The sequence below is a fragment of the Callorhinchus milii genome, unplaced genomic scaffold, assembly GCF_018977255.1.
Source record: "Callorhinchus milii isolate IMCB2004 unplaced genomic scaffold, IMCB_Cmil_1.0 Scaffold125, whole genome shotgun sequence".
Lineage (NCBI taxonomy): Eukaryota > Metazoa > Chordata > Chondrichthyes > Chimaeriformes > Callorhinchidae > Callorhinchus > Callorhinchus milii.
This window is the reverse complement of record NW_024704866.1, coordinates 57,546-129,634: the sequence shown is the minus strand read 5'-3', so window position 1 is coordinate 129,634 and position 72,089 is coordinate 57,546. Positions and strand designations below refer to the sequence as shown.

At 40.7% G+C, this 72,089-nt stretch overlaps 1 protein-coding gene across 1 annotated transcript; it reads right to left on the bottom strand.

The window, feature by feature from the left end:
- Positions 1 to 12,016: 12,016 nt before the first annotated feature.
- On the bottom strand, positions 12,017 to 30,889 carry LOC121851782 (leucine-rich repeat transmembrane protein FLRT3-like). The gene is given in 4 exon segments (XM_042345865.1): positions 12,017 to 12,187; positions 12,718 to 13,355; positions 13,358 to 13,838; positions 30,854 to 30,889. Coding segments are annotated over 4 exon segments (1,326 nt in total).
- Positions 30,890 to 72,089: the final 41,200 nt, after the last annotated feature.

Below are 72,089 nucleotides of genomic sequence, written 5' to 3'. Positions count from 1 at the left end.
TATTTTCGTCAAAATGAAGTGACGTGCAAGCTCCTATCCAGTATGCAAGTGTGCCCTATGTTAGTAATTGCTTACAACGTGCTTCGGAAATTCAACTACATTCACTGAGAGCAAAAGCATATGTTTAAACTCCAACACTTTCCCGAGGGCTAATTCTTATTTTATTATTCCAGCCTGCATTGGTGGACATCAGGCCAACAGGCTTGGTGTTTGAGGTCATAATTTGCGAGTGCTCCAAATTATACAGCCAAAATTAGGGTCAGCTGAGTCCTAACTACCGGTCAGAGATTGTGTAACGAAAACGTATTTATGTGTAAACTAACCTTAAGCTTCTGTCACGAAACCATACCTCTAACCTGAATGACTTTGTTTGCATGTATCTGAAGCATTCTATTTCTGACTGTATATTTATTCGCTCCTGTCGTCCTGCAGTAAACCTCTGCAGCTCTCTGCAATGTGAATCGAAACCTCATCTCGACATTAAGGACTAGGACCATTACTGCCAGGCGTTGTTTGTCCATGACTTCTACCATTATCTGGAATTCCATCCTGCTGCCCATGGTAATAGAGCCTAACGGCCTATTGGGCCCTTCTTGCTGAAATAAATAAAATCAAAAAATCATTCGCAGCTTCATTCAATCTGCACCTCCTTTAAGAGACACGACACTTAAAGGCCCCACCCCTTCCACGTGGCTTTCGAGTGACACTGAGCTTGGCTCGGCACTTCATGGTCATGGTCGTTTATGCCTGTGAAATATTGTGCGTGTTACAAATTGCAGTGTTATTATATTGCATTTTGCTCACATTAAAGGGGTGCGTTGCTTTTATTCCCTGTGCCCAGGGTAATAGAACAGCTTGCCTCAGATGGCCAATTGTCTCAGTTTCGTGTGTACACACTTTTCCTCAGTGTGGCATTTGCAGTGTTGTTCTATATTCGCAATGTATGAGATTAGCTCAGCATTTATGAAGCCATTTCATAAGTAGTTGATTAGCAATACAAATTCCCATTTAAATGTTGCATCGTTTGTTGAAACGGTACACGGAAATTCACATAGTTAGCCCAAGCAAACATAAGCACGTCTAGACAATTTAAGAAAAACAGTTGCAGCATTAACAATGTCTTACGTACAGTAATTGTCTTCACAACGTAACTTTTCTCATTGTAACAATGCAGCAGCCAACCAAAAGTTATCGTACGGCTTATATAATGTCCACAAACAAATTTACTGTCTGAAATATTGCAACCACTGCAGGTTGTTTTATGGTTCCCGTTTTCCCCAAACGCTGTGCATATAAAATGTCGTACTCTGTAAGACATTCTAAGTGCTGGCTGAAAATGTGAAAGGAGACTCATCCAATTGTTGTGCATTGAGCAATGGAAATGCCCGTTTTTATTGTGATGTGCGAAGGAAAATATACAGTGAGCGAAATGTGGATGAACAACCTGACGTCACATCAGCAAAAACCTGCACCAGTTCGGGAGACATCCTGTACAGCACGGCCAGAATAGCGGCAGTCCCATCTTGCCCGCGGTTCAGTAGCATCAGCTACACTCGGGATTTATTTGTATAATATGGTAATACTTGCGTTCCTTTAAGCTGAATTCCAATCTAGGGTATAGAGCATACGTATCGTTTAGAAAGGGGGCGAAATGGGGGGGGGGGGATGATACAAAAAAATACGGAATATTCATTTTCCCCTGGAAATAATATAAGATTTGACATTTCGGGCAGCCTTCAGCCATGGAATGCACACATGAGACAGGTGAATATAGGATAGTAAAATGGATGACAGCCCCACTTAGTAAGTTGATATTATTTGTGATTTTTCAACGAGAGATCTTTGGCCTAAGATTTCCACTCACCAAGTTTCGCACTTCATCATGGTCCATATTTACACTTAAAAAAATCAATCATCAGATGGTGCGAAGTTCAATAACACAATCTGATTTCAAAAAAAGAAAGAATGGCAATCCGAAATGGTTAGCTGTAGTATATTTTCCAAGAGATGTCAGCAGTAGGCTGCCGACATTTTAAACAATTTTACTACGTACCGAATTTAAGAGCAAATTGTACTGCTGTATGCGATAAACGAAACACAAAAATCATCATCCTACTGCTGAAATTGTCATGTTGTTAGGTATTCTGTAAAGAGGCACAGTTATTACATTTCATGAAGACTGGCCTTGGTCATTATGTCAAAGTGTGTTTATGCTCAAAAGTGCTTTTCTCAGTACTCATCAACATTGATGGCTTTAAACCAGCGGTGGACATTTCTTATTTATATTCTGGTGAGCCAGTGCCTCTATAGAATAACTACTGATAATTGATTGACTAAAATTGTGCTCATTTTAAACACTCAGGGGGAATGATGGGCTGAGTCAATTTTTCACCAGGATTTTAACTTACAATCGTCCAACTGCGAGTCAGACATAATTACAGCACCACCTGGCTGTATAAATTAATGTCTACCATTGTAAATAATGATGATAATAATAAAAATGAGTAACGAATAACAGAGTTCACCAATACACTACGAAGGAGGCAGTGATAAAATTAGATTGCATGATGTCCATCGTCGTTTTTATTCAAGTAAATATCTTATGCATATGTGGTCACAATATTCTTTGAGAAGTTTTTGCCAAAGGTGATCTAGCGGCATGACAGAATATGGACAGGTGTGAAGATTTTGTTGGTGTTCAGACCAGACAATGTCTGCAAGATTTCTTCCTAACTACAAAAATAGAACTTGTGTCCTTTGATCAAGGTTGATTGAAGGTGGTGGGCAAAAGATGAAAAGTGAGAGAAAGCACGAGGCAGAAATAAATGGCAAAGACACCACAAGTCTTGCGGAAGGCAGATGGAATCAAGCTTATACATTTCAAATGCTCCACGTAAAAAAAGAGTCATGTCAAAAAAATGTATTCAACATTTTGTTGGACATTTCTACATTTCTTTTTAAATAATATATTACACTTTTCTCTAAAGGGTCTATCAATTGCTATATTTGTGTGTATATATATGTGTGTGGGGAGCGGTGGTGTAGCGGTTAGTGCGCTGCACTACAAACCCGGCGACCCGAGTCCGATTCCTGCTCAAGGCCAACACCGGTGACGATAATCTGAACCAGTCGTGGGACTCCCTAGGTCGACTTAAATGAGTATTTGGTGCAGTGTGTAAACATCCCCACTGGGGAGACAAAGGTGGCCGGGCGTGGTGTTGGCCACCCACCCTCCTCGTGTACTGTGCCGGCTTTTATAAGTGTTAGCTAACAGCACTTGTCTTAACAGTCTGTGAAATTCCATATGGGGGATCTTTGTATTTTATATACATAGAATACACATTATAAAATAGAAAATGTATACCATATATACTGTACCATGCATTATTTATCCATCGAGTATATTATAAGTTCACTGATGTATTCTTAAGGTCATAATGTCCCTTTCGCAAAGCATATATATCCACATTGAACAATGTGGATATATATACTTTACTAAAATAGGTTGAAAGTAATGCACTGTTACATCGAAGCTGGAGTTTAGTTGTGCAGAGGAAACAGCGGTGAGCACACCGCTATGAACAAGGTGATGTTAGTTTGCTTCCTGGCCAAAGCTAAGATCAGCGGACAATGATTTTAAACCTGGTCACAAACTTCCGAACAGGCCACGAAGCACTTGCATCACAGATTCCCACTTGGACCTAAACCCACTGTTATCACACGTTCGTCAATGGAAATCGATCCTAGGATGTTCCGACAGTCCACACTAACTCGCACTTGCTGGCATTTGTGTGCAAAAGAGGCTACATTAGCATCGCCGACAACCCTTTCAACTTCACATCATGCCTACCCACCTTTCCTTAACACCATCACAATCCGATTACACAACACGTAATCCACTTCTAGCACTACAGCTGTTATAATTATCTCCTGTGTGTGGGTTCTTATTTGTTTATTTTTGGTTTGTGGTATAGTGCGGTTGAACTTATTCGCGTGTTTGTTTCTCGATCTTTGGTCCCCAGACTTTAAATAAACCAGCCACAGAGTCCGCTAGCTTGCGCTGGCAGGATGCCGGGGTCCGCGGTTCAAACGGAAGCCTTAAGCAGCTAGCTTGAAGCTATCTACATGGAGGCAGTGTTTATAATCATGGGCCTTCCTGCTAGCACTTGGGGAGAGTGGGCAGAGATTTTAGATCAATGGAGCCAGCTTGCGTGCAAAAGCCAGAAAACTGCCGCTTTAATCAAATACTATTACACCCACCGCTGAAAAAAAAAACTTGGCAGTTTTAGGTAGATTTTTTCCTCTTCCTAAGATGATGCATTCCAAAGTAAATTGGTAGGTTTAACATATGTTGGATTGGAGCTCAGAAAAAAGCATGTGCATTTCTGTTTAATGTGCTAGCAATTTTGATTCACATTAAAATTATTTATGCAGAGAGGGCTTTGTTGTGGTGCTTTGCCAATTTGCATGTTTACATAGACAAAAGTACTTTAAAGTATTTCAGTTTCTTTGAAAAGTATTACATGTTATTGAATGTAGGCCACATTTTTAATAGCTGCACATGTTGCCAACTCCTAAGCATTTCACATGCCACACAGTCTATACTTTACCACATACACTTCAAGGATGTGTGTCAACAAAGCCAATAATGATATCTATCAGTATATGAATTATTACTCAGAGTATAGATAAACTATTTTACTTAATGGTTGCTAATTTTGCATCTTCAAAGTGTTTATTTGGGCATATCCTTATCACGGTTCACTTGCTTAACAAGTATTGGGTTTATATGTTTGTGGTGCGTTTGTGTAAATAAATATAGGCTTTTATAAAATTACACTGATACCGAGTCAAGAAAATGTTGCTAGCTAACGCCTCTCGAGAAAAGTAGGTATTTATTTGAACACAGTGTTTATACTTTCTCTCATGATAATTATGTCGCCTGCACAAAAAGTCCAAGTGTGTCATAATGGCTGTGCTTTTCTACTAAAATAAATACCCGCAGATGTGTTTTTGGTGATGCTTATCCAGATTGAATACTGACTGCAGTTTGCTTAAAATAAGTGATTCATAATATACATTTCCTGTAAATGTACTAAGTGAATAAATGCAATTATTTGTTGTCACAATAGGCTTTAATTCAGTAGCTATCTCTATTTCTCTGTCAAAAACACTCATTGAACAAGTGCATTACATTGTATTAAAATGACATGCCCTTCACATTATACGTTTCACTGAGATGCATGAAGGTAGTACCGTATTCAACTTTTTTTTCCATTACTGGGTCGCAGGAATTTGACAGATGACGGAAGCTTGGGGAGGAATCATTCCACATCGGGATAATCATTACTGCTGATGATAACGACACAATAAATGTCAGGTGCATCATGGTTGTAGGTATTAGGCTGGCTTTCAATAAATAAAACCTGAAATTAGTTTAACTGTTTTTGATAGCACTTTGTCGAAGCATCCCTATGAGCAGGCCTTCATTCAGCAGTGGGTATACACAGTCCATCATATTATTGTATGCCATTACACGTCTATGCATTTATCATAAATAGTCAAGATCTATCCACTGCTGCGAGAAGGCTTCCCATGCCAATGGTATCCCTCACAGTCCTGCGATGCCACAATCCATCTGACTCCTGTACAATGGGAAATGTGGCATCACTCCATTTCCACAGTGGTCATCTTCCTTGGCATCTTTTCTCCTCCTTGGGTTGCCATTCCATTCCAAGTCCAATCCATCGGTCATATTCTGTGTTTACAATGTGTCCTGCCCAAAGCCCACTTATTCTCATTACAGTCAATGTCTATTATTTGCTCATTCGTGTAAGCTCATTAATAGTCCCAGAGAGCGGTAATGTGTAAAATACAAATTAAGGAAACAAAAGAACTTGCAAACACTCGTGTGAAATGTGAATACAAAATTCACGCTGCTGGAAAATGTCATTACATTGCAACACAAAAGTGGCAGCTGTTTCCACCCAAACGCTAACAGGTCGTCACATGGGCATATGGCTCAGCCACGATATTATTGATTGTTCTGCTACTCGGCATCCGGATCTACAAAGCTCTGGCCAGAGCTGTATGGAAATACCATTCTGAAGGGTAAATAAGGACTTGTAACTTTATTTAGTTGTTTAAAATAAATAACCTGACTCAATAATGTTTGCTCAAGACGTGTAAATATGTTTGGTTTTCTGCCAATTGTTAAAAAATTTTGAACAAGGTATGCCAACCAATGCGGACATGGGTCCGTTAGTTTCTAACAAGTCAATTAATCTTTTAAAGACCTAAGGCCCCTATATAAATCATTACAAATTTGTAAAATAGAAAAAAGCCTGAAACAAACTTTTTTAATGCTTACAAAAATAATGTACTTCACTCTCACACTACATATGACACATTCAATAATTAGCGTCACATTTTTATTATTATTAAAGGTGTGCTGCACAAATTCATGAACATAATATATATGTGGATATGGTGTTCCTGGAATAGGGTTACTATTGAGCTCTTACGTTTATTAAGAGAAGTTGCTTTGGTAAAGTCATCTCCCAAGACTGATTATGCAGTTATGTACATTTTAAATTGAGTCACCATCCCCATCAGCAGCCATTATCAATCCACTGCTGGAATGAAGGCCTTGCCAAAACATCGCCATCTCTATCAAAGCCTCGAAATAAAAAAATACATTGAGCACCTGCACTCAACATGATTTAATCTCATTTGTGTACGTCTGCTCGGATGCGTTGCATACTTTTGTTGCTATTCTGTCATCATTCTTGACCATGGGCGATCCCTCCTCCAGTATGACCAGACAAAACACCTATCAGCAAAACACCATAAGTCATGGAGGGACAATGCTGGCTACACAGTCATTTCAATTACTCTAATACAATATCAACAGTAGGATTAAAGCACTACATACTTTCATTTTTGTAAGCTAAACCTTACCGAATATTTGGCGTGGATGATAAATAAACAAAACTGAAGTCAGACGGCCACATTTCTCCAGGATGGATGGACTCCTCATTCTGAGCAAGTAGGTCATAAAGCATGAAAATGTAATAGGACAGCCCTACGATTGCTCGTTCACGCCACTGCTCGGGCTTCAACTAGGGGCAGTTCTGGAGAGGCCCCCTCGAGTATTTTTTGTTGTTCTGGGAGTACCCACACTTTATAGACACCACGCATGACCTGTTGCATTGACAGACGCAGAGAGGGGGGGGGGGGTCGGGGGAGGGTTAACAAACTTGCTCATTATTTCAACTATTGCGTCAAGACGTTGAATGGAACGGGCAACCTCTGGATTGCAAGTCCAGTGTGCTCACCATTACACCGAGCCAGTATCCTCTCAGATGAAAGCTAAATTGGTTTAATTTGTCCTGGCAGGTGTAAGGAGTTTTAAGGCTATAAGTAAAAAGAAAGTTTCCAGTTTAAACAACTACTGCAAGTGCAGGTGATGCCTGATGAAACTCCCATGCAAGCGTCTGCAGGACACTTCTCTGTCAATGTTTACAATAAACTACGGTCTTCAGTGAAATTTCCTTATTTTCTTTTCTCCAAACAAAATGCAGTCTGTGATTACAAATATATACACTTTAATGTGTCACTACATTACATCGACATGCAGATTTATTTCAAAACATATTTTTATAGCCACACACTTTCACATTTTGTAAATGGAAACAAAGTATGAGAGCCTTTTTTAAAACTTCATTTTCCATGAGTCACATGTCTAGGCCACAACCTCAAACATGACTGTTTCACCTTGGTCTGGTTCATGACAGAGTGACTGACAAAGACTTCTTTCACATCATGGCATTGACTCAGCTAATGGATCTAATTTATGTTTATACAACTGATTTTAATGTTAGTGACTGATAGCAATTTGCGGAATCACAACAGGATGACTACTCAGAGAAACCGGATGCTTCGTTAATGTGGAAAACTTTTCTCAATCATTTTATTAAATTAGTAACATCCTGCTTCCTGCATAGTTATTCCCATCTTGCCGCAAAAAAACAACAAGAGTCTTGCCTTCAACCTCACTCGTGTGGGAAGTTTATAAGAAATATTCCCTGTAAATTGCAGACATTTTTTGAAACTTGCAAATGTGGTAATTAATATGTAATCTCTTCCAGCTGAGATTCTGTTGAATGAGACTTGGCGAGCAAGATTCATATTATGATAAAGCAATCCGTAATAGGTTTGAAGGAGACGTAATGGGCTAAGTGCTGGCTATTACTAAAAGCTATGCTATCAGGACTGACAAAGTGGCCGTCGTGGCTGACGTTTTGTTGATCGAAAATGTCGCATTTGACTTGAGCGACGTGCCCCTGAGTTAATAATGCTGCGACATGTTAATGAAAATTTGAGCCAGTCATACTTATTTAACGTGACGAGTAACTCAGAGCTGGGTGCATAATGTTCCGTGTATGCTTTGCACCCACATCAATCGTCCACCTCATTGAATAGGCGGCTCAGTTTAATAATCAATTTGTTGCTTAATGTCAAGAAAGTCAATGAGGTCTGTCTCGTAAATGTTACCCAGAGAACAGTTTCAAACTAAAAGGAGCAATGAAAACATATCGACAATAGTACACTAAAAAAGTCATTCAAACATACTGTTAGGTGAAAATTAAAGCCCCGCATGTATCAGCAATATAATCATATATTGGAAATTTATTTGAAAAACAACATCGTCTCAGAAAATGTTAAGTAACAAAACAAAGTACATGTCAAGGTCAAGAGGTCATCATTGCCAATGTCGTTGATATCATCACACTTAGCCATCACTTCCTCCCTCCCTTCTTCGAGATCCCACAGTTGATGTAAGACGGACACTTGACCATGAGGGTCTGGCCACAGCGTATCCCACCATCTGGCTTTAGGTCTTCCCCTCAATTGTGAACCTTCATGTCACTCCGTCTGTTTCGCTAATCTACACATGTATCCCACACATTACAAGGGGATTTTTTTCTTTGCATCCAAGAATACTGCTTTCCCAGGTTGCTTGCCCTCTCCTTCCATAAAATTGCTATCACCTTCCACATGCACCTGTGTTTGTTTCCCAACTCTCTGACCCATATAGTGACGCATATTGTGCTAAGGTATATGCAGTATGGTTTTCTGAAGAGGGATGATAGCCAATAGACTCGGCACGCAACACCTATGATTTGTGTTCCCAGCATTGGATGCAATCTCTTCACAGGCAACTCTCTTGTGAGTGCGAATTGAGTTAAATATATGGCAGGTGTTAGCATGTCACGAAGATGCCTATTGGCACAGGAATGTAGGGACCAAAGAAAAATATATTTGGTGGAGGGTGTCCAATGCGTCTTCATTGGGAACATACATTTGTACAGGAAGCAACGTAATTCTGTTGTATAGCTGTCTGATTTGTTTTAGGTTTATACTGCGTGTTATCTGGCACGACGTCCAATATTTCATTCAGTTTTTGAAGAAGCTCCCAGCACGTCGGGTGAAACGTTGGACATCGTGCCGGACAATGTGCGGTATGACTCCGAAAGCACACCAGAGAGCTGAATAGCCATAAGTATGAAACCTACGCAAGCAGCAGTGCTACTGTATTCACATTATCAAGACATCATCTGCTGAGTCTATTCATCATACTTGGACGTTATGAGAACCAAAATGCAACAAAAATGTAAATGTTGTTATAAATATTATTGAATACTCAATGCAACGCACCACTTTCAGAATTCTATAATTCCCTACCCATCCACTGAGTTTTATGAATCACAGGAATTCACAGCAACGTATGGGCCATCACATTGCCTCTCTGAGCTGAAGTGCACTGCATCCATTGCGGATTGACACCGTAGCCAGCGGACACCAAGCCATTCATTGGCATTGCACCCATTGGGAAGAACGTATCGCAGCTTTGCAATGCGTTCACGACATTGTCGCATATGAGTTGGCATTCATGTTGTTCCTGAGCTCGCTTTGCACTAGGCAAATTGATGCATGGCAGTGGCTGAAATCTCTATAAAATCTTTTCACTGGTTAATAGACGATCAATCACTCTTTATACTCTATCATAAAAGTGCCATCTGTGGCCGTTTCAGTTGTAATATGGAAATGCATATTGTTTTTTTTATAATTTAAATTCCAGATGCATGTGCAAATTATAACTAAACCACATTTAAAAATAAACATCAGTCCATTACGTGCTTGTATTGTCAATAAGCTACATTTAAAAATGCAATATTGTTTTATAAATAGATAATATATTTTCTTTGACAGTGCTATCAATATGAAAGGTAAATAGAATATTAATTTTAAGTGCATTTAAATAATCCACATGTATATAAAGAAGTACGCAAATGGCAGGGCAGAGTGGTGGTGCAGCGGTTAACTCACTGCCCGATGAACATGGTGCATCGAGTTCGATTCCCGATTATCGAACGAGCACTCAATTCCCCCACCAGTCTCGCCACAACATTTCACCAAGTCACAATTACCAGCGTGGTGAAGTATGCAGAAAAACCCCATGAACTAAACTGTGGGAAGGTCTTCATCCAAGAATGGATTGACAAAGGGCTGTACATATTTTTTTAATATGTCAATGTCAGCTAAAACTAAAAACTCAACAATTTTTTTTTTATTTTACCAGATAAAATATAGCAATATAGATATTTTTTAGCTATATAGATATTTTTCAAAAGCTACCTGGCTTTCACAAATGATAGCTCAACGAAGTGGCTTACCATGTGGGAATTCATCGCAGCCAAATACCCTTAAACAAATGTTTCTAAATGTGGAGGGAAAAACCGGAAAATCCGGAGAAAAACCACAACATGCAAACTCCAAATATATAGGTGTCAGGATCGGAATTGAACCCATGTCCTTCAGTATACGAGGCGAGGGATATAACAGAAGTAGTTTTAAGCACATTTATATTATCCATGTACAGTACGGCAGGGCTTCATTTCAGCCAGGTTCATCTGGGATCGGTGACCTGGAGAATATTTCCGCATCTCGGCACACCACCTCGTGTATATATATTGCAATGGCTGTGGCTACTCGTCACATGGCACCAGTGCCTCATGCAATATTAAATAAGTCAATGGCAGATCTGTACAAATTATACAATGGAAGTCCCCCTTCTTGAACGGGGAGAGCTTCAGCAACTGGTCAGATTGGGATTGGAAAAACATTTTTTGGGGGGGTTCCCACATTTTCCCACACGCAAGAATATCATCACATTGCACTGTACCAGTGCTGCATCCAGAACATCGCATGGCAGATATGACTGCCCATTCCAGCAATCCGTACTGCAACTTCCCCAAGGTATTGGTAACCTACACTGGGAATTAAAACTACGTTCTTTAAATTATGAGTCCCCTGGAGAATCCTCTAAAAACGAACTATTATTACATTGCCATGTAAAATGTTATACAGATACCCTTTCTGTTCTTGAAACGGTTTAGATTTCATATACTGTACTCTTTTTCAGCAAGGGTCAAAACATGCTTTTAAGTCATTTAGCCTAATCCATTGCATGTGTACATAACCTGAAGTTGCCAACTAGTAAAAATGATATGCACACGACAAGGAAATTAAATTTGACCACATAGTGCCTCAATGTAAATTAAAAAACACCTTCTTATACTTTTCACAACGTATTTACAAAACACATGCATCGCATTTGTCATTCATGGACCATGGAGTGCCAAATAGTAATATTTTAACAGCTCAGATGACAAAATCGTTTTTAATGTTTTAATACATCGATGCTAAAGTTCATGACGTGGGCTTCATTAGCGGCATATAAGCCATCACTGTCCAGTGCAGCCACTGAGGTCATGCACACAGCTCGTTTGTATTCAGTGGGTTTGTATTGTTTTCAGCATTTAAATTACAGTTTTTTACGTTGTCTATATTTTTACCATCGTGCACATGGCTGTTTAATTGTTCCTCTTGTGCGGCGGTACATTCATCTCCAAGACTCTTTGCTTGTTTGGATACTGTTGCTTCACATTCCTCAAGCGGGATGCCTTCCGGGTGCCCTGCGTGTAACAAAGTAGCGGCCAGTTTTGTGCGAGTACCAGCACAGAGCACCGAGAAGCACCAACACCAGCACAGAGGCAACGCTTCCTCCTAAGAGACCAGCCACTGGAATGGGAAGACCTTGGTCAGCTAAAATGGTTTGGTCCTGGTTTAAAAACAAAGTAAGGTTATTTGGCAAAGAACCATTTGTCCGTGCGTCCGTGCAAATTGCCGCAGTGTCCTGAAGTAACATATTGTCATGCCGTACGAGTTCCAAACATATCCTGTAAGCTGTTTCTGCCCGAAGTTTCGTGATGACATATGAAGGAGGGCTGCCGTAGACTATTTCCGACGAAGTCTCTGCCGCGAGAGTTTTATTTTCAGTTTCTGTCCAACTGAGATTATATAATGCATTGGGATGCATAAATTCCCATTCAACCTTGATTTCTTGCTCGCCCATTGACTGCCCTCTTAACACAGGATTGCTGTAGCTCTGTGATGTTCGATGATCTGTTGTTGGGGCCATAGTAGTTTCTGAGGTTGTATTACTTGTTGTAGTTACAAGCGTAGGTATGGCCGTAGTTTTCCCTTCTTGGTTTGTCGTGAAATCGCTAGCTGACGTGGTTCAGCAACTTCGCTCGGAGTATGTGTTGTAGTGTATTTTGTAGTTGGCCCCAAAGTGGCATTTTCCATTACCATTAAAGATGTAGACAGCTTGGCGTTGCGAGAGTTCAACATTTCAGGTCTTATTGCCTTGTAAGTTTCACCTTTCAGGTAGTGTGGTTCATTGCAAATAAATCCATTCACATGCACAGTACTTGTTTCCAAGAAGTCTTTGAGCAACAGGAGCTTGCGGTCACACAACCATGGATTGTTCTGAAGTGTGAGTTGTTTCAGGTTGTTCAGTCCACTAAAGGCTTCAACGGGCAAACTCTTTATGTGGTTTTCTGATAAATCAAGGTAAACAAGGTTATGTAAAGACAAAAATGAGTTTGATGGAATTGTTGTGATGTTGTTATGTTGCAAATGCAGTTTTTGCAAATTCGTTCCTGGCAAAATTCTTGGTGGTGAAGTTAGTAAATTGTTTGCTAACGACAGTTCTTCCAGCTCTGTAAGGTCGGCAAATGAACTATCATGAATACCTTCACTCGTTAATGCATTCCAGTCCAGATTTAAATGCTTTAGGTTCACCATTCCTTCAAAAGTATCTTCCAATATTGTTGTGATTCGATTGCTTTCCAGTTGTAGTTCTTCCAAACTTTTCGGGAGGTCATAAGGCACAGACAACAATTGATTAGAGGAGAAATACAAACCTTTAATATAACTTAATTCTCGAAAGCACCTTGCTCAATCTCACTCGTAGCAAGATCATTGTCATCAAGGTGAAGCTTTTCCAGCAGACGAATCTGTGAAAGAGCCTCTCTGGATATTCTATGTAATTTGTTCATCTGCAGATGTAGTTCTAGTAGACCTGTTGGTAGATTTATTGGGAAGGACTCTAGTCGATTTCCGTACAAATATAGCAATTTCAAATTAGTCAAATTCTTTACCGCAAGAGGAATCCCAGCCGCAGTAATCAGGTTATCTTGGAGATACAGCACGTGCGTGTTCTCAGGTATTCCACTCGGAACCGAAGTCAAGTTCTTGTCATTGCAGTAGACGAGTTCACTGTCTGCATCGCACCGGCAAACGGATGGGCACGTGTCCGCTGGAGCAATGAAGAGCAGAGCAACTACGAGCCAAGCACATCTCCCCGAGGTCATGGCGGCAAACGCCGAGGTACAGATGTGGTCGAATGGTCCGTCCGCTTGAGTAGCCTGGGAAACGAAAAAGGTATGGCGTGCATTCAATGTCCTCACAATGAAAGAGAAGTACAACTGCTTTATCAAGTAGCAATAAATTAATCATCATCTTCAGCCGTGATCAAGCGACTGCTGGATGAAGCCCTCCCCAAGCCGTCCCACTTCTCACAATCCTTCGATGTAATATTCCCCTTAAAACACCGCACACAAACGAATAATATGATGAAGCACCCATATAGAAAGTACGCGTATGCAATAAACTTCACAGTATATAGTTCTCTATTTGTCAGTCATGTAAAAACAAAGCACACGCTGGCTGTAACACTAGGGTAGGTATAAAAAACTGCATTTTGCAATTACCAGTGCATTCCAGAACAACACATGTGAGTTATGCCACACATTCAGCGAGTGACCGAACGTGAAGCACAACTTATATATGGATGCAAATACTTGTTTTTGTACTTAATTACAACCATTAATGCCGTGTGCCGTTTAATCACGCAGTCAAAGTTGACTCCACAACGTATGCGGTGACACTCTACATTGTATTACACTCAGAAAGACGATATTGTAACAAAGTCATGCACACACACAACATCGCATTAACACACGAGTGACACACATAACAATTATTTTAAATAGTTATACGGTATTGTATGTGACATTAAAATTAAGCGACACATTTCTTACCTTGGTACGAGGCTTGTGAAAAAAACAACTGCGTGACTTTGAACGTGGAGCCTCAAGCCAACAACTGTGGACACACCCTTCCTTCCAGGCTTGACTTCTGAGATTGCAGGATGTCCTGACGAGAATATTTAACATGCTTTACACGCGAGGAGCTGATGCGTGCCCTAAACATCCTTGTGCCTCGTCCCCTAAGCGGACGGGACATGGGAGTGCTTCTGAGTTAGGTCCTGTTGGATAATGAACCCAGCTGGCTTGCAGAGCCTGTCCTGATGCTTACTGTTGGGATGATTGTTTATTCAGGGATCTTTAACAAATGTCGGAGCGATATACACAACCCATCCCCAATGAACACTTATCTGAGGAAACCATTTTAAAGTTGAACTAAGGGGATATCCATAAAAGGCAACTGTTTTTGTTCCGTCCAAAAAGCAGCGGGACATAATTGTTCTAGTAATAACAACCAAATAAGAGTCTGAATCCACTTTTTATTCCCACACATTTAGGTTCTAATATTTACATGCTTGGGGTGGAGAGTTAGTGCGGCGGTTAGCATAGTGCACTATGAACCCGGTGACCTTAAGATGATCATCGCCAACAGGAAACGAGCAGCGCTTCCCTCACTTCACCAACCTCCACTGACCGTCACGGTGAAATAAAGTATGATCTGTGTTTTGATTTAGTGTGCTGATCTTAAAGGTGCATTGAAAAATGTTGATACTCCGACTGATGCTCCTGCTGTTGTGGAGTGACTCATGCAGCCAGCTATGGCTGCAGAGTTTGGTAGTACATGTTGTTTACGTCGTTTATTGTGAAAATTCGGTCACAGTTCCTATGATCACTGTTTCATTGCTTTTATGGCTTTATTTTGGTGATTTTCGAAAAGTTTTTTGGTTTGGCCATGTTTGTTTGTTGTAGTACAGAGTTAGACTGATGGCCTTAATCTAAGTTGTCTTGTGGTTGTTGTTGTTTGACTTGCATCCACTGGGATTTTTGCACACAGTGTTGGTGTACGGTGCTTTTTCTGCAATATTTTGCTGTCTTTTCTTGGATTTTCTGTTTGCACATAGTCACTTTAAGATGTTTTCTTGTTCATGTTTTTGTTTTTTGTTTGTTGCGGTTGCACCCGATTCAAGAGCCGAATGGCTCACAGGGCTTACCTAATAAATGAACTTGAACTTGAACATACAACAGTGGAATTAAATAGTACTATAAATTACGTGGTACTGATTCATTATTAACATGCTTGAGCTGTTCGTGATAGTTAACGAGAACAATTACATAAAGTTGCTGAAATCATAAAGCAACTAACTGGGTGTTACACAAAGGCCAGTAAATAGCAATTTTATCAAATAGCTATTTACAATGTAATCATATTTTATAAAATAGCGATGTACAATGCAAGCAGCAGCTGCTGGGCAAATGTGGCTCAATGTCATGAGATTTGTAAACAGCTTTGAAAAGCATTAAAAAACTAAATACTCTAAGTGTGTACATTGTCTATATTTTCGTCTGAATTTAGGCTGTCTCGTACACGTCCTTGATATTTTCAACAACACATGTTTATATTACTCATTAGTATGGCACAAGATTTGTATCAGGAGAGCTACACGTTATGGTAGTTCAGAAAAAGAAAATGTATTAATGTTAGCCACTTCCTCTTCTGCAAACTGTGCCTGCAGTCGAAACGGGACTGGATATATGCCCGGTTGAGTGGTGTTTTTGCTCACAAAATATCAGCTCGAACAATGGCAATGCTCTGCAAACATAGATTGCGCTTCTAGGGGCTGGTAAACATGAGCTGTTCATAACAGAGTCAATGGAATGCGAAACTCCCCTTCGACTCAATCTTTGCTAGCCAATACTGTAATCAAGCCTGAATACATGGTCAGGGTGTAATTATGGCACAGGCCTCATACAATTAAATTGTAATTGCTGGAGGCACTGGACGATCATTGTATATGTACACAATGTTGGCACACGAAATTGCTGTATTATCGCGCAGCACTGCATTAAAAACGCCAACATATAATTTAAATATTGTATCGACTAAACACGACCTTCCTAAAATATATATATCAAAACTTGAAGTCGTTCGTGAAAATATAAACACACAAACGTCGTAAGAGGCCAGGACAAATGTTATAAACGTTCTGTATGTTTCTACATAATGCATATTGATGCCATTTTACAAAACTACTGTATATGGACACAGCATTGCAGTTCACAAATTTAGGTGTAAAGGTCACACTGAAAGTATAACAAACAAAAACAACTATATGTCAACAATAAAGTGCGGTCAGTCAGACTGTACTCAAAGCACCACTACTTACAGAGACAGTGGCAAGGCCATTGTTAGAACAGATGCTTAGCCTCCAAATCCAGCAAAAACTGGCATCACTTTTGTTCCCTCACACTTTCGGGGTGTTCTTGCGACATCTGCGTGATTAAGAAACAGTAGGCTGGTGGGACACGAACTGCTTATCACTGCATTTCCCAGCCTGAGTCGTGCCAGGAAAGGGAGGGACCTTCAGGAGTAAATAATATGCAGTTCATTCTCGTGGGACCCTGCAGAGTATGCTTCATAACAGGTGGCTTACTTGATATTTTCGGCAGGCCACCCCCTTGCAAATATCTATAGCTGCTTAATGCATATATTTTGTTGGTGCAAACTAATGTTCCTGCATTTTGTGCAATTGCTCACTATGTTGGGGATATTTACGAATGTCTTCATGTTGTGTAACTGCATCTTTTTTTCAGATGACAATGTTTTATACGCAATAATTTAAAAGCATTGACGGCTAAGCCTAAGACCTTGTCTAGCACATCATTTATATAATGTCCTTGTATTTGTTATTCTCCCCAGGAAAGGCATTCCATGCATTAATGCAACAATGCTGATTATTTGACGCACACACACACACACTGCACATCTATCATCATCTATAAAATCTCTCATGGTGAGTCCGAGAGCTCAAGATACTAAATATAGAATGGTTAATACGTTTTTTTCTGTTGCCAGAGCTCTCGAGTCTCGCTGAACACACTATATCATAAATAAGCCTTGCGTGTCTGGACGAGTAACGGAAGCCAGCACTGGGACAGGCTGCTATTGCTGCTGCTAAGAGTCGTCTGGCAAGTTTGGCACGTCTTCTTGGTTCTTTCGGTAAAGTCACGTAGAAGGGAAGTAATAAAATAATAAAAATAAAACATAATAAAATAAAATAATTCTCTTGCGTTGTAAGCCGAAACGTCGTGAGAATTATTTTATTATGTTTTATTTTTTATTATTTTATTACTTCCCTTCTACGTGACTTTACCGAAAGAACCAAGAAGATGAATCCCTGCAGTCACGAAAGCTTTAAATCGAAAAGTTTGGCACGGTTACACTGAGACATAACGGCCATGGTACATGCCAAGACATCACGCAAGAGACACACCTTGTGGTGGCACCTCCAGTATCTACTGCTTATGTGGGTTTTTGTTCATTTAAAGTTTTACATTGCTGTGTTATTTATGACTTACGAAAAAATGTGGATGCTGTCGTGGTGTAATGGTCAGCACGCAAGACCTTTGCAATCCAGAAGTCATCGGTTCAATTTGATCTCCTGGCATGGCTGTTGAAACAGTGGCCAAGTTGTTTAAATCTCCCAGCCTCTCTCCACCCAGCAGTACATGTATTCGTGAGAAACCCACAGTTAGTCGATCTGCAGGTCACTTGTATTCCTATGTATTCTTAGATGTCTGGCCAGTGCGGAAGAATTGGCCAAATACCTTCCAGGGTGGTCCTCTAGAGCAGCGGTCGCCAACCTTTTTGGCATCAGGGACCGGTTTCGTGGAAGACAATTTTTTCACGGACCGGGGGGGGGGGGGGTCATCATTGGGTTTTTCATACTTTTCAAAGAAGCTCTCCAGCGACGTTTGTTTTTTTTACTAATTTTGGCTAGGGGTTAGCTGGCTAGGGGTTAGCTTGTGGGCTTACCAAAACTGTGACTGAGACAAGTGCGCAGTGCGGGAAAGAGGTGAGGAAATCACCGCTCTCACCTCGTGCTGCTGTGCGGCCCGGTTCTAACAGGCCACGGACCGGTACGGTCCGCGGCCCGGGGGTTGGAGACCCCTGCTCTAGAGAATATTTTGGAGGCCCTTCTGCCAGTCGTGGTGTGTGCACGCAATTGCAAGGCTCTATCTTTACTTTCCCATCGTAAATTAAAAGCAATGGAAGGGGATATTATTTTCTCAGATGGTGATTGGAATGACTTATGGAAAAAAAAAGTTAATTGTTATTTATATTTACCTGCTGTACTTGCTCTTGTTATTTCAGTGACCCAGGTCACTCTTCTAAATGAGACTGATCCTGTTTTCTTGAGTTCTCACCTGGTTAAACAAAATAAACCTGAAAGTTGAAAACTGAAGCAAGCCAATGACAACAGATATACGCTGCTGTTGATTTGTGATTGGTAAAACAAATTACGTAATTAGTGGTAAACATTAAAGTCAAATGCATTATCCTGAATGTCTTTCATAGACCTTATCTAGCAATTCAATTTATATCATGAAAGATGTCCTTGTTGGATTAAAGCATGGACATCCAACCTTGATATTCCAGCAAATGTAAAACTAGTGCGTGCATTACCATTCCATTGGCATCCAACGTTTGTATCAAAATATTTATAATAAATATATTTGACATTTATGACAATTGGCAGTGCATTTCTATTAGAGTGTGCATGATTTGCATCCAAACTATTTTGATTTCCACATTTTAAATTATTTCGCAGAGTTGTGATGTACCCGTAGCGTGATGATGGCGTGAGCCGTTTTAAGACGTGACAACAAGACTTGAATTCCCAATTACCGAGGTGTGGAGCACATGTTGCTGAGATGCGGCCCCCGGCATGCTGTCAGGCAGCCTTGCCCATCCAGAAGGGCACTGTTTTGTCTATTGGCCATGGTGCTAATCCCCTGCCCTCAGCTGCCCTGGGGTGGCACAAAAGGATCACACATCGTTTTCTACGAGGAAAATGCATCTCCAGCCCGCTGAGAATGGTGACTTATCCAAGAATTTTAAACAGGGCTGCATGCAGGCGGCACTGGCTTAATTAGGCTCGGGTAGTGGTGTAGCATTGAAGTGAACTCAGCGGCACTCAGTGTTCTGCCTTATAAGTTGAAGAGAGGCACCTGGTCAGGGGTCTAGGGAAAGAGCTGCACTGCGGTAGAATTGGGGCCATGTGTCATCCCAGATGCCCACCACAGGCACGCCCACTGCTATCTGGCAATGCCTCCCAGGTATTCCAAGTTCAATCTCTTTGTAATCTTGAAATGGTATTGCAGGTTAGAGCCCTCGAAGGTATATACGGGTCTGTATGCCCTGTATTTGCTTTCAAGAATTTTATACAAGAATACCGTACAGAGCAGGGGTGCATGATAAGGCAGCACAACACCTCTGCAGGATAAACTGTATCTATACAAAAAAAAATCCAAGATGATGCTTATGATACAGCTATAGAAACACTTATCTGAAATAACGTATGCGGTTGAAGTTTTTTCGAAGTCATACAAATATTCTGAAATATGATCGGAACAAATATATCACTAAATTAATTCTGACCGGACTTACAAATTTGATACCGATGTTATAGCAGTGTATGATTCTTGCACAAGGCCTTGTGGAATTTTCACAAATCATTGTGGCTCTTTCTATATTGTTGTCCCTGCCTATATAAGAAGAGTAGCAACAATCTGTAATGGTTTGCGTTGGTTGAATGTTAGGGGGTTCACCCACCTGGTGCATCAATGCATTGTTACTTTTCAGGGCCTCGAATCTATTGCTTGTCGTGTAATTTTTGCCACCTCCCTTGTATTATTTCTTATGTTTACATCAAATTTTTGTCAATTTTGTCCACTGCATTAATCGTAATTAATAACATATAATTAGCATATCGATTGAATCAATAAAATAAATATGTTCTCATACGCAGGATTGTATGCACGTACAGTATTGTAATAGTTATGAATCAATACACCCCGATTGAATCTAATGTCAATATTTACACTCTCCATTTGCACACTTTAACTTACGTATATTTTTAGTGTATATTAATACACTTCAATTGCAGTGTTTAATATACTTCGCAATTTAGTTGTGCAATAATGCAAGCAATGCTTACCATTGATGCTGTACTTACTTAAAATTCGTTGTGGAATTGGCTTAACTGCAGAGTATGTAGAGGGAAAAAAGGTTTGAACAATTTTTGACATTTCACATGTATTCGCTCACAGAGTTTCCAACGTCAAATTTCAATGGAACAATGTTTTTAATTTCAAAAGGATTTCCTTGATGCTAACATTCACTTCGCATCGGTTTGGCAGACATCAGGCTGTCAACCATTAGTCTCCTTTTTAAATTTCACAATCAGCACCAATTGCTCAAGTTAAGTTCGAAAATGAAAGTATATTTTAAAATCCGACTTGCAGCTGGCACACCATTTTTTGCTGAATGTGCAAAATAGCTCCAGTTTCAACCTTACAGGAAAATAAAATCAAGGAATTTGGCAGTTTGAGTACTCTTAACTATTTTTTTTCAAAATTAAGTAATATATTGTGGAATGTTTATAAAGTATGAAATAACACAGAACGGTAACGCCCGTAATATTAGACTGTGACGCTATTATTTTATGTGGACTGCGAGCTAATTCATTGAGGCAGGCCTCTACAATTGAAAACACTAGCCTTTTTTTTTGGCTGTCAGGTGAACTGTTACACGTTGTGACGTTGACTGCTTGAACGCACCGCGTGCGCTGAAACTCGCACCAGTTACATCAATCAGAAAGGCGCCGTAACTGCTTGTGCTCAAGGAAGAAATAAAGCGGCAGAAATAACTTCAAACATCCAGATATAAATGTAGGAATATTATGAGCAAATATGCAATTATGCACAGTGCTAAACTTAGTTTTATGAATTAGTTTAGTGAAGGTTCATTCATTCCTATTTCCAGTGAAAGAGAATATAATTTTGTTGTAAATATTCCATATGATGTGAACATGGAATCTTCTCTTTCATCAACACTATCAAAAGTCAATATTTATTACGTTCTCTCATCATCATCATCATATTCATCAGCCATTGTCTATCCACTGCTGGCTGAAGTGCTTCACCACACCGTCAACTATCTCTCACGGCCCTGCGATGCCCACAATCCATCTCTCGTGCCTTCACACGAACTTACCGAACCGTTCCATCTCTGCGGTGGTTACTTGTCAGATGCGGCCTCTCCCTCGGATGCCATTCCAGTCTCGTTCATCGGCCATCATCATCCTTCCGAAGATGTGACCGGCTCAAACCCACTCACTCTACGTCAACACGCTGTCTCTCTCATTCGCGATTGTTCTCCGATCCATATGCTTCACTTCCTGCCTGTCTCTAAGCAGACAAAATGTTTTGAAAACAAATATTTCACTGACCAAAATAATTTGCTGGAAATAATCCATTGAAGAAAAGTGAACAAAACACGTATAATTATAAGCAAGAGAACGTTAGTGTGCTTTGGAACAAGCATTTTCACAGTTATACGCATTGTTAAACAACCGTCGCCAATTGGAAGGAACTGCTTACCTGTTGCTGGTGGCTTTGACAGTGGCATGTCACGCAAAAAAAAACCCTCACGATCCGCAGGGAGACGCATGCTGATCCTTGTACGGATTAGTGGGTTGGCATGCAGCTGGCTGCACGTATAATCCCAGCTCAGACATGCGTTTCACAAAGGTATTAGGTGGAGAGCCCCTGTTAGGTGCAATATCAATACTGTATTACCAAGATGCATTGCTGTGCATTGCACAAAAACAGCCAATAAATGAATTCATGCATTGGCATTAATTAGGAGTATATGGTAATATGGCAAATGCATGTAAATTAGTTTTAATTAACATACGTTTTTCTCAGACTTAAAAAATAAACCATGAATATACTCTATAAGACAATGTATATTTAAAATGGCTGGTGGCTCTACACTCTACCTGAGAAATGTCATAGTCAATCACACTTTGGAAGGACTGTGTAATCTTCTTTCCATTGCAATCAAACCTATGTAATTAGCTGTCACTATTAGTGCTCTGGCGAAATCACTAATGGCTGCAAGCAGCATTTAAGCTACCAATTTCAAGTACACGTCCTATTTTTGGTTTGTGTTTGATGGGGTCCTTTATTGGAAGTATAAATGCATTTTCCTTCTAGCATTAAGCGCCAGGTGAATGGGTCTGCATTATTAAATGACAATTTAATATTTCATCATTAAGTTCACAATAAAATCACTGCTATTCTTTTAATTTTAGAAATGTGGTACATAAAAAATATATATATACATGCTTGTGTGATCATACATGCAATGTAACTCACAATCATTGTTAATTAGGCATCAATCAGCGTTGACAAAAATAAAATCTAACTTCAACAACACTATGATTTGGGTCTTTCGGTAAAGTCACGTAGATATGTTCAAAGAAAATAACCAAAAAAACTACGACGTTTTGATCGCAACACAAGCACACAAGGGGTCGTCACCCCCTTTTCCTGATGACAACCGTTGCGTTGCGATCGAAACGTCGTCGTTTTTTTTGTTATTTTCTTTGAACCTATCTACGTGACTTTACCGAAAGACCCAAAGAATATGAATTCCTGCAGTCACGAAAGGTCAAACATTCAAGAACACTATTTCTACATCTTCAGAAAAATAGGCATAAAAGTTAACGGACACGATTATGTTTAATTTCTTTCTTTTAGTTATGAAAACTCCATGCAAACTTTTTTGGAAAAACAAATGTTCATCAATTTGATTTTTAGAATACATTAAATCGTAGACTTCTAAGTGTGGAACATATATACAGTATATTTATTATATACAGAGCAAATGCACCAAGCTGTGCAGAAAAGGGCCAAAATGTTGCTCAAATTGGAAATTATATGGCATTTTATTTAAATTGCCGATCAGCCATAATCAGTATTTGATGCATAGTGGCCTTCTCTGACCGATAATGGCCAGGTATCTTCTACTGTACAGTAACAATTTTACTACAATTCGTGAACAAAAATCTGCAATTAATGGGGTTGTTACAAAACATTGATTCAATGATTACTATGCATGATACTTATGTTGATGATGCATGCATCGAATGACGTGTGTAAGCACGTATATGCTTCAATTCACATACGTTGCATGAGGTGGTTTGACATGATCCGCCATAGCAATTGGAGGCTGCTATATTACCATAAGAAATCTATTCTTGAATTTAATCATGATGCCCTTGATGAGTGACATTCCTTTGCATTGAATTGCAAGGCAATATATCATTATGCCCGTATTATTTAAATGTTGGCAAAGTATTTCTTTTTTCAAGGAATAGTTTAAGCACGGCTGATGGGCCTTCAGCTTGAAAACAACTATGAGGCATCCAGGACACACAGCCACCTTGAAAGTTCACATCAATTTATCATGTGACTGTAGACAGATGTTTTATATAAACTCCATTATATATTTGTAGTCTGTCTAAACAGACACTTGCATGGTTAATCATCTCGACATCAATCGTCATAGCTGAAATTAACATACTTACCTTGAACAATGCCATAAAATGTTTGATCTACATTTTTCTCCACTGATTACATTGCTTACGTTAGTCATGTTTATGTAATATAAATACATTCTGCTTGTTTTTCTTAATGGCACCATATTAGCCGGATTCCATAATGCCAAGGCATGCCACATTTACTGCCTTAATTCTATTACAGACTCTGAGAAATAGCTCTTAATTTGTCTAAATTTAATGGATCGGTATTTGTGCAGAAATTATTAATGTTAAACTATATGCTAATGATAATATTAATACCTCTAATGTGTTGTATTATGCAGATAACAAAGATATATGGTGCCACGTTGTCAACGAGAGAAAATAGCAAACAGGAATTATTCAGACACATTTTTCAAGAAGACATTTTTATTAAAATATATCCAAACATTTCTCTGTTCATTTATTTATACCGTGGGCTGCAGCAACACCCAAGATTTGCTAAATGCTAATTTTAGGTTTTTGCCTCGTGTGTATATGCTGTACAGAAATATGGCATGCTGCTTTAATGACATAAATGTAACCAAATGGGCTAAAGTTATACATGTGTAACACACACGTAAATTCGCACTCTTCCTTTCTCCACTCCACAACTGATGCCCCCTTTCCCTTACACCTCCCCCTCCAGTGTCCCACCAGTTAAGGTCGTGATTTGGAATCGTGATAAATGCTGCATCTGTGCACTTTCTACAAGGGGACAGCTGAGTTATTTCTTACAAATTTGGCAACCAACTGAGACCACAGTTATATCAACAGGATCGTGTCAAGGTATGACATTTTGGACGAAGTTAGTTGAATATTAAATATAAATGTATTTAACATTTTAGCCCAGATTAATTTCTAAGTCAAAACGAATTTGCTGTTACTTGCACACAAGTCTTTCTTCAGAAAAAAAAAACTCTGCTGTTGCACAAATTTAGTTTAAATGTAATTAATTACCAGGAATTTATGGAAATATAGTTAAGCCTGACAGTGTTGCAATGTCTTCATTAAAAACTCCTACCTGAACACACATGCACACACACACGTGTGAAGCACCTCTCTACACACATGCATGCACTTGCACACATGCATATTATTACAAGACCGCCTTTTCATCACGAAGTGACCCGGAGGTCTGTTCACATCCTGCTTGGTACCGGCAAACTCCAAGGCAGAGGAAGAACCATTTGTTAGGGCAGGCAATGGGCCATGCTGCTGTGGTTCAGCAGCAGTGGCAGAGACCTCTCAATCACACACGTGTGTGCTGACAAGTGCACTCACATGAATGCATGTGCTCAGAAAAACAAAGATCCCCCGATAGCCTCCACAGGCTGTTGGGGCAAGTGCCGTTAGCGAGTATGGTAGCACACGTAGATGTCGCCCACTCCATCTTGTCTCCCCAGTGCTGATGCGTACAGACCTCAACTCCTACTGGTGTAAGGCTGAGTCGACCTAGGGGAGGAGCATGCTCGGTTCCAGTAATCACCACTGATTCTCGCCAGGAATCAAACGTGTTGTTCTGGCTTCGTAAAGCTGTGCGTTAACCACTATGCCACCGCTCTCCTGTGAACACATGCGTGAATGCATAGGCCCTTGCATTTATGACAAATGCATCCTGTGTTGACTACAATGGTAAATAGTCCATCAGTTTTCCTGCAATGTTTATTCATATTAAGCAGATTTTTGGTATAGCACTATTGAATATTCTAAGCTATTTTCTAGGACAAATAACACATTCATTTAAGTTGCTTGTTTACCAGCTAGACTTGGCAAACAAATGTCCACAACCATGGATAAACTTTAACTGCATTTTATCAACAATGACAATGCGACTTTACCGAAAGAACCAAACAATATGAATTCCTGCAGTCACGAAAGTTTTAAGTCGAAACTTAATGTTGTAAAACTTTGCAATGTCAGAAAACCCTTGCCACGACTCCCATCATCACAGCCTCCATCAAGGTGTCGACCCACTCCATCTTCCCAGGGTTCTCCCTCACCCTTTTACAGCACCGTCATCACAACAACATCCACCTCTCAACAAGCTCGACGCCAGGACTTAAGTCTCCACTCTGAAGTCTCCCGAGAACACTAAAACGCATCCCTTTTTAAATCCTTTATATTAAGTTCACTTGCTTGCTTGCTTAGGACCGTGCAAATCTTTCGGTCGTTTTTTAACGCACTTCCCGTGATCCAATCGAGCTGACATTTTCCACACAGACTTGTTGTGCGTGACAATTAATGTTCGTGAATTTTTTTTTTCCAAAATGTTACACTTTTTAGGACAAAAATATTATATTTAATTACCAATTGCTTAATGCTGCCATGCAATCATCTGACCCATAGGTGGCAGCCATCTCAAGCCAGAGGACGAGAGGACTCTAGCCGCCCCGATGTCACGCATATAAAGGATTTATAATGAAAAACTTTGTTTTTACGGGTTAATTTTTATCCGCAAAAAATCCCAAACTCGCACCCTCGCTCACATTATACTCATTACTCCCTCCCCCAGGCGAATCCTTCACGCACATTGTTGGTCATTAACAATTCCGCCTGTTGATCCCTCCGCTGCGTCTCACGCTCTCTCCCACGCGCGTTGTCCACGCCACGAGTCATCCAGTCCCGCACCTCCGATTCGCACGTTTGGCGACGTACGGTGCGAAAGAAGTTCAACGCACATTTTCTCTGTACGTTGTGTACATACATCCGCGATCCCACCTCCTCGCTTCTCGCATTGCGAGTTACAATATCAACCTGAGTTATCAGGTGTCCATTTGTCAAGTCTACATCATACTCGCCGTGTATCTCCTCCCATCCCTAATCTTGCCTAAATATTGTGTTTGTTCATATTACTTCCAGTAACTTCTTCCGATACCTTGACACATTTACTGTACATACCATACCATTGTTAAAATTCTTATGTTCAACTTTCCGATTGTTTCTGAAAATGTATTTGTGTAAATGTCCTTATCTTATTCGGACATTATTTTCACAAACTACGTATCCTTACTATTGTTGATATTTATCACATCCTTCAATCATCACCCACCATTAGTTTGCATGTTCGACGTGTATTAATTTCCCAATTTTCAACACTATACATTCACCCCTAACCTTCGCACCCAGCATAAACAGCATTCCCAGTAATACTGTTATCATACACACCTCTTCATCAAGCCCCCAAACACCCGATTTCCTCTTTTATTTTCCTCATACACCTCTTCACATCTCATTGTACCACTCAACACACTTCTTTACTCAGCCCCTGCTAAGGGAAGAAGTGTGTTCCCTCAGCCCATCGCAAGTCGCACAACGACACTGCCATATAAAGTAGTGTAATTGAAATGGATATATCGTATATTATTTATACTTACTGAAATACTTCAAAGCGACAATAATCCTTCACGTTGTTCATTTCTTTTTGCAACTAAGGTTGAGAGTGGTAATCCATTAGCTCTGTGCCTCTGTCCTTCTGCCGACATCTGCCCATCCATCTGTAAAGGAGTAGTCAATGTAACTGTTGTCAAGATGATCAAATTTGGTGGTTGGCACACGCCTGGAACCCAGGGGCGAGGGTTGGTGGATTGCACAAATGTTGTGAAACTCCCTTCCCGTGGACATCACGGTGCCATATGCTGGCTCGCCAGCAGAATACAGGACAGGAAAATGTGGACTAATATCATCTGTCCCTTCTGTATGGGATAGAGTGTTGCCACCTCACGTGTGTCGGTTTTCTCCATGTGCTCCGGTTTCCTCCCACATCGATAAACACTCACTGATTTTCCTGAAAACACCTTAATATATAGAGAACTACAGAGCAATTCTTGGTGTTAGCTTACTGCCTGGCAACCTTCCAGCTTGTCTGTGGTTCCTCAGCAAGTGAGATGAAATTTCCAGGAACGATGCTATATAAAACTCTGTATTAGATGATGAGTATTATTATTATACTTGCTTACCCAGGAAAAGCTTCACTAAGCTTCAAAACTTTTTTTAGAAGGGTCGTTTCGAGTTTACGAAGTCGTGGGCAATTTCCGGATGCGTAATCCCAATTGAATAATTAATTTAAGGTCATATTTTAGCATTGGAATGTTTGGCCAATAAGAGTTACATTACACTTTTTAGCTTTGGGAGGAAACCCAGAGAAAACTCATGCAGAACAGGGGGAGAACAAACAAACTCTACACAGAAAGGCGCTCGAGTTTAAAATCGAACCTAGGCCCTGCTTGCTGTAAGGCACAAGTGTTTCCACTGTACTCCCCTATCAACACAGTGAGGCAGTAGATCCACTGTGTTGATATTCTGAACTTACCCCATAAACAATCAAGCAACATGTATCAAATGATTGCAATGAGAGACAGCATGAAAAACAACACAAATCCCAATATCTATACACAGAGATATACCATTAAAGTTCTGATGGGACACTGAGGGTGGGCCTTACCTACAACGCCAAACATTGAGTTGACACATTTTTGTACATTTTAAGAACAGAGCCCTCCCAGGTGCCACTGTGTTGTTGTCGGGCTGGGTGGCCTGACTGCAATCCCGAGGGGCTCGAAGCAGGGCTCGTAGCAGGTGGGTACCACCAGCCCATCTGCATGGGGCCCAAAATAACTATGTTTTGACAAGTGGCCATCCTTGACAAGCTCCATTCTGGAATCTACATCAAAGGGATTTTTTTGGTACAAACCAGCAGTTATGTACATTTTAATAGTTGTCTTATAGGCATCTGTGTTGTTTTCTAGACATTTAGCCACTCAACTCCTCCCCGTCAAGATGATTTGATGAGTTATTGCGATACACGGCCACGAATTTATATGTATAAATGTTCTTTGTTGTCTTGTTTTTACTATCTCTTTTGTATTGCTTCTCATTTTCCCCGTCTCATTTGTCCAGTTTTTTTTCATTACATTGGCCTGAATTTAACATGAATCAAAAACATACATTCTTATGCATGCGATTCTATGCGTGTATCAAGAGTATTGAAATGTGTTGATAATCAATGAATTGATGAATAATTAGACCCTTATTGTTTGCCTCTAAATATTATTAGTATGGTCGTATTGAATCATAGAAATAACTACAGTATCTGGCTATTATCAGTCTGACACATTTATGTAACCGTTGTTTTGGTTTCTTTTATTTAGCCATGAAATTATATAAACACATTGAAACACATGAGACATTGCCTCTTTTGGAAGGCACTGAGTGCATTGGGCCCATTTCGTCCAGAGTTTACTTTCACACTTTTGTGAATTCTGGTGTAATCCGTAATTTCTGCAAAAGTAATTCCAGCAAATTAATGAAACAGTTGTTGTGTTACGGTTTACCATGTGGGCTGGGCAGAGCCCAAAAATAAAAAAAATCCCAAAGCCAACCAATAGGCATGATGACACACTTGAAATCATTATGCTCGCCCATGAAAGGAGCAAGCTGACCAATCAGGCTCTGTCTCCCACAAAGACAAAGAACCCCCGTATAGACATAACAGACTGTTGGGGCAAGTGCTGTTAGCGAGCACCTATGAAGGCCGGCTTGGCACGTGAGGGGTGGGAGGCCAACACCACGCCCGGCCGCCTTTGTCTCCCCAGTGACGATGTTTACACACCGCACCAGGTACTCATTTGAGGCTGAGTCGATCTAGGGGAGGCCCAGGACCGGTTCAGATAATCGTCACTGGTGTTGGCCGTGAGCGGGAATTGAACCCAGGTCGCCAGGTTCGTAGCGCAGCGCGCTAACTGCTACACTGTCGCTTCCCGCACAAACACACACACATGCACACATACACACACATGCACACACACATGCACACATACACACATGCATGTGTGCTAATGTATGAGATTTGTTTCACCCTTCAACAAGGTGCAGAATGGAGCACTAAGCCCAAGACAAGTTAGCGCTACTTAAAAAGATTATGATGATGATGAGATAATGTTGATGATAAAGAAAATAGCGATGATGATGATGATGAATGACAATGATAATGTTCTAATGATAGTGAAGATGATGCTAATGACCTATAAAAAATATGTTGATGGTAAATAAGGATGAATAAAAATGTTGACTTATGGAAATATAATCGTTAATATTAAATATTCACTGCTGGATGAAGGTCTCCCCATCTCTTATCGGGAATGAGGTTTGTTTGACCATACTTCACTATGCAGGTCATTGCAGGTGGGTTTGATTGAGGCCTAGGGCCAGTTCAAATATCAGCAACCACTGACATGTTAGCCATGGCCTGGAAGTGAACTCAGGTTACACCGATTTCGTAGCGCAGTGCTGTCCCCTATCCCTTGCACCAAACTCCACCACCTCATGGCATACAGTATGTAATCAGCTTACACTGGCAGATCATTGCATGCGTGTGTGTGTGAATGTGGGGACCGTACAGACTTAACAACTACAGGGGCATCTCACTCCTCAGTGTGCCTGGCAAGGATTATTCAACATCGCCTTGCCAGGCACGCTGAGGAGAGGCTTGCTGAGCCCCAATGTGGTTTCAGGAAAGGGCGGTCCTGCACAGATGCCATATTTTCTGTCTGTCTGCTACAGCAGAGGTGTAGGGAATTCCAACAAGACCTGCATCTCTGCTTTATTGACCTGGTTAATGCCTATGATACCATCAAGGCTATACGGGAGATTTTTTGTCTTCGTGTCTAACATATCTGTTTGCATGCTTAACCTTTGAGACAAGCAATATATGTGAGGAGCGGTAGTGTAGTGGTGAGTGTTACGAACCTGGCGACCCACGTTCATGTGCTTGTGAGCCGCCATTCTGCCACTTTCCAAAAAGCTTGAAGGACCAAAAACCTGCTCTAAAGCTTACTAACAAATGCAGAAAAAGAGTTTTGGAATGGAGGCGCCAAATACACGGCCTAAATCTGTTCTCACCCTGCCCTAACCTCACCCACTGTTTTACCATTCTACAATTCGCCACGAGTATTGATGTAATCATGTAATGGTAATTTTTTTGTATGGCATTGGCAGCATATGAAGTATAAATTGCATAATTCAAGCGAGTACCAAAGTTGGTTTAAATTCCTTCCGTGTGGCAACCCCTAATCTCTGGAATAACCCAAAGAACATTTTGGATCAAACACTTACCATTCCTGTTCTACTTTAAATCACTTTTGGAGCTCATATGTCCTCTCATGTGTACCTGAAATTGATCACTCTGCTTTGCAGACTTTACGTTATATAGTTTTTGTTGTTGACGATTTTACTGACCCGGGTGCTGTTTTACACCCAACATTTTCCGTATATGATGCGTTCTACGAGCTTTGTTATATTGTTTGATGCTGATTCTACAGTAGAACCCCTCTTACCGACCACCCGTTAATGACTAATCGCTTCACGACAGGCCTCCCTAGAGCTCAATGTGTTCGCTTACCGATAATTCCCTGTTAACAACGGGCTTTTGTAGGTACAGTAAATATTAATTAATGTATTGATTAACCATGTTTTTTAATTATGTGTTTATAATATTGTCAGTATCTTTATGTATTAATATTCATTGTTTAAATATCATAAGTACTTTCGATGCTATGGGAACGAATTAAGCCTTCAACATGTATCTCTATACTCGTTCAACGACCAAATACTCACTTAACGACGGGTTTCGTGGAACCAATCACCGTCGTTAAGAGGGGTTCTAGTTCTACCGTACCATGTTGATGGTACCAATGCTATTCGGAACTTGATCATGTACAATTGTTTTATGAGGTTTATTTTCTGCTGTAACCAGGTTTCTATTGTGTAACCAGGTCCCCGTCAAAATTTGCATTCATTGACCCCATGGGTGTTGATCTGAACCACATAATATAAGCAAACAAATACAATCAATAATTTTTCCGATTTTTTTTATAACGGCCATCATTCTTCCCAAAAGCGGGGTAAACTCTCAACAAAATCAATAAGAGTAAATGTGTAGATAACAAACATGTATGTTAATGTATGTATATTATGCTTGCCCCAACAGTCTCTTAAGCTATATTTTGTTTGTATTTCTTATGCATAGATGATATTCTAAAACTAGAGATTTTGTACGTGGGTTCTCAAAGAAAGGTGTCCAAGAAATTGCGGTATAGCAATTCACGTATAAATCTGTATGTGCAGAGCTTTGAGTGTTACCTTCTCTGTGTGCTGGTTTTCTCCTGGTCCCACAATAACCAAAACACTCACTCATTCATGGAGTTGGCCAGGCATCCCCACGCAGCACCCTTACGAAAATATCTTCAAACTCATTGAGGCTTTCCTAAGTAAAAATAGTATTATTTTTGAATGAAATAAAACATACAAAAATGTAAAGTGATTACGTAAAAATATTTTTGTACACAAAATATGAAACATGTAAATTCAACAGCTATCAGAAAGTGTTAAATAATGTAGCGTTGTCTTCTTTATACAACGTAGGTTCAATTATAAAAAAGGAACAAAGTGAGAGATATAAAACCAGTGCACGTGCATTGTGTGTTACTCATCCTTGGGGCAGGATGTGCTCCATCGACAGCCGTCCATGCATATACAGTTGCTTCAGACATTGTACGTGGAATGCATACAATTTGGGTTTAGTGCACAGCACATTGCCGTTGACACCCAGTGTGGTGTGTGTTTAATAAAATTTTAAATCAATCACAGATATCATCTCGCAGGGTAAAACGTGCAAGCCCATGCTCTTATGCTTAGGTGGTGAAGCATGTTGATTTTGCAATGCAGACCCTCCTCTCGCTTCATCATAAAGCAACCGCTCGCTGCCTTCTAACTAGTCGCATTCTCCCACCCCCCACCATCCATCCCCGACTCGCTCATCGTCCCTAGCAACTTGGTCAGGCAGAAAAATAATTGTTTCTGACCTGTTGGTGTCTGTACTCTCCTCCCCACCCCACGTCCCATGAGATTAACTTTTATATCCCACTTGCACAGGCCTCTCTTCCCCCGTGTACCTCCCGCATGAAGCTTCTGTGACCCTGTGTGCCCTCTACCATTTAATCTCAGCATAAGCCTCTGGTATCAACAACACATATAGACACCGGTCTCATTTCATTTGCTTGCTTCATACACACTCACATATGAACCATGCTTTGGGATTATAAACCCTTTGCATTGAACACTTAGTTTTTACTCAACGGATGAGACGAATTACAGCCATAGTCCTCAGATGTGTTTTCCTGTTCTCCCCGCATTGTGTTCAGCATGATGTCCAACGTTTTGCTCCATGTGCTGGGAGCTTCTTTATAAACTGAACCCAGTTTGACATCACACTGAACCCGCGGTACAACCCAAAAACTCATTGGAGAGAGTTGTATAGCACAACCGCAAAAACATACGCAGGAATAATACATCCATGGTGTTCGTCATTTGATATCAAATCACAAAACAAGTTAGCATTGGTTACATTATATATTCCAATCGTGAGCATTATAAGATTGCTATAAACTAGTTCAAAGTAAGATGCACCGGCATTTTTGTGCAGATTTTATGATATATTGAGTTGTACAAAATCCATGAAATTGATAAATGAAACCAGTATTGATTTCTCTAATCACCCATATAGCGTATATTACACCATTCTGGCACTATGTTTATGTCAATTCTAATGTAGATATGGTAATGCAAAGCATTAAACGAATTGCACGGTGCTATAACTTCATACAAAGGACTTGTCTTTGATAAAATAAAATATTTATTATAGATAAACATACAGGAATATGTTTCGGTTGCATGTTTTTAGAAAAGGTGTATAGTAGCAAAATAACTCTTGTCATATGTCTCATTTAAATATAAATACGGTACTTTGCTTTTATTTGTTAAAGTGTAATGTTGTTTAATGCTAGTAATTACTTTTTATAGTATAGCATGAAATACAGTTCAGGATTTGAATACATAGCTGCATTAATAGCATATGTTACAATAATTAAGTATAATCAGTATTTTATGATTACAAATACACGTAAAACATCTGAACTAATACATATATAAAATAAATAAATTAAAGTAAATAATGTTCTGCAAGTTGCAAAACAAGAATTATAATTGTTCCTTACTGTATTAATCAAATACTTTTTTTTATATATTTGACCGAAAATAGATTGTATATTTGGTTTGCAAGATTGTGACTTTATTGTTGACAATTTTTTGTTATGCTCTAAAACTTACTAACCAACGGCAACACGATGTTATACAATATAAAGACACCATATCCGACTACAAGAGCATTTAGCACGTTCCATTAAAATGTAAATACCAGGAGCCATGGCTTGAGCCATAAACACTGTGCCTTGCCGGTTGACTATTATCCCAGGAAAAGAGTGGGTTGCATACAAGTCAATATACCGTGTGCAGACACACAAAAAATTCAACACAATCACGTTTCTTTGCGTGGATGAAATATTGATTCCGTCAGCTTTGCTTAAGGAATCCACCTTCGTCATATGCCCTCATCCCGCAAGAAAAGCGGAAGACTGAGCTGAGGCCAAAGGAAAACAATCTCTCCCACAGCCAATATAAACTTTGGTTAGTGCAAGTGACATTGACAGTGTTCAACGAACCTCTTGCATGGGAAGGAATGCTGTAATAGTGAGCCTGTTCAATAACCTCATGCTTACACATTGTATCTGCGTCTGTGCATTATCTCAGACAACTTCAGTTCGAGCTTGGAACTGTACTCAGAAAGTAATGTTATTATTGATCTGTATGTTTTAAATGTGCTGAGACTCGTGTAAGAGTCGAGTTTGGATGAAACATTCTTGTCTCTATTGGCATGACTGAGAAACAGGAAGCTCTGTTTAATCTCCTGGTAGTTTTTTTTATATTATTATACTGCACAATCTGGGGAGTGATTTCAAGCTGAGTTGAAGACAATTTTCCCACGTCAGATTACCCACTGCGTGTGAGCCCTGTTGCGAGAGACTAGGTGGGTCACATTCAAAAATAACGTGTGTGGCTAGAGACCAAAGTAGAGCTTCTAATATTCGAAATAAAGACTGTGTCTTGCTATATATTTCCTTTTTAGTGTACATTTACATAAAATATATGGGTATTTTAAACTGAAAAACAAACACCTTATTTACTATTCTCTGAATCATAAAAAAAAATCAATGCTTACTAAATTACTGAATATAAACATGGCAACATTTAAAATTGCCGAAATTACATTGCATAAATGGCATTGTTGTGGTGCAGTAGTTATCACACCGGACTATGAACCTGGTGACCTGAATGTAATTCCTGGCGATGGCTAACATCAGTGGTGAGTGATATCTGAATGAGTCCTGGGCCTTGTCCTTCACCAGTCCACACTAGCCAACATTAGTTAAACAACCCCTGTTACTGACACGGTGTTGGGAGGCCTTCATCCAGCAGTAGATTGAGAAATGGTTGTACATTATTTATTATTATTTTATTTTATTCCGGATGATCATCGATTTTACTGGTGGTACGTTGGCTGACATGCTTATTGACTATACAACTGCCATACTTTCTTTATTTAACCAGCATAGGTATGGTTACTAATTGCTTTGCAAATACCATGTTGTATTGAGGTTGCTCCAGCATTCAAAAGCATGTAAAATGTTATAAGGTCCCATGACATTATTCCCCACAATACTAATCTGTTGCAGTTTGCGTTGTAGCTAAATTAACGGAACTCATCAGAGAATCATATTCACTCTTACGGCACTCCTAGAGCTCCCCTGGCTATGGTGTTTAATGTTGGCCACAAGGTCCCCTTTGTGCGCCAACAGAGCTGAAATTGCCCTATGCACATATTGTGATGTCAAGAGGCAATGTGCACTGCCACTGTAAGTGACCTACCGGTGATTAAGTACATTGCTGTAGATGCTTACTTGCTCACAGCAGTCACCTTAACTTTGCCACACTTAAAAAGAAATGGCCATAAAAGTGAGCTTCCAAACTCCATTGACCTTGTATTTATTGGCATTTGTTCATGTCACGTGGAATTACGGCTTACCTAGAGGTAGCTTAATAGGCGCAGCTTTAGCTCTGTGCGTGCACATTAAGTCTTCTCTAAGACTGTCCAAGATTAGCACATTTTCTACCAGCATTGTGTTTCTGCATTAGAATTCAGCAGCCTGTAGCATTACATATTTCGAGTCTCTTGGGATTGTAAGTGTCCATTTTGCTAACTGTTCCTGTGAACCAGCTGCTTTATGCTCCACACTTATGGCACAATATCCCAGCAGGCTGTTACCATGAGGTTCACAGGCAAGTATCATGAAACACACTCGGCTGTCAGTAAGTGACTTTGAGACAATAGCCAAAGGCGAGGGAACTGGAGAAATGGTGCATATTCTAAAATCCAAACTAAGATGTAAGTGGCGATAATTTGCTTGCAATGTCTGGAAATACTGAGTTGCTAAACTGTATCACTTGCCAGAAAGTTAATGTCAAGCATGGGTGTAACATTTGCATGGCATAATATCAGACAGAATGCCAACTTGCAACATTATAGTTAATTCACCTATGGAAATAATAAATAACTTGTCAGTACATTTATTTTAATTGTCCCTTTTCCCATCCAAATTAGAGCCACTTGAGTACGAACTTGCATTGCCGTCCCGGCAACACATTTCCATATTTTTTAGTCAACTCACGCGGGCTGCCAATTTTGGCTGCAGCCCAAATTCTCAGGGCTATGTTTGCTTTCATGGAGTCACCAGAATTCTGGCTGAGCATAAATACGTAACTCAAATATGGTGTAGATAGGAACATTTAATTTTACATCCAGGGTAGTGAATGTCACGTGATGAGTTCAGCAAATCATAAATATGCCACATTTTATTCCCACTCGAGTTGTCCCTCAACTTGAGTTTAGGGAGAAATTGGGTCAACTCATGCCGACTTTAATTGATTCAAGTTGTCTGCCTCATTAAAGAGAGGTATTAGACTGGGAGCATTTGGTATTGGGTTGCTGCCCTTAACATGTTTTCTGTCGCAAACTGACCATAACACGGGCTAATTTAAGCGATGAGATTGCTCCTTCATTTAACTTAGTCACAAAATAACAGGTGGATTAAAAAGGTTAATTATATTTCATGAAGAAGCCAGCGAGAGTGTTAACACTTAAATGTATAAGTTAACTCGTTGCAACAGTTTAAGGTGAACACACTGAACTCTAGTAAAGGTGAGAATAGTGTTTCCTCTTTTATCTGGCAACAAAACAGGTGTTAAGATGTTAAAACACCAAACTGAAACATTTTCCAAGGAATCATGTCTGCATTAACCACAATATTTGTGGTCAGAATGCAAACAAAAAACATACTCTGATAATATATGCATTGTCTTTGAAACGGATTGGTCCACACCAGAGACAGCTTTCTTTTGAGCCTAATCTCAAACGGTGTTAGACCAGAGGACGCCAAAAGGCGTACGCCATATATTATCACAGTATGTTTTTTGTTTGCATTCTGACCACAAGTATTGTGGTTAATGCAGACACGATTCCTTGTAAAAGGTTTCAGTTTGGTGTTTTGTTGCCAGAAAAAAGGGGAAAACCTATTCTCATATTTTGGTACTGGCAAAGGAGGTCACATGATCTAGTAGAGGTGCTTCCTCCAGCAGTGGCACACGCAAGCAATTGAAAGGTCTGTACCCTTTAATTTGACCTTTAATGTCTTCTTATAATGTCCTTCAGGCTCAGACGTTGAGTTGTGAGTAAGGAAGCAACTGATCACGAGGCTTTTGAATAGGTGGATTATTGTAACAAATATGGAGGTCTCTGTTGTAATTGCAAAAGTGTCGGACTTGCTGGTGAGGAACTTGGGCCATATATTTTGATGCAGAATGGTTATTCATTAACGCGATAAAGACATAAATGTTTGGGGATAAAAAATGGTTGTTTGATAGTAAGAGGGCATAAGGTTAGTGGATTTATTTATTATGTCAAATAACCTTTCCATGGATACACTTACATTGTTTGTGGGAAGGCATGCTGCTGGAACAGGGATGCACGGGAGGGGGTGGAGGGGGATTTGAGATGTGAGGAGGATATCTCAGAGGGAAACTTGGAAGTGTCCTGGAAAGCTCACCAAGTGCCTGGCAAGCTCTGAGGAAGGGAGAGAGAGGGGCATTGGGTTAGAGTATGAGGAGAGGTGGCTGCTGTGAAGACATGCTCAGGGGTGGTATGAGAATCCTGTAGAGGTGGAGTTGGACACACCTGGGCAGAAACCGTGATGAATGTCACTGCAATAGATCTTAACATCACAGAGTTGCTTGCGTTGTGGCCGAAACGTCGTGAGAATTGTATTTTATTATGTTTTATTTTTATTATTTTATTATTTCCCTTCTACGTTACTTTACCGAAAGAACCAAGAAGATCACAGAGTTGTACATCATTGTCATTGCTGACAAAAACGTTGTTGAAGTTTAACTTGTCGTGGACATTATTGTATTGCTTGGTTTTCTGAGGCTTCAAACACTACATTTATCCATGTATTGATTTGTTCTCGTCTTCTGATTTTCAGGAAACAAAGATATAACAAATGTAACAATGCCCTTTTTAACCAGAAAAGCATAATAATAGTCTCAACATTAATTTTCAGGATGGTCTTCTTTTGGGATGTTTGTTCAATTCTGTAAATTATATTTAATAACACACAAATGTGTTCAAAAACAGAAAGAAGTCTAAACTTCCATGAATGCCTTGTTACCACCGTATCGCATGTGCAATGTACTCAGCCTTGTCTAAGCTCAACAGAGTTGAATGTGTGAGTGGCCACCCCAACAGGCAACAGGAAAACAATGAGACAAATGCAGATTGGTTGCCTCCCATTTGGACTAATCAGTGGCTCTGCGAGCCCATATGGAGAGGGCTTACCATTACACCATAGGAACCATCATGAGCACTAGTCTAAAGGCAACGATCATTCATATTTAAAATGTATTTAAATGAATAGAAACCCCATCACAATAGGAATGCGTGCAGGCTGGTGGTCTAAACAATAATAACTGCCACACATATGACTTTGTTGAGCTGGTAGCTTGGGCAAGACTGAGAGTATCATATATGCAATGTGGTGGTAACATGACATGCATGCCGAACATGAAGGGAGATTGGTATTCCTGCTGTTTGTGAAAATATGCGTGTATTGTGAAATCGATCTGTTTTCAGCCTGCACCCATTTTGCTGTTGTAATCGGCTTTCTCATTACTTCCAAAAGGTGTTGAATAAATCTATTAAAGAGTGGTATGTGGGGAGAAACCATAGTACCATAAAAGGGGGTTTCATTAGAATCTCTGCACAAAGATATTTTTGGATCCATTAATGCACCATGACCTCCTGACCACCTCACGGCCCAAGCCTAAAATACCTGCTATTCCCAGGTGCTCCCAAATCTAAATATTAATCAGAATCAGACCGAATAAGTTTCAGACATCTCAGAAGATAAAGGCCTATTACAAGGCAGCTTTATGAAAAAAACATATTGAAGTCTAATATATAAAGTTAATTTAATGATTGTGCCACAATTGTTTACATGTTTCAACTACCACATGCTTTATTGTCCTCGTGTCAGTTTATTATTTAACTGTACGCAGTACAATAGCCACTTCCACGGCCTCAGGGAGACCATCTCTTGCCCTTACCCTGAGGCTGCACCCATCTCCGGCCTATATAAGACCTTGTTTTCAGCAGCTTTCTCTCACTCACCTGAAGACGGTCGCTTGTGTTGCGATCAAAACGTCGTGATCTATTAGTTCTCTATCTACGTGACTTTACCGGAAGAACCAAAGAGTATGTACGCAGTATTTCTCTTCAACCATTTAATGTAAAAATAATTATATGTTATGTGTTTCCTTGCCAAGGCATTGGGTTGGACTAAGATAAAGCAATAAAATAAGATTTCAGAACCATTCATCCCTCCAAATTTTAATTTTTATAATTTTCTGCAAAACTGTGGGTGGTCTGCCCTGACAGAAACCCATCTATGGTACATCACTTGACAAAAGCATTGGTTATGGAATTAAATTGTCGAAAAATAACACATCATAAGGACATTTAAACATCTCAGATGCATTCAGAGGTTATGGTGTTCTCGTCTCGTAACTTTAGGTGAGTTTGATTCATAGATGCACATATGGAAAACAATATGGATTGTTCAGCTGAGGAACGAAAATCACTGGAATGATTGGAGAGAATTCATCCTCGAAGCACACACATTTAAAATGCATTGTGTGGCCTCTGTTACATCAAATACATGTATATTAAATTGTAGTGGTGAAATGCACGAAGATATGAGCCTGATAACCTGATATTGATTCCCAGCCATAGTTAACATCAGTTATATCTGAACTAGTCCTCCAACCCCCTTTATCAACCTACACTCACCAGCATGGTGAAGTATGGTCAAACAACTCCGATGGCTGAGATGGCATAGATCATCTTTAATCCAGCAGTAGCTTGACAAAGGGCTGTACATTGTTCCATTAAATACAAGAAAACAAACCGCACTGCTTGAAATAAAATTCATAGGCATTTTTATTGACTTGTTGAAAGCTATTCAAAATTCATTTCCTGTTTTCAATTCATGTCTGTGAAATTGCTACATTTGAAGTATGTAGATGACTAATGAAAAATTATCTTAGATTTTAACCAGACTGTTGTACAGCTTATGCAGTCTTTACAAATATTGCCTAATTTAACATTGAACTCTGCAGACTATTTGTTAACAGCATGTCTCGTGCCCATTTGTACAGAGCCAAAACATACTCCAGATTAATCTTAGCCATGAGCCATACCACATCCTCTACCTCGTAGTAACGAGGCTTGGGATTTCCCAGCCAATGGAACTATTCCACTCTTCATTGTGCAGTGAGGGAGTAATCAAAAGGGTACTGTACTTGATTTTCAGAAAAATATCTATTATTTACATTACAGTATGCAGGGGATACTGCTATGGAATAACGATTGGCACACTCGAATTGCAATGCCAGAGGTTGCCAGTTTGTTCTCCTGGTATGACAGTTGAAACAATGGGAACGTTTCTTAAATCCCCACACCTCTGTTCACCCAACCAGTTCAAGGTTGGGCTACCAAAATAGCAAGAAGAGCCATTTTTTTCGATTTTGGTACAAAAATCTATATTTCAAGAGCCGCAATGCATGTGAATGCATGCATACATTACGTCACGAAGCGGTCCTTAAAGAGCCGCATGCGGCTGCGGAGCCGCAGGTTGCCTACCCCTCACATAGTTAGTCGATCAGCTGGTCGTGTCTGGTGTACAACTGGTCAGCGTGGAAGAGTAGGCCCAATTCTCTCTAGTGAGGCTATATAGAGCTTCCTCTAGTGCAGTCCCTTTTTCCAGCCATAACCTAAGCAAAAAATTTGCTGGGTTGTACCTTTATGTTTACAATTTAAAGTAAGTATGTTTAAAGCATTGCAATGATTGGTGGAATGTGGTTTCTAACTAAAATATGGTATGTAGGTGATTTTCTCCAGACGGCAAGCACAAATAACACCGTGTGACACATTTTTTTTGTTCCTGGGTAGTGTTATTTCCTCATTGCTTATGCCTCAAAAGTACAGAAAATGGCTATTATTCCCCACAAACTTTGCTTTTGTGATCAGGACAGTGATATTTAGAAATTTACCTATTTTCCAGAAAAATTCCAGATAGATTCAGTGCTGATTCAACTTAAGCTCCCCGTACCCACTCCTCCGGAGAGAAGAGAGCAGCCGTCTTTAGAAGAGAGCAGCAAGTCAGAGAGCAAGGAAGACGTTGTAGATCCAGATGACAATTTCAGAGCTGGAGCTGAGGAGAGAAACCCATACTACCCTCACCAAAAAGACCTCAACGATCAGAGATCTTGGTCTCACCAAGTCCAATGCCGAGCTTTTGACGTCTAGGCTCAAGCAGTGGATCTTGTTGGATGAAAGTGTGCAAGTCGCAGATCAGAGGAAGCGTCACCAACCTTTTAGCAGCTTCTTCACCCATCAAGATGGGCTCTGCTTCTGCCACAATGTGACCAGTCTGTTCGACGCAATCGGAATCGGCTGTGACCAGAATGAGTGGCACCTCTTCATTGACAGCTCATCAAAAAGCCTCAAAGCCGTGCTGCTCCATAATGGTAACAAGTACCCGTCTCTTCCCCTGGCTCACTTGGTGCACCTAAAAGAGGATTACAACAGCATCAAGACCTTGCTAGATGCCTTGAAGTATGATGAGTATGGCTGGGAGGTCATCAGAGACTTTAAAATGATGGCATTCCTAATGGGTCTCCAAGGCAGTTTTACCAAGTTCCTCTGCTGTCTTTGCCTTTGGGACAGCAGGGACACCAAGGCGCACTACCACAGGCGGGACTGGCCACAGCGGACAGGGTTCTCTGTGGGGAGGAACAACGTCAAGTGGGAGCCACTGGTGGACCCAGGAAGGTGCTGATGCCACGACTGCACATCAAATTTGGCCTTATGAAACAATTTGTCAGAGCTGTAAATAAGGAGTCGACAGCCTTCAAGTACCTTCAAAATCATGAGCAAACACAAGATCCAGGTACAATTCAACACAGTACATAAAATTCGTGATTTGATCCCATCTAATCTTTATTTGAAGCTTTCGTGACTGCAGGAATTCATACTCTTTGGTTCTATCTGTAAAGTCATGTAGATAGAAAAATAACTAATAAATCACAAGTTTCGATAGCAACACAAGCCATCATATTCAGGTGAAACAACACAGCAGGAGGACTGTTGAGGCAGGAGGAAATGTCGTGAGAGAGCCACCGCAACCAGAGGCCACATACGCCTGTGGTGGGCACAACACAAGGGCAAGTGGGTGGAGCTAGCAATGGAATTTGCAAGTAAATGCAAGATCGCAGAGCTAGCACACCTCGGCCAATCCAAGGGGGGAGGGAGGGGAGGGGGAGGATCCCATCTGTGAAGGATGTGATCCCTGACATGCAATACCCTGATGTCTACAAACTAAGCTGTGTCTGCAGCAGCAGTTACATTGGGGAAACTAAGCGACATGTCTCGGACCAGGTTGTGAACATAAGGCAGATCTGAAACACGGTAGGACCAAAACCTCAGCCGTGGCTGATCATTATTTTAACGCTGTGGGCACACGCGAAATTGATTTTGCCAAGACCAAGGTACTCTGCAAACCCACTGGCTATCAGCAAAAATTCGTTCATGAAGCCATCCAGATATAGAAACGCAGACACAATTTCAACCGAGAAGATGGGTATAAACTGAGCAATCATTGGAAGGATGTTATTAACCAGTTTAGGTCATAACTGTCTGTGTTGTTCCCTTCCTACTTACCTACTGTATGTTAGCAGTTATTTTCGACTCTCTGAGTTACATTCACTAATACAGCCACCGTTAGCTGTGTTAGTAAATGGCGGATTGCCATCCTTTTCCACATCCATGTCGCGATGGTTCTTTCCGAGCTATCTCTGAGCTTACATTTACAAGCATATTTCTTACATTGACATGCTATTCTCTCACAATACAATCGCCACCACCACAGCTTTGTTTGTCAAGATTTCTCCGATCTTACATTTACATGCAAATTTCATCTCTAGCCCCGCCCACTGACCGTTGGGCTACACCAATCTCAAACCTTTATAACTCCCTGCCTTAGCAGCGCTCCACCATATATTTTTTCCTGCCTCAGCAGCTCTCCCGCTATATATTTCACGTGATGACGATTGCTTGTGTTGCGATCGAAACGTGACGATATTGTTATTTTTTTTATTAATTTTCTATCTACGTGGCTTTACCGAAAGACCCAAAGAATATGAGTACCTTCAAGACTTCTTCCCTAAGCTGTTTGAGGCAAAGGTCAAGCCGGTGACTTCTTCAGACCACAGATAAAGAAGATCGTGGAGTGCAATGAATTCCCCAAGAAGCTCACTAGTAAGGAGAAAGTGGCTTGTAACAGCTTTGTCGCAGTGGTTCGTGGCTTCCTGGGCAATCACAAGGTCGAAAACTATGTGGAGCTGGTTGAGACTGGTGAAGAACTACGGCACAATGGGCTGTAGGATGTCTCTCAAAGTCCATATCCTGGATGCTCATCTTGATAAATTCAAGGAGAACATGGGAGCAAGGCGAGCGCTTCCACCAGGATATACTGGACTTTGAACGCTGCTACCAAGGACAGGATAACGAGAACATGATGGGAGACTACATTTGGGGGCTGATTCGTGAAAGTGAGTTACAGTATAATCGTAAATCTTGAAAAAACTACTCACTTCTAAATCTTTTGTAGTAATTGTTGTATTCATCTTCTTGGTTCTTTCGATAAAGTCACGTAGAATGAAAATAATAAAATAATAAAAATAAAACATAATAAAATAACAGGTCTATCGAGAAGGCCTTCTCGACAGACCTGTTCTCCACCTGAAGACGGCTGCTTGCGTTGTGGCCGAAACGTCGTGAGAATTATTTTATTATGTTTTATTTTTATTATTTTATTATTTTCCTTCTACGTGACTTTACCGAAAGAACCAAGAAGATGAATCCCTGCAGTCACGAAAGCTTTAAATCGAAATTTATTTTTTGTATTACTTTAGTATAAATACATGCTAATTTTGATTAATATGTTGTTGTTTTTTACTTTATGTGAACGAAAAGACACAAATTCGCCCGTTTTCTCATTTGAATAAATGGTACATTTCAAATATCACTGTCCTGGTCACAAAAGCAACGTTTGTGGGGAATAAAATGCCATTTTCTATACTTTTTAGGCATAAGCCATTACAAATAACACTTACTACCCAGGAACAAAATTGTGTTACATAGTGTAATCTGATGACCTCGTGATTATAACTAGTCTGCGTTGTAGACGAGCAGTAGACTATTTTACGATTATAGCACAAGATTTTAAAATGTTACTCCGAAACCAAAACATTTGTGAACAATGAATGATTGCGAAAAAATGCCTCGTGTATTGTATAACATACTGTATATTCCCCCCCACACAAAAAAAAACAATGCAGCAAGGTCAGAATTTTTGTTGACACTGTACAGAGACTATGCCCAGTGATACTCGAAGTATTTTCACACAAGGGGCTAAATATCATTATGGTGTTGAGTTTCTGTTGCCATTACAGCTTTGACCTCTGACACCCAACGCTTGGTCCTCCCTTCTGTGTCATTTTACATCCCCACAGATAGGCAAGCACTTTGTAAATGACACTGAACTTGAGCAAGGCACGCAGGCACTGGAAATTCCTCCGCAGCAGGATTCACAATTCGCCTAACTGTCCGCATATCATAATCGCTTTAACACTGTGACTCGTAGATTTCTTTCCCGCCAATTGTTTTTTGCCACAATCGGGGCTCGTGCGGCATCGTGGGTGGGCAGATGCAGTGCAGCCCAAAAGACTTTCACTTCAGCGTGAATTGGCATTCAATAGCGACCACATCAAGCCTGATCATTGATGAGGGTTTTCAAAACACAGGCCCAACATCAATTGCAGCATACAACTGCCGCCTTAAAGTTACCCAAGGGCATCGGACTTTTCTGTGAAACGATTTGAAACAAACCAATTTTATGCAAGTCTAACGTTTCCAAACTACATAAGGTCAGTGGCTCATCTGACAGGCGGAGCCGTTGATGTGTGATTGTGTCTCCCAGAAGAAGCCAGGCATCTCCCTTGTCATAAGCACTTATATTAAACTATTTATCTTATTCCTCTATTCTACTTTCAATGTGCCAAAGCTGTCACACAGGACAAAAGGTATGGCAAGCGGTAAGCAGTAGGCATTGTTGAAGTGAGTGTGGAGTGGTGCACACGAATTGAAGAACATCCTTCTTGGTTAACTTTAAACGGCAAATGCAAAACAACTACGCATTTCTATTTTTATTTTAAGAAAAAGAGAACACGTACAAGATTTGCCTACAATGTCAATTATTTCTACTTCAAAATGACGTGCGATCCTTCTAGAATGCAAAGATAACTGGGGGTTGAGCGACTGCACACATAGAGTATAGGAAAACAAACCTGTTGACCAGAAAAGTGAAAATCATCCTTAGAGCCTTTACAGAGACCTAGATACTCGTATTTGTCAATCGGAAAAAGCACACGGCACGAAAACATGGCCCAGCAAGCTCAGACTTTTTGCATAAACACGTCTTGCTTGTGAACAATAACCTTAAGGGCCAGTGCTGGGAAACGTCTTGGTGCACATTTGTTTAGCAAACACCGCGGTGTCACATTGCGGTCAGCTTTCAGTGCCTTGCCGCCTGCTGCCAGACCATTAATGGCAAGTAAAGCGTAAAACCCCAAAACACTTGTGATTTGTCTTGGGAGGCAGTCTTTTAATAGCTTCGTGATAAATGGGCCCGTTGCTTCCACAGTGCAGAGGCTAACAGTGGCCTCTGAAAGGCACAAAAGACCGCATGGCTGTGTCATCCGTTACAAAGCCCTGCTCACACACCTCGAATCATAATATCTAGTTGGCCATGAAACACGTCAATTACACTCTACTCACAATATTTCACTTTCCCGTGCGTGTACGTATAAACATGAATTCGCGTGCACGTAGACATTGTTACATCTGCAAAGTTTAAAATATTTTTTATCTTGGAAATTCTATTTTTAAGACTCGACGTTTGTCATTTATAAACTATTTACAATAGCCTTTAGGCTATAGATTTCATATAAGCAAGATGCAAAAAATAATTGGTTTCCAACAATGGCATGCAAAACCTCATGATAATTGTTGTTAACAGCATTGACATTTGTCACGCAACCAGATATGATGAGCGCGCGATTGGTTGAATCTGAACTGAATGATGTAACAGACAGGTGTGTATAACATATGTTCCCCGCGAGAGCGTGCCAGGGAATCTTGACAAAGTAAGGCAAATCTAACCTGACACTTGTGTTTGTTCTCTGTCAAGGTCTCAGCTGTTGCAAACGATGATAACTGGCTGCCGCATGGATGAGGAAACCCGATGCGTCTGGTGCGTCCTCCTGTGTCTGATACCTCAGTCTTTTTTTCCACCGAAGTTAATACTGTCGTATTGCGGGTGACTTTTCCCAGGTGAATACCTTACAGCAGTGTGTATTTTTAAATCTGATAATTGAGAATCCACGTACTTACACGTGTGTTACTAATTAAAAGCATCAGACCTTCAAAATTATGTCCTCAATATTTCTATCACGTGAAGTTTTAATCAAAAACCTTACTTTGATGTTTCTTTCTTACAAGAAAGAGTTTCCAACGAATACAATTAATTATGGTTTGACACAAGTGCTTTAATGGTGCGTTTCATGTACAATGTTGACATATCTTGAGTTCCTGAAGGCATGGTGTGGTTGGCATTAGTTATGTAGTTATCAAGAGAGAAAGTTATCAACAGAAGCAATTATCTTTCATTCTGTGAACTTAATTCATGATGCACTCAGCAGCTGCCATGATAGATACTGTATGAGTCTTTCTAGGTAAAGATTATATAATGCCTAGGTCAGATGAATACTGTCTTTTTTAAAAAAAATCTGTTGATATGGCCATTCATAAGATGGATAAATATTTACAGCACCATATGGTAATGCAATAAAAGCAGCATACTTAACGGAAACAAAAAGAGTAGATGTGTTGCACTCCACTAAGAATAGAGCACTCAGTTTAACATGTAGGCTTTCGCGACCAATATTATCCATAATAGAGATGTTTGGGTAAGATCGTGTAAATATAAATGTGTCGTTAAACCCGCCACCACCCGACACAGCCAATTAGTAAGGTTTGTCACGTTAACAAAACATGTCAATTAGTTACAAGTACAGCACACCGGTGTGTTGGAGAGTAAACCCACACTCGAATTGTTCTCCAATTGTAAATGTTGTGGATAATAGAGAGCTCATTTGAAATAACCAAGCGTTGTTGCAAGTGCGTGGCACGCTTTGGGGACCACCAGCTGTGGACACATTCTTCCTGATCAGTCAGTCAGTGCTCACACAGCTCTGCGCTCCAAGAACCACAGACTTCCCCAGAGGAGAAGAGCAGAGACATCACTTTTCCTCATCCTCACATCTGCTGACAAAGGCAGACTTGTAATTATTTTACACCGTGCAGGGATTTCTAGACCACAAGTGGAACCAAACAATGAAACTCTGAATTTTCACCAGTTTTTTTTTAAAAGAGAGCCACCAAACAAACACAACTCTCAATGCATTCGTCAATAGCGCTCCTTTAAAAAATTAAGTAACATATAATCGGTGACGTTGAGATGAAGGCCCTTCTTTTTCACAGTCCATAGAGAGAGAGGCCAGAGAGGTAGAGTCAAATGATGTCCCTCAGCTCTGCGTTTCCAATTAATTGTGTGCGTGAGACCTTAACTTTATTTTTTTTAAACTGGAAAATGTAGTATAAATTGTCATTAGCCTGCTCTATCCACTGCTGGATGATTGCCTCCCCATGCCACGTGAGTTTTGTAGGTCATCTGACCATACTTCAGCACACTCGTTAGTGCAGGTTGCTGGTAGGGAGCATACACGTGGGAGCATAGGTGGACAGTAAAAACATCAATTTTTTCTGCAATGCCCTCTTTTGTCTACCATGTAGGCCCTGCAGCTTGTAACAACTTGTTGTGCATGGCGGTTGCCTATCCAAGCACTATCCAGGGTTAATCTTTCTTAGCTTCTAAGATCTGGCAAAATCTGGCAGATTCTGGGTAATTTGATCATAGGCTAGTCCCTTATCGCACCTATATATTGTTACAAAGATCGTTGGGAAAGATAATGGAAGCTATAAAAGGCAGCCAACCATATTCACAAACCGGGTTTCAGAAATATGTATCAACCACATACATATTATTAATTAGATTAGATTCAGGAAAGACTAATGAATATTATATATCATTATGCTTAGCAAAGTGGAATGTTAAGTCATTTACATAAATCAATATTTTCACCAAGATATAAAAAAAAACCTCTGGATTACCCACGTGTAAAATATCTTTAATTTCCCTCACTCCAAAAATAAAGACTGTTCTTTGATTAATGGCACTTTCTCTTGTGACTTATTATAGCCGAAGTTGACCAAAGTCTTCCTGAGCTGACGTCTAATACATTGCAGGAGCAGATTTATGTAAATAGTCACGGCAGTCAAGTAGGTGTCACCACTAAACAGGGCTCAATCATGAGCGTAGTACAGGGCATGTTTGAACACCTGAAAGTGCGCACGAAGATTAACATAATTAACGGGCACATCAATGAGAGTGGACTGTTTCTTTTTCTTCTGAAGAAGACCCGTGTCACTGTAGAGGATGGACCATTTTTGGAAATGCTGTACTAGATCAATTGTGGCATTAAAAGGAGAGAGTGTCCAGATCTATTTATCCTAATAAATATACAATTCTCACATTAAAAGGCATCTAATGTGACACAACTCCGTAAAGGCAAAAAGGGATGGAGCAGTTATACGTGTAGTTCGTACACTGCACTATGATTCTGGTGACATGAATTTGATTCCCAGGCATGGCTAACGTCAGTGGTGAATGATATCTAAACTGTCCCTTAGCTTCCGTCTCCTATTCGACGACCTCCACTGTCCAGTTTGGTGAAGTATGGTCAAACATCTCTATAGACTGATACACTATGGGTAGACTGTCATCCAACAGTTACTTGACAAAAGGCTTGGAAATTATGATTTATATGACATTATTTTGACATATTCATTTGCAGACAACTTTTGAGTTTAAAATGTGTGTCGTTACGTGTACTGGAAACATCACAGGAAACAAACTGGCTTGAACAGATGACTGGCAATAGATTATACAGGAAAACTTTCATTATCTGTCACCCAAATATCCGCAACTCTTATCTACAGCTGTTGGGCTTATGGAAGCTTCAATAATTATATCAGCGGCCCTGTTTGTAATTTACCAGGTAAGGCCCCACTGAGCTATGTAGCTCTTTTTCAGATGTGACTCGTCCACAAATGATAGTTCAACGAAGTGTTTATCATGTGTAAATGTATAGGAGCCCAAACGCGTGTTTCCAAATATGGAGGGAAAACCGGAGGGCCCGGAGAAAACCCCACTCGACCACAGGGAGAACATGAAAATGTTCAATATACAGGCATCAGGGTCGGGATTGACCCCACAACCTCTGTGCATACCAGGTGATGGAGAAAATATCTCAACACCGTGGCGCCCTTGTTCTTACAATTTTCCACTATTCCCCCCCCCCCCCCCCGTGGATAAGTGAAGTAAAATCGCGAAAACCCGGGTAGATATTACAATCTGTGATATTGGTTCTCGCCACATTGCCATGGATAAGAGATTTTCTTCTGTGGTATGAAGACTATTTGCTGTGACGAAACTTTGGTTTGTAGACCCAGTGTGATTTGTGAAAATCGAAAATTTTCAACATGTTACAAACAGGTATTTTTTGTGAGTCCAGATTTTTCTCTCCCCCCCCCCACTCCCGTACACCACTAGGATTGCTCGAGCCTTTAAGCAATCGTCAAAGCAGAATACACTAAGCACTTGTGAATACGACGCGTTTCAGAAGTACAGCTCATTCAAAAAAATAGCTTGATGCTTGATTTGACTTTAAGCACGCCCCTGTGCAAATTGATGAAAAGCACTTTGCACTGTGGGTCACTGAGCAGGACTGTGAAACGATTCATACCAAGTCAGTATATAGCACATTAAACAGAAAATGTACTTGGTGCATTAATAGTCATTAAGCAATTTTTAAACACCTGGAATTCACACTATGGAAGCCTTGTGCACATATATATGTCGATATTAAAGTTTTTTTTGCAGGCATAGAGCACAACCACCTTCTCCGTAGTGTGCGCTATAAACGTACACATTTTGCTTGTTTTTAAAAAGGGTATCGTTGCATAAAATATCCAATTTTTTAAGCTCAAGCAAGAGCGCATCAACCGTTACAAAATAATTTTCAAACTTTGACAGACGTTAACGAATGGGGATGCATGACTATAATAATTACAAACATTTGCAGAACGGGTTTACAAATCAAACATGACGAAATACTTAAGGGCACAGCCACAACTGCAGTTGTGTGTGGGTTCTTTTTAAATAATAATAAAACCCATCATGTTCCTACAAATTCCTTTCACTTAAAATCTCCCAACGTTGACTCAATGACATTGAAATGCAGTAAGAAGGACTGAATGCTGCCACTTGTGATGCTATCAGATAGCATTGGGTACAGACAAATAGTGATGACATCACCCCGGGGTTAATAAACCACACCTGTGAAACCAATTTGCCAGGAGCAGCCGATTGTACCACCACGCATGCTTGGGAGAACATTCAAGATGTATACAGCCATGTCTTCTGCGTCTATTTTCGTATGTTTTCCTTGGCGCCACACTTTTGCTGGCAATTTGCTAGACGGCTGCTCTGCCAAGCTTTTAACACACTTGCACGCGTGTGTGTGCATGCACACACATATAGACATGCGCACACAAACCATTTCCAGCTTACCATGTTACAAGAAGTAAGAGTCAGAAGGAAATTCATCAGGTTTACAAACATTCGCTTTCTTGGTAATATTAGACAAGGCCACCATTGTATCGGAAAGTTTAGTTTTTTTTCTTCAATACCACACATCTATATACACATGCAAAACATCCAGAACATACACGAAATAATGTAGCCACATAGATTGTTTTTGTTGTTGCAAATTTGAGTACGAGCGCAATCATAAGCGATTTTTCCAAAATATCGCCACACTCCAAATCAATAAGAATGTTTAGTATGTTATTATTTCACCTTTTTTCTTCACATTCACATCACATTTGTGCATTATGCATGTGAAGATCAAAATACTCATCAATGTAACGTTCCAAAAATATAATTATACCAAGCGCTTAAATGTGCAATATTAAATTACGTTGGCTATGCCCGTGTGTTCCTGGGTGCCGTTGCTCTAGAGCAAGAATGGTGTCATGAAAGGTAGCAAGCGGGGGTGGGAACATAAAAGGATGGCACTGATCAGTGGGACCACAGCTTTGGGAGCCCAGGGCGAGACTTTAGGGAACGAAGACGATCGAATTCCACAAAGTTTCGTCTGCAGCACAAAAGGAAGGACGAGGAGGTGAATGCTCAAAAACACATTGTCCTGCGGAGGGAGCTGGTAGCAACGTTGAGTTGCTCGGTCAATGGCCAGGGTCAACGGCGGCGTGGTGTATTCCGCAAATATGGCCGACTGTGAGGGCGGGCACAAGCCGGCGTGAGTAGGTTAAACGTTGAGTTTTATAAGGGCACCACGGGGTGACCAGCCCCTCCCCACCCAGCCCCACCCCTCCCACCCCTCACCCAGCCCCACCCTCCCACCCAGCCCCTCCCCACCCTCCACACCCTCCCACCCAGCCCCTCTCCACCCTCCCCTCCCCACCCAGCCCCTCCCCACCCTCCCCACTCATCCCCTCCCCACCCTCCCCTCTCCACCCAGCCCCACCCCTCCCATTTTTGGATGCACGACGGACGGACACAATACTCCCCTGTGGGCTGGTGTAACCAGGAGGTTCCTACCAGTATCACATTTTCTTGTAGGTCCTTTCTTCCTCTTGTCTCCGAGTGAACTGCGACAGAGAAAAGGAAACCCGTCTTCAGACAATGAACTTACAATCAGGGCTTTAATTAAAACCCAGGTTTCACTCTTTCATGTTGGCCACTTCCGCAGTATGAGAACAAATGACATGGTAAATATTTAATAGGTGCTCCTGGTACGTATTTTCTCAAGCTGAAATTTGGCATAGACATTTTTTTCAAATTTTCATTCTGAATTTAACGTGAAATGTTCAAAAGAAAATTCTGTCTAAACTTAATTCTGTCTCACAATTAGATACGTGAATTTCGTATGTTTTGAATTAACACGTTTTCAGTTGGAATACTTTTCGAAAAACTTTTACTCTCAGCACATAATTTATGTTCATTAATTTATGGATGTAAGATTACTAAGCTACTTAATGCATATTCACCCTGATAAAACATAAATGGATGACTACATGTGTTGGAGTCGAGCTCTTTTTAACGTGGAGCAGCTAATATTGATAGAATTAGCCAACCAGAAATGAACCCGTATTTTCCATCATTACTTTGCAGTGTTGGCATAATAGAAAAACCACGAGGTCACGTGCAGCAATTATTTAGTACGGAACGCTAAATAATACAAAGAGCGCAAGATTACTTAAAAGCCTGTTTTAACCTGTGAAATTGTTCCTGCGTGAGCTCTGTGGTCTATTATAAAGAAGTAGACGAAGTGCGCGTGTTTTATTCCAAGTATTATATTAAAATGAAACACACGCTCACATTTGGTCTTTTAATTACTCACACTAACCCATTCTTTTACGACAATTGCTTCATTGTTAGGCACAACCGTATTCACAGCCCATTTTCCAAAGCGTGTGCCATACACTTCAAGAGTGGGTATTGCATGCATCAGCAACACTCCGTTCAGAAGACATTGCTCGTACAAGTGTATAAATTGAACATGAAAAATCCATTTGGACAGTATCCCGCGGATTCAGCAATCCGTTGATATTGCAGGTACAGCTGAGGAGTCACAGCAGCAGCACACAATGGATGTATGCGGAAAGTCAAGTAGACCATGAGATATGCGAGCTACGTTACCGTCCATCCCTGTCATTGAAACCTTTAAGCAAAGGCCTAACTGCTATGATTGCTTAATGGCAAGCCTTTGCATACAAAATGTAATTCCGCACTTTATTTAGCACCAGACTTTGTTGAAATTTTTCATTTAAGAAGTTGAGTTTCATCAATCGCATCAAGATAGTGTCTATCTCGAGTTAGCTATACAAGCGATAGAATACGCTAACCGTAATGAAATATTAGCTTGTTTCTAAAGTAGACACAGTACAACACTATTACTTTCGATGGGAAGCTGTGTATAATGTAGTACACCATACGCACAATCTAGTCAGCAGAATGTAGTCCCAAGACAAGGTGATTGTCACCTTTGCCAACTTTCTTCATCCAATATTTCTGATGACTAATTGGGGAAACAAGGCAGTAAGTTAATTGTCTGCGGTAGAGTGTGAGTATCCACAGGAATGATTACAATCCACTATAATGTAGAAGAGAAGTCCACCCGATTAACTGATGTCAGCTCAATGTCGTGTGTGTTACTGCAAAAGGTAAAGCCCTGAAAATGTCTTGCTCACGCGACCAGACAGAGCTCGAGAGGAGGATTTGGCCTCCTCTTCTACGCCGGCCAAACGTCTTCGAAAGAGGTGGGAGTCCCCGCACTTGTCTCCACCACATACAACCTCCAAATCGACAGTGGTTGTACTCATTGTGAGAATGCGTTATATTAAAAAAAACATATGCTGAGCACACCTCCATATACAGTCGTTGACGTATAATTGTTGATTTTATTTAAAACTTACATTTAAAAAACCCACGCACATACCCACTCCCAAACAGTTTTAATGTGCATTCACTAAATGTCAGTTACTTGGCGAGAAAAAGTGTTTAATTTACTAATTAACTACCATACCTGATGACAATGACAAATACTGCAATTGAAGAGCAGACAGGAGAGCGGTTGGGGCAGCCCAGGGCGTGATCACGTTACGTGGCTGGGAGTGGCACGCTCAGTGCTGCCTTCCATTACCTCAGCCGAATATCAATGTAGCATAATTGCCTGCCACTCCTCTGCAATGGCATTTCCACCCGATTAAAGTATGCACTATAAACTCAGCGCGAAAGAGACGGAGATATATTGTTTTAAAATAGATTGCAAACGGGCCTCTGCTTGAGCGAGGAGAAATTAAATGTGTTTGGCCAAGCTTAAACATAAATAATGTCTGATTGTGTAGATTATGGGTCCTGGATCATTCACCAAGTTCACACCCAGACTATAAAACCTTCACAACTTTTTTATGTTCATATGGCTAATGTAAAACATTTGCACGATTAACTTTGAAATATGTATATGCCACCAATGCCAGTAGTGATGAAAAACTGGGAATTTATTTATGGGCTGCTATGTAAATTGGAAAGTATCTGTTATAAAACTGGTAGATAACTGCCATTACACAGATATGACCAGCTCAACAAAGTTTATCTTGGTTATTTTCCCTCATATCCGATTGTCGCATCTACCACCGAGTTTGCGATTTTGACATCAGCCTGTCATCTGATGTTAGCAATTATATCAAATGGCATCATCTTTGTTATTATTCTTGCTTAATTGGTTATGTGTCTCTTCGTATTTATAACGATTTAATAAAATCTTGCTAAATTAACTTGCATGCCCTTTTCTATTTTATTTTTTGGTTATTGACCAGCCCATACATTACTACGGTTAAATTACTTAGTCTACATTTAGTTGATACTTTGATGTGCCATCAACACGCATATATTTAGGCTTATTTCATGTTCATCCAAATATTTTCTTATATATATCAATCTAGAAACATACATTCTCAATATGAATCACATCTGAAATTGCGGTTACTTAAAATGTGACACAAAATGCAATACTGTCAGCATATTTATGTGAATAGAAAATCAAATGACACTATTTATTTTTCTCGGTGAAGAGGTCATCACAGCCAATGCCACCACACTTCATCGCTTTACAATGATTTACAGCAATATGATTGGCTTTGTTAAATGACTGAGTTCCTTTTTTATTTCACGAGTGTCCATTTTCACTCGATGATCAACCCTACCGTGAGCTCATTGCACGCTTGCAAACCGTAGCTGCAACATCATCATATGACTGACATTCCCTACTTTATTCTAGTTACCTTTGCCACGTTATGTGAGGAATGTGAATTTGGATAACTTTCGCACATATGCTGTATAGACATACATTCGTACACCACTGTCTCTGCATATGTGTACTAAAAGTATTTTTCTATAATAAGTCAAAAATCAAAATATACCTGTACACGTCTATGTAAATCCTCTGCTGGGTCAAGGTCTCCCAATGCCATTTACAATCATTAGGGCTGTTTGACCATACCTCACCACGCTGGTGAGTGTGGGTCGGTAAAGAGGGAGTCCAGGACTAGTTCAGATCATTATCACCGCTGATGTCAGCGGTCATTCATTCCAAAGGGGGAGGAGCAGTGGCACAAGCGGTTAACATCAGTGGCGAGCGATATCTAAACTAGTTCCTAGCCTCCCCTCCTGTGACCCACCAATCCTCACGAACCAAATTGGGGAAGTATGGTTCAACAACCCCGATGACTGCCATAGCATGGGGAGGCATTCGTTCAACAATATATTGGCAAAGATCTGCGAATGAAATAATAAGAATCAGATTCTAAGATTGCGAGAACTGCAGCTAATCACAGTGTACAAAAAATGAAACAGCCCTCATCTTAGCAACACAAAGCCATTCACGAGACCACATGAAATCTCTAAAACTCTGTGGAGTTACATTTTGTTTGGGGAACATTTTTTGAGATACGTTGCCTTTTTGGTTTCTTCTCTGGTTTGAATTAGGAATCCTTTTTAACTTTGTGCTGAGCTGGCTTAGCTGAGGAGACTTGAAAGCTCAGTAGCCTCATATACATGGTAGATATTTTATTTTTCAAACAGATTTCAAGCCCTCCTTCCTCTATTTACAAGACCTTCATTATATTTCATTATTTCCACATGCAGCAAACGTGTCAGGTTACCATCATAATATTTATATTTTTAATAATAATAAAATAAGTGTTTCTGTTTGTGTGTGTGTGTATATAACAACCAAGGTTGCGTGGAGTTTAATTGCTGAAGTATCCATGCTTGGCTGCCTACAAACAGGACCAAATTAGTTCAACAATTTGTCCTCAGTCATTATGTGCATACATTACATTAAGTGATAGTATTTAGAAAGGGAATTTTTTTCCACTCTTAACTGATAAGGGTTTAATGATAATCATTTGATCACAATGCAGATTTGCAAATGAAAAGAAAGACCTTTGTGAAATTAAAGTTTATTCATTCGTATTTTTACGGACATAATTACTCATTCACTTTATTTAATCTATGTGCAACAATCATCCATCCAATTTTCCGTAGGCATAAATCATCGTCAAAAACAATGCACAATTTACACAAGTATTGTAGTGTTCCCTTTCAGTGTGCATTACAATTCGGCAAACATTAACAAACACTGTAACTCACTAGGGAATCGTTTTTTTTGGTGGATATAATGTGGAGCAATTACAATACACACGTATAGAGAGGAACAGTTAAATAGCATTTTGTACGTAATTGTTTAAATATGCCCTTAATGAGCTAAGCATGGCTGGACCCACTGTAATGCTATATCAACACAATATACAACACAGTTCAGTCATATATGATTTCTGGTCCACATTTCAATTCACTCATCAAAACGCTTATTAGGAGTGAAAATACTGGGCAATTCAGCAATTGTTAAAGAGGAAAATGTCGGGAAAAATAATACATGGGCCAACATCATAATTTGTTGGCTTTTCTGAGTGTATCTGTACTATATATACAAAGCCGTATTTTAAGGAATGCTATTAACGTACGTCAATTAGCTAATTTATCATCAATAATGTTTCAGAGATGTTTGTAAAAGTAGTTTACATTTTCCATGCTTGATGTAAATTAAATTGACATGAGCAAAAACAAATCAAGCAAATGGCACCTTCTTCACTATAAACACTGACATGGGAGAAAGAGTACTACATTCTACTAGTAAGTACTGTCATCATACTCCTGAGGTTTTCGCAGTTGTGGTGTACTCGAAAGCTGTCTTATTAAATGTACACTTCATTATCAATGTGTGTAAAATTGAACATTATATTAAATGTAGATTTTTCATAGTGTTGGACCAAATGAAAGAGTTAATATATATGATGAAAAAAATACAGATGTAATGACACAGCGGTGACTGCTGTACAGCAGCTGCAACTGCAGGTGGGCCCTTAGCGCACAGGCCATTGAGCATATACGCTGGTGTGCCGGCAGGGCAGAGGAACTGGGGCAAGGGTCACGGTAGACCTCGCGTGGGAAGCCCTGGAACCCTCTGGTGGGTTCGAGAAGGGAGGCGTGGCTAGGGCGGAGCCAAGTTGCGCCGAGGGGAATAAAAGCAGCGGAGAGCGGGGAGCTCCGGGCTGCTGGTTCTGGGAGTGGACTCGGCTCGTCGTCGCTGCCGCCCTCGTCCGGGGCATTGCGCGGCCAGACAGCGGTTGACTGTCCCGGTCGACACCGTAGGTGCAACGCGGACAGGGTCATGTTTGAGCCGGGCTGTACAGCAGCGTGGTCGTGAGAGAGGAGGCCGGAGGTGGTGGTGTGAAACGTAATAAGGGAAGGACGTTGCCCCTGCGACTACCTCGTCTCCGATGGAGTGCACCACATGCCACCCGCACACACACACAAGCCTCGACGAGGGAGAAGAGACCTATGACACTACACATATACAACACTAGAATTAATCGACCATTTTGGTAAAGTATGGTCAAACAACTCCATGACTTCTCCATTTCACAGGTCTCCAACCAAAAGTTTATTACTGGTCAATTTTAGAGAGAGAAATGGGCAGTTGAGAAAACAAAATGTAGCAATTTTTTGGGAAATGTAATGCAATGGAACACACAGGTCGGGTAACACACAGTTAACGCATAGCCTGGTTGATTACGATCCCCAAAGATTGCTAAAATTAGAAGTGAAGTGTGAAATTTGACAAACAGAGACACACAGAGAGATGTGTGGAAATCCACTCTGAAGCGGCCGAGGGAGAGAAAGAGCGAATGGACTATGAGAGCCTGGTACATTTTAGAGAGAGATATAGGCCGTTTGAGAAAACAAACTTATACATTTTATTGACATGCTAATTTCTCTGCTCCAGCAGCTGCTCCAGCAGACCCACCTCTCTCTCTGCCCAACCGCCCCCTCTCTCTATTTAAGGCCTCGACATAGAAGCATTGGGTCTCCGTGTGTCTATGTTGTGTGTCTTTCTCTGTGTGTCTTTGTGTTGTCTCTCTCTGCTTGTGTTTCTGTCTGTGTCTCCGTGTCTGTGTTTTGTCTCTCTCTAAAATGTAGTTCTACTAATGACGGTTGCTTGTGTTGCAATCGAAACGTCGTATTCTATTAATTAATTTATTTACTTTCTACGTGACTTTACCGAAAGAGCCCAAGAGTAATTTCTGCAGTCACAAAAGCTTCAAATCAAGTTCAAAAGTTTATTGACAAAGGACCAATGATGATGATAATGATGAATATATTATACGGCCTTTGTGGTCATAAATAGTATGGGAAATGTGGCAGTATTTCAAAGACAGAATTGAGGGATGTCCTTTTAATGCAATTAAACGTGTGATCCTGCCATCCAGGGCATCTGGGATCAATTATGCAGCAGTTAATAACGATCTCTTAATGTGCCAAGGCTTTGTTAGGAATGATAAATTATTTTCGACAGCATATGCAAATAAATATCGTAAGGGAGTGAAAATGAACATGCATTCTAAGTATCAACAGCCAATGTGCAGGAACAACAGTTAAATTATTTCACGATCACTATAGGTAGGTGTTTCAATGCTGTTTCGCAGAGAACCAAAATAATTGCTTCCTGTAAAAATGAGCAAAAGTGTGACCATGAATGGGACCAGATGGAACCATGGCAGCTCACGACGCATGAAATGCCTTTCAAACCAAGGCGGTTTCTGCCAGCTGCTAGTACATCACACGTGCTGGGGTGTGCGCATGAATTCAGACGGATTCCCATCATCCTCACACACAGCATTTAAATATAGCACGCGACAGTGGTTGTGATGGTAAAAAAAAGCGGTCTGCTTTTTGTACAAGGCTCAAACAACAGAAATGAAATGCGATTGTATTTTCAGACACGAAACGAGTTCTGCCCGCATGTGATTCGATAAAGTATGATTGACTCCAAACAAAGACAGAATCAAAGGTGGATAAGATACAAAACCTACAACATGCTATCCATCTTGAATTGTTCATGTTTTGCACAATGTTATTTTTGTTAACATACATGCTCGATCCACTGCTAGATGAAGACCTCCCCAAGCCATCACGATCCTGCAGTGCACAATCCAGTGAGCACCTGCATACGGGCTATTTCATCGCCCCAACGCCACAGTGAACGGCCTTGTGGATGTGTTGGACATATTGCATAATGTGTAATGAAATTCGTCATAAAAATGTGCGTCATCCTGCGTACTAAATTTAAGTACATATATATGTACTTAAATGGTTGAAAAGAAAGCATAAAGGTATGGCCAATTTAATAATTATGTAGACAGTAGAAATAATATATTGGAAATGATGTATGGCCAATTTAATAATTATGTAGACAGTAGAAATAATATATTGGAAATGATGTACGTGCAATTTAGCAGGCAATGTCTGCTTTCTCCCATCACAAAGTTTACTATAAGTTTTGTATTTTTTCATGTTTGGGTTGAATTGTTCAAAAGCATATCAATTCTCACATGCATTCCCACATGCAATTCTCACAAGATTCAAACATTGAGGACACAAAAGAAACCTGAAACTTCTTTCAAGTCATCATCATAATCACATCGGTCTTGTGTCAAGTCATCGAAACTTTACCTGCGTTAGTTAACAAATAACGTGGTCTCTGTAAAAAGCAAAATGTAAAGGTGCAGCCATGCAATTTTTTGCTCACACCATTGCTGGTGGAAGGGCATTCACGAGAAGGAGCTCTAGAGACCCCCTCTCGAGATTATTTTTGCCGAGTCTTCCATGCTGGTCCATGCTTTAGCCCACAAATACTACCTGAAGACGGAAGCTTGTGTTGCCTCCGAAACGTCGTGATTTTATTGTTTTATTTTATTAATTTTAATTTCATTTTCTACCTACGTGACTTTACCGAAAGAACTAAGAGTATATATACCTGCAATTTACTGGGGCATCTCCATTTATCATCATGCAGTCCATCCCCAAGGACGATGACGTCTCTTGCATTGGGTTGGTCATCCTCCGGCATCTTATATCGTTGTTATGTTTGGTACCTGTGAGTTCACTTGTGCTCAGCGTTTGAACGACACAGACCCTTCCACAGAGATCGCTGAGAGTAACCGCTGAGATCCAACTTCACTGGTCGAAACAGAAACCACCACTTCTAACCCTCGTTTCGTGGCTTTTGTTTCTCCATTTGTTTTCAAGACGCTGTCGTTAAAGTAACTGCGTAGCTTGAGCCAAGCCTGCACGCCATTGCTATGTGTTTTTAGCGAGCTTTTCCCATGAATCTACAGAAATTCCACATCTTTTCAAACGTGAGTGATGCATTCATTAAGGCTCAAGTTGATTCTTGAGCCTTCATGGAATTAAATTAAAACTCAACTAACATTTTTTTTTTATTTCACCAGGTAAGGCGCACTGAGCTATATAGCTCTTTTTCAGAAGCGACCTGGCGACAAATAAGAGCCAATGAAGTGGCTTATCAGGTGGATATGTATAGCAGTCAAATACTCTCAACGTACGTGTCTAAATGTGGAGGGAAAGATCGGACCCGGAGAAAAATCACTCAACCACGCGGAGAGAGACATACAATTCCAAATATACGGGCGTCAGGGTCGAGATGGAACCTACGACTCTGCATACCAGGCGAGTAGTTAACACTCACCACGCGGCGCCCATATTGTGCATTGAGCTATTTTTTGTCTGTTTTCTCCCATTTGGATGATGTGTCCAGCTCAGCGGAGCTGGATATTGGTGACTATAGTTGACACAGCAGTCGTTCCAGCTCCACTAATATGTACTTGGTGGACATAGGCGGGCGGGGGGGGTAAAAGACAATTGCTCATTGTTTTGACTGCTGCACTGGAAGACGGAACCTGATGATGACCTGTGGATTGCAAGTCAAGTGTGCTAACCATTACATCACGGCATCACCTCGCTATTAATAACGTACACATTGCACAATACACAATAAATGCTTTACAATATAAACAGTTGGACCAAGTGAAGAATATACAACAGGATATTGAAATATGAGTCTCAATTAGCATCATCATATGATACAGTGATTGAAAATGCTTTTACAATGTTTTTTTTATAATGGGTCTTCAGTTGCATTGCTTCAAAAAATATAAAATATAAAATGATAGAGTGATGTTATTGAATAATTTTTTTAAAATATTTGAGAATATGGACAAATATTAATTGAAACATATCAAATTCTCCTGTAATGTATGCTGAGAACTTCTCCAGAAAACCACGGGAGTGTATCCAGACTTGGTGGTGCCAGGGATTAGGGAGATGCCAAGGCAGAATTATTTCCGACAGCCAAAAATCAAGACATTTATTAACTCATTCCCCTGTCCACTCTCCAGAGACCATTATGATAGGTCACACTGCTACAGAGGAAGTATAGGAAGTTTCATGTGAATGTTTTATTTGAAGTGTTTTTGTTCCTTCTCAAGATAGACATTTTAATTAAAGTATGATGGGGGGAAAATGTCGGTATATCATCAGTAGTTTAGTCATGATTTCAATTTCAAGCTTCAAAACATCCCATCCTATTATATCACTATCCTATTATATACTGTTAACTTCCCAGCATGACATAGTCCACATATTCGCATTCTGAAGCATTTACACTAACCCAAAACCCATAAACCTCTTAATATGTAGCTAACATAAAATACAACCCACAACTCAAAACATCAGTGCCAAGAGGATTGAATATCACGTATCATGTCTGTTTCCCACAGCGTTTATTGACCAGGCGATAGCTTTTTACTGCTGCCACATTTCTAATGTCCGACTACAATCCACGACTTCCATGGTAGAGATGGAGCGATAAACTCAGCTCCTTTGTAGTTGCTAAGTGGATTACTACATCTCAGGATCGTGACAAATGGCTCCAGTTTGGGGAGGACTTCTTAAAGCAGTGGATTGATCATGGCTGATGATATTACAAATATCCATATAGAATGTGTGATGTAATCACAGCGTTTTGGCAAAAATTAATCATCATATATCAAGTATAGCATCATCTACAAAGCTGAAAAATATGACGTAAAATGAAAAATTTTGATTATAATTTGATCACGTTCCAAACATGTAATTATTTTAACCGGGGTTTAATTTAATTTCTTTACAAACTGCTGCAACGTATTAAAGCAATACACATCACTGTTGCTTTACAATTGAATGACAAATGGTCGAACAAATTGGCTTCAGTCAGCACGCGGCGCATTCAAATGTAATTAACAAGAGTGCAAACAACCTCTATTTGGACGATGTGTCAAAAAGCCATCAGCCAAATGATTACCCACACTGCTAGAGAAACAGATATTCAAAATATCGAACGATAAAATATTCTTATCCGAGCCAAATGCCTCCTTAATTACAGAATATATATTTATAGTTAGCAAAGTGGAAAAAAAGTAAGGTTTTCTATTATATTGTCAAATTTACTTTCACCTCTCCAATGTCGCTTTGATAAAGAGGAAACGTTATGGATTTTGACACAGTGTTATATTTACCAGCACTTCCAGCTCAAAATACATTTCAATTTGTCTCAAAATTTATTAGGGGAAATGTTAATGTAAAGTTGTCCATGAAAACCAAGGGCATGCTATACAAAGAAGCCTTGAGATGCTGAATTAACCGTAATTCAACACAAAGTGTACGCAAACCTCCAGTGGAAACGACTTTGGCATTCCCTCAGTAAATACCATATGCTCTGTGTTTCTCTAATGCAAGTGAAGTCACTTGAAAATATGAAAAATAAAATCAGGTATTGTACTTGTATTCATCACGTGTACCACTAAAGCAGGTCATCTTGCTTTGGTTTGTAAATGTCAAGAAATTCAGCGATATCAGTGAAGGATCTGAAGACAAAACGTAAAATATAAAAATAAATGTTTTACTATACGGATAACATTACCAGTAACGTGGACAATTCAGAGCCACTGGCTTTTGTGATTTGCCTCTTGGCGAAGTGTTAAATGCCCCTAATCTTCAGCTGCATTTTTTTAACTGATAGAAAATCAGCAGACGAATTAATGATCCTTTACAGACCATTTACAAAGCCATAAATGCTTAGCACATTTCAATTCCGGTTATAAACTAGACTGATAAGGTGAACTTCCTTGGAGGATGATGACCTTTGTTTTTGCCATCCATATTGCAGCACGACGAAAAACCCTAAATCCACTTAAGCAATGTTGGAGTTTAGACAGCTTCGAGCAAATATACCGCACGCCACAGTTTTATGGGACTGCTATGAGGCACAGCTTGATTTTATTTCATGGTTAATTTGAACTGATCAGGTAATTACTGAATGATAATAATAACATAAATTGAGTAAGGTATAATAAACAACCCCCAAGCAGGGCAGTACTGCGTTTACCCGTGCCCTAGGTGGTATTTCTAGAGGTGCTTCTAGAAATGCGGTGGTGGGGAGAGCTCAGTCGTTTGGGGGGGGGGGCACTTACTAAAATGTGGAAGAGATCAAGGCAGGGGAAAGGAGGGGGTGTTGTTTTTGAAAACCAGTAGAGCTAGGGTGAGTTTGAGGGCCCACCTATGAAATTACATTTTGTCACCCCCTTATATAATTCTATATTTCACAGCCTTATCCTCCTTGGGCAAACCACTTATATCGCCAAGCCCTTTACACAGCCGACCCCCGAAACTGTCCCCAAGTATGAGATTTCAAACTTTGAATAGAAGGCCGCCGTCTGGCTGGGAGCCTCTCTCTATCAGACAGGCACATCTGGCTACCCAGCAGTGTGACCTTCATTGGCGCTGCTTAATTCTGCACCGCATTTCATGTTTTTGTAATTACAGCTCTTTATCCTAGAGGCAAAAAGGAAATCCTCTCATTTACAAAGTTCAACTGTTGGTGTTATTTCAGCCATGCACAATGCTGGAAATGTATAAACTACCCTTTATGTCGTTGTTTTATTATAGCATAGGCACACACTTGTGCAGGTTTGCACAACTTGGGAATACTCATTTGAGAACAGCTGAACAAACACCTTTGTAATATTGTGCTCATGTTGTGTTAAAAAAGTAAAAGGCAAAAGTGCAGTCCTGCAATTGCTTCATCATGACACCGTTGGCCAAAGGACCAATGTTTTCACACTGGTCATACATCTTGGGAGAGGTTGGAGTCCCCACACTTTACCTCACCACGCACAATCTGCCGATCGACTGACATGTTGCAAATGCTTAAAACAAGTGTATATATCATTAAATGGGGGTAGGACTTTCACCGCCGACCTTGCAATCTTATTAATTATCCAGAATATAGTTGCAATTCATTGAAACATTATGGAGTTTTTTTTTCCAGTTTTTGGTCACTCTAGCCGCCTGTAGTTGCATCAGAGGTGACGTGAACCCATTGCATACATCAACATCATCACGATCCATGGGCAGATAGGCTGTAGGTATCTGCTGCACATTTCGTCATTTGTTTCCACTTTCCTCTGTCTTGTGCTAATATGCTCAAGCCGTGTACACATCTTAATGGCACCAATCTCTGATGTCGTCTCAGCTAGTCTCTGTTATGTCTTTCACTCTTTCCGGTTCCTTCAATTTTCCAAACAACAACACCACTTTTAATTTTCCAGTTGTTTTCCATCCTACATGGGTGTCCAAATAGTGCCAGTTTCCTTCTCATCACTGCCTGTATCAGGTGTTATTCTACGTGAAACATTTTCTTGCTTCTATGTTGGTCCCTCTTTGATGCTAGGTTCCTTCTAATTTCGAATAAAATAACTTATCTCTGTCAGTTTTTTTTTATGTCAAGTCTCGCAGGCATACAAAGCTGTACTGAACATGCATGTTCTTAAGATGTTCAGTTTGGTCTTATAGCTGAATTGCTTGCTTCTCCATATGTTATCAATCCTGCCATTACTCTTTTGCCTTTGTGATCCTCGCTGTCATGTTTTTCGTGCAGTCGTTGTCCCTGTCAGTAGACTTCCAAGTATACAAATTATTTGCATTCACAACCTTTCTGCTTTCTATTATTGCTTTTTTCTCAATGTCCTCCCTTCCGAACACCATCGTCTTTGTCTTTTATCGCATTAATCCTCAGTCCTGCATCTTTTCCTGACTTATTCAGCATATGAACACTTCCTGTAGTACTACACAGGTTTCTTCCATCAGATCTATGTTGTCTGTGAATCTCCCTGTCTTATACTTATTGTTGTTGGGAACCATCTCATACCTCATGTCCAAAGTTTACTGCTGACATTGACCTTTCACCTATATCCTGCAGAATTTGTATCATTCTTTTCCCTACTATGTATGATTTTAATGTTGCCCACGTTATATTTTGCTTAGTCGAATCGAATGACTTCTGGAAATCTATGAAACAGGTGTAAACCAGCTTGTTGTTTCTCTTTGCTTTCCTCTGCTATAGTCTGAACATGAAGATTTGCTGTGCTGTTTTCCATCTTTCCTAAACCATGCCAGTTCATCCGCCAAATAATCCTCAGTCTGCACCTTCAATTTAAGACGGTTGCTTGTGTGGCGATCGAAACGTCGTGATTTGTTATTTTTCCTACCTACGTGACTTTACTGAAAGAACCAAAGAGTATGATTCCTGCAGTCACGAAAGCTTCAAATCAAGATTGAATGGTATTATCATTAGTACCCTCCCCACGTGGCTCATTATTACGATGGTTCTGTAATTTTACAATTGGTGAGATCTATTTTCTTGGGTATCGTAACAAGTATAGATTTTATTTCTATTTAAAGCTTTCGTGACTGCAGGGATTCATCTTCTTGGTTTTTTCGGTAAAGTCACGTAGAAGGGAAATAATAAAATAATAAAAATACAACATAATAAAATAATTCTCACGACGTTTCGGCCACAACGCAAGCAGCCGTCCTCAGGTGAAGAACAGGTCTGTCGGAAAGACAGCGTCATTCAGAGACAGCGTCATTCAGACGCTGTCTCTCCGAATGACTTGTTCTTCACCTGAGGACGGCTGCTTGCGTTGTGGCCGAAACGTCGTGAGAATTATTTTATTGTTTTATTTTTATTATTTTATTATTTCCCTTCTACGTGACTTTACCGAAAGAATCAAGAAGAAGTATAGATTTGTCCACTCCTCTGGTATTTTCCCTTCTCTCCATAATTGCTTGAATAGCTCTCATGGATTTCTTTGATAAGATCTTTCCCTACAACTTTTATCATTTATCTGCTTATGCCAATCACTCCTGGACGTTAGTTTCCTTCAGATGTTATATTGTCTTGCTATTTCTTTGTACAAGATATTATAATTTTCATCTTCCCTCGGTGGTGATGATATATTTTCTAGTTCATCCAGCAGCTCTTTAGTCTCCTGATCCGTATTCATATACAAATCACAGCAATACTCAGTCCATCTCTTTTGTTGTCTCTTCTTTGTCCATCCTGGCCTTTTATTGCTGTTTGTCTTGGTTGCCACTTTCTGTTTGTACTTTTTGACTAGTTTATACACCTCTCTAGGCCTTGTATTCTCCAGTTTAGTATTCAAGATCGCTTCATTTCTTTTTCCCCTCACCCTCTTTCTGTAACCTTGTTGTGGTGATGAGGCTTGTGTGTTTCAAAAACCGGAGAACTATGCCGGTGGGTGTTTCTGGCTCCCAGCAAGTCTAATATACTGGACTGGTCTCAGGCGAGGGGCCAATTCTGCAATTATTTATTTATCACTGGTCATCTTGCTACCATATCTCTCATGGCACAGCTTATCCTGCGGGACTACTCTTAACGAGCCCAGGTGGTAGGTGATGCCGTTATATAGTAAACTACGAGCTACTCGATTCAGTTACTAACAATGAAGATACCGTGGTGGGGCTTTAAGTCCGTTTTTAACGGGACAGCTCGTGACGGAGGGTAGACATCGTAAAAGTTCACATATCTTCGCTGAATCGTTAATTAACCCAATAATTCAGTTAGATCTCCACACACGGTCTATGTACTTAGAAATGTTCACGTTAACGCGGGGTCCGTTATGTCAGGAGGCGCAACCCTGTAATTTACGGAGTTCCGCTAGTTACTAGTATTTAACGATAACGTAATGCTTGAAGGAAGAAGGAGTTGGCACCTGACGGCCTACAACATTCTCCCTCAACGCATGCGGTCCGTAGGGCAGGAGGACGTATGTCTACGCTCACGTAGCCGCTTAGTACTTTCGTTCTTTGCATAGATTGGCAAAGACCTAGCTGACGGCTCTGGGCCATGTTAGAATAGCTCCACTTAATTTAAAATCGACTGGCACAACGCGGATTATTAAAGACCTCGTGAACAGTCAGCACACCGGCAAAGTCACCTGCTTGTCCACCATGCTTCGGTGGCGCATTTGTCCTCGTCGTTGTCCGTTCCGTATATTTATTTTGTTTATGTCCATGCTATTACTAAGGTCGCAGTATCTCTTGAGCCCTTCGTTATCAACGCGCGCAGCCGGGCAGTTCGACAACAACATGCCTATGATGACTATCTATTATGCCGCGGCGACGCCGAAGATGTGCTATGCTTATGGAGGGAACAGACATAAGAAAACGACAGGAGGGGGGAAATGTTAATCTTAACCATTACGATCGGTAGGATTACCCGAGTGGAATCACATGAGAGAGACATAGTTAACGCGGGTGGGACACACCTATGGTACAATAGATCCAAGAGTCCGTTGACCGTTTAACGTATACATATCCAAGGAAAACGTATCTCTCGCTAAGACGACAACGGTGAACAAGAGATGCCATCTTATTGACCATAACCTAAAAGCCACGGTTTAAGTACTACGGAAAAATAATGGCACAGCCCAGACAAAGAAAGAATCGCCCTACACAAGGACGGGGTTCTTTTCCCTAATTGGGAAGTAGTCATTTCACCGTGACTAACGTCCCTGTAACGGCGGCTGGAAGGTCTTTCTCTCTGAAGCCTCTATGGTCAGCTACATGGTTCCGCAACCTGAAATTGCACTCTCCTTACCGGAGATGGTACTGATAGACAGAGAAGGACCGGTGTTCCCGGATGCTCACCAGAACCGCTGTTTGTTACACACAAATGAAACCATCGCAGAACTTGAATTCTAATTGTGCCCGAGACGCGGGTTTTGATGCACAATTGTCTTGCAGGAATGTAACTCGCGTAATGACCTCGTAATTTGGAATCAGCCTCTTTGGGAAGATCCGATAGGGTTGAGTGTATCCCCAATAGACAGGTCCAAAACGAGTGGCCGACGGTGAGAAAGCGTCACACACGTGCACCCCATTTGAGGAGTCCTAGTACACTGATAGATGTGGAGTTTTTTGAAGAGCGGTGGTCGTAGGCGTCGGATCGAGGTACACATCACGCTAGCGCGACCATATTTTTAGAGCATGTCAAACAAACGTGCTAGTACTAATATCCCCGGGTCAAGAAGTGTCATCTTCATCACGTTCAAGAGGGGTTATTTTGTATGTTGACGGTTACAGCCCGAGGAACGCATGAGCCCGCAGTCCTCACAGCATAACGTTCTTGTACGCGGTACGGCAGGTCGTTTATCCAGGAACTCGGTTCTATTGATCAGCTTCTCTACTTTTAGAGGGGCGCGAGAAGTCTTGCCTTCGGACGCTACGAGCTGGCAAATAGAAGTCTGGGTGAGGGTATCCACCATTCTGATAAGAAGCTATGTTTAGCGGCTAGAGGTGAAGCTTACAGGCTTCACGGTCCGATCGTTTTCATACACTTGGATATTATCTGCCGGCTTTTAATCTGCTCCAGATTTCGCCTGTTGATCTATGGTTCTAACGGAACTGGCCTCCCAGAGTCACACGACTTCATTCTAATACGTAGCCACTTGCTTCAAGAGATGAGCTCAGTTCGGAGGTATTCGCCGCATCGTCGCTGATGATCTTCCGGAACGCCGAGATCGGAGCGTTCTATACCTATTTGATCATCGCTTGAAGGATCAGCCCATCGACAGGTACTGTGTCCAATAGTTGGTCTAGAATCGTCATAGCGGGGCCGCATCTGGAGCGGGAGCTGTAATATTAGAAGGTTGCACTGTACAATTAAACTGGAAGATCCAGCCTATAGTTGGCGCCTTATTCGACATGGAAGATTATATAGCCAGGGGAAGTCGTGGGCGAGCCATGCACATGAAGCATTGCTTTGGGTCTACGATTTCTCAGATGAGTTTCGATTGACGCTAACGTCGATTGATGCTGAGCCCCGATAGGAACTCTATGATGTTTTCAGAGCTTATTACCAAAGTTCTTCTGGAAGAATTAGCCCACCCCAGTTTGAATTGAAATAAAATCACCATTATGGAGTTAGTCGTGTTCCAGTCGTCAGCATAGACCACATTGATGAAAGGTTATGTGGTCGCCGAATCATTAATCGATTCCGAGACGTGCGAAACGCGAGGAGTTAGGCTTTCTAGTCATCAAGTTGAAGGCTCCAGTTATAACCTCTCAATCAATCGCATAAGCTCGAGACTATTGGTTTACTACATACGCCGCACTCCTCTATGGCTCATGACCCCCTTGTCCTAGCCCTCATTCTATGTGCCTGGGCGAAGACAATTACACCCACATAAAGCATCCGATCTATAATGTCGCTAAAACATAGTTAGCATGGTAGAGAGCCAGATAATAAGTACGCCACGGGCGATGTGGGTCAGCTTGTCCAGCCACCAGTTGCGTTGTGCGCGACACGCGTACTGACAGCATTCGGCCCTAGCCGCTGCAGACCTCTTCATATTGAAATAGATAACACGTATCGCCGGGACGTTGGCGAGACATGGCCCGTGACCCTTCCTTATGGAAAAGCATTTCCTAGGTCTACATGGTTAATCTGTCAGCTGGAGGTTTCCTGAACATACCCTTCCCCGCCAGTTAGACAGACGGACATACTGCTCACGCCATCCGGTTTAAGTTGGATTGGCTATCAGAGGAAAGGTCATTACTGTCAACTTGAGCTTCAAATTTCAAATAACGTCGCCATGTACCGAAATGTCACAAAAGTAATTCTTAAGTCGTGCTAGTTTACCCAGCTGTGCAAGTTATTTTCCTGGGCAACACCCCACACCTAGGCACTTTCACCTTAAAATTGGATGGGCTTTTAGGTGAACCCGCGTGATGGCACTTTTCTTTTGTGTTGGGCACATGCGTTTTATCCGACTAGAACACGTAACGGGGCGTGAACTTTGTGAACCGTGGGTCTATTGCCCGGGTGGCCAAAGTAAGACTTGGAACCACGGGTCAAATCATGACATTAGATACACTGCTCACGCGCCGGACTCTGCCAGCTCCCAGCCCGATCAATGTACATATGCCTAACCAGGACTAGATTTAAGCATCTCAATGTCATCTTGGATACGCATTCCACAGCCTTAGCCGAGCGGAATCACACAAAGGTCCCGCAGTCCAAAGGTATGGGCATGTCACAAAGCAAGTATTTTCACATCCCATCTAGTGGTGGCACCGTCGTGTCAAAGCCCTGCGACTATCATACTGCAGAGACCCTTGATTCTTCAGCGGGCTAACCGACTGCCTGCCGCTCCAGACCTCTGCTATTGTGACTGCCCGAAGCGTGTATGCATTCTCCCGCCCGAGCAGCTTGGTCTAAGCTTCACCACAGGAGGAGTGCTGCGGTGATGCACGCATTATACACAAATTCCTTGATCGGGATCGAGCATGATGGCGGGACCTGAGAGTTGGCGTGTTGCATTGACTCACCGTTGCATCGGTCTCGCGCTGCCGTCTCAAGCATCGCGACGTCAGTGATCCCGTTCCCTAAGATAGCCTAGTGGCATTATTAACTACTCACTTCATGTTTAACGCCGTACCCCCTATCTCTCTCGGCGCATGACGGATCGCCCAACCTACCACTTGCTCCCGGACCCAGGTCCCCACGGGAGCGACTCGAAAGACTAACAAGTGTCCACGACAAAGGGTCTGCCTTGTTGGTATGTTTGTGTGGGTGTGATAGAGCAAAATCGATCAACCCATAGGTAGATTAGGAACACCTATATAGGGCCGGTGACTCCCTATCCCGGTTGATGATACATATTGAGCCTGTCGGATGATGCTAAGTTCGTGGGCAGATAGACCGTTAATCG